General features: G+C 45.7%; 4 protein-coding genes across 7 annotated transcripts in view; all 4 read right to left on the bottom strand.

Annotated features, from left to right (window-relative positions):
• Positions 1-13,922, bottom strand: part of xpnpep2 (X-prolyl aminopeptidase (aminopeptidase P) 2, membrane-bound) — a 95,534-nt gene extending 81,612 nt beyond the window's left edge. Inside the window, exon 1 of the mRNA XM_061236544.1 lies at positions 13,581-13,922. Coding sequence (XP_061092528.1) covers positions 13,581-13,656 — 76 coding nt within the window. The 5' untranslated portion in view covers positions 13,657-13,922. The remainder of the gene's footprint in view (positions 1-13,580) is intronic.
• Positions 13,923-21,365: 7,443 nt separating this feature from the next.
• Positions 21,366-35,472, bottom strand: vimr2 (vimentin-related 2). The gene is made up of 10 exons (XM_061233490.1): positions 35,363-35,472; positions 34,372-34,513; positions 33,753-33,899; positions 32,139-32,258; positions 30,052-30,147; positions 28,343-28,471; positions 26,280-26,417; positions 24,014-24,124; positions 23,785-23,909; positions 21,366-22,267 (listed from the first exon to the last, which is right to left on the bottom strand). Exons 1-10 carry the CDS (start codon positions 35,470-35,472, stop codon positions 22,225-22,227), a joined length of 1,161 nt encoding a protein of 386 aa, XP_061089474.1. The 3' UTR covers positions 21,366-22,224.
• Positions 35,473-37,359: 1,887 nt separating this feature from the next.
• Positions 37,360-62,454, bottom strand: ocrl (OCRL inositol polyphosphate-5-phosphatase). Of its 2 annotated transcripts, none has more exons than XM_061235168.1 (24): positions 61,884-62,454; positions 61,173-61,250; positions 59,214-59,305; positions 58,632-58,670; positions 57,806-57,919; positions 56,721-56,906; positions 56,122-56,377; positions 53,466-53,600; positions 52,955-53,056; positions 52,525-52,639; positions 51,876-51,992; positions 51,318-51,499; positions 50,821-50,932; positions 50,443-50,552; positions 49,621-49,756; positions 48,919-49,029; positions 47,684-47,849; positions 46,748-46,983; positions 45,750-45,773; positions 43,449-43,568; positions 43,005-43,089; positions 41,828-41,955; positions 41,130-41,241; positions 37,360-40,507 (listed from the first exon to the last, which is right to left on the bottom strand). In XM_061235168.1, coding segments are annotated over exons 2-24 (2,805 nt in total). In that variant the 5' UTR covers positions 61,175-61,250; positions 61,884-62,454; the 3' UTR covers positions 37,360-40,382. The 2 variants fall into 2 exon arrangements, with proteins under 2 accessions (XP_061091152.1, XP_061091151.1); XM_061235167.1 differs by having other exon boundaries at positions 61,173-61,253; positions 61,885-62,454.
• A 1,225-nt stretch (positions 62,455-63,679) lies between these two features.
• si:ch73-335m24.2 (protein eva-1 homolog C) lies at positions 63,680-69,621 on the bottom strand. Of its 3 annotated transcripts, none has more exons than XM_061236560.1 (8): positions 69,445-69,621; positions 67,543-67,745; positions 66,931-67,057; positions 66,457-66,609; positions 65,971-66,114; positions 65,350-65,421; positions 64,868-64,957; positions 63,680-64,502 (listed from the first exon to the last, which is right to left on the bottom strand). In XM_061236560.1, the coding sequence occupies exons 1-8, from the start codon at positions 69,536-69,538 to the stop codon at positions 64,129-64,131; spliced, it is 1,257 nt and encodes a 418-aa protein (XP_061092544.1). In that variant the 5' UTR covers positions 69,539-69,621; the 3' UTR covers positions 63,680-64,128. The 3 variants fall into 3 exon arrangements, with proteins under 3 accessions (XP_061092544.1, XP_061092545.1, XP_061092546.1); XM_061236561.1 differs by having other exon boundaries at positions 66,931-67,054; XM_061236562.1 differs by lacking the exon at positions 64,868-64,957.
• Between the last annotated feature and the right edge of the window lie 1,743 nt (positions 69,622-71,364).

Genomic DNA, 71,364 nt, shown 5'->3' with positions numbered 1-71,364 from the left:
CCAGGAAGCAGGACATGCCACTCACCCTCAGCTCAAGCAAAGGACTGGAGGTCCGGGGAGGGGTTTTCATTTTGAGCCCACGCTGACAGATTCCCCTCCTCTCTCTCTCTCTCTCTCTCTCCCTCTATCCCTCTCCCCCTTTACCTTCTCTCAGTGTTTCTTCCCCGACTCGCTTCCTAGAGCCCTTACATCGCCAGCCCCCCCCCCCCCCCCCCCACTGCGTCACACACTTTTGCATGACGTGTGGCCACTGGGGAACTCAGTCCCCAACAATCTTAGTCTTAAAGCGCCAGACAGTTTTTTTTTTTCTCGAAGGTGTGGTTTTCCTCCCGTTCTCTCTAAATTAAAAGCGGTTCGGCGGTCACCGCCGGTCCGCCTATCGCCCGCGCGGCTAATTCTGGCTTAAGGAGTGGAAGAGGTGGTGGAAGCTTTAGGAGTGGAATGGAGCAAGTCACCTGTAGGTAACCGTGAGCTCATCCAACACTTCTCTATATGTCTGAATATCTCATACCATTTCAAGCCAGATCAACAGCTTTCATCAAAAAAAAAAAAAGAAAAAAAGAAAAAAAAAAAAAGGCTACTTGACATGCAAAAAGTCAATCTGAAATGTATCTTTTAGAGGTATTTATCTATTAGAATTACTGCTGTTTTTAACTGTCGTCGGATGCCAGGTAAATTCACGTTGATATTCTTCATCAGTTCCCACTGCACCATCTGAACCAGTACATGTACAGTACTATAGGAGTAGAAACTCTCGCTTTATAATGTCATTATTTGTTTGTTCAGAACGTGCTTTGATCCAAAGTGATTCACAAATTACAAAAAAACCATTAAACACCTGGGGGAGGGTTCCCAGTACACACCTGTATCTCGGTGAAGGGTAAGGCGGCGGTTTCCTGCCCGGGACTTTTGATTCCCAAAAAACTTTGCCCACACCTCCTCTCCACACCGCAGCCCAGAGCAGCGGCTCTTTCACGACTGTTAACTGGCCGGGGTGGTCTGCCCTGACAGCAGGCTTCCTCTCCTCTTAATGAAGTGCCAAATAACGATATACTCCACCACGCTGCCAGGAAAAAGACTGGTTACCTCTTTTAAGTCTCAAAACACTGACACATATGCATTAAGACACATGTTATAAATCAACTTGAAAGGCAGTAGCAGCAATCTACAAATGCACTTGTGCGCGCACACGCACACACACACACACACACACACACACATAAACACATACACACGCACGCACACACACACAAAGGAGGAAAGTTTGAAGGAATTAGACCAAAAAAGAAACCCATTTCAAGCAGTCACTTGAGAAATAAGCCACCATGTCCAGCCTTCCCACAATGCACTCTTCTCTGAAAAGCTGGCAGGAGGCTGGAGTCGACCCTCAGTAGGATGGACAGAGACCTTTCATTGATGGATGCTATGCCTTTACATTATACTGGAATACGTTACTGTTTTGTTGAGTTACATTTTTTTTTTCTCAGGGTGCTGTGATAGAAGCCTATACCAGAGCGATGTCTACTCTGTGCATTTATTTAAGTAACACAAAAATATTTACCTGTACATATATATATATAAATATATATACCTATACTGTATATCTTCCTGCCTATGTACGCACCACTAGCTTTGTGCCCAGATGCAGTCCTCGCAGTCCGATCTTAACGCTTCTGTCAGGAGCGGTTCAGCTTCCATTGTGCAGGTGGTCACGGCTTTGATCATTGCAGTCATTAAATTCAACAGCTTGATCTCTCCCGTTTGGGCCTCCCAGAAGACGCCCTAGAGGCGTCCATGTTCTGATCCCACTGCAAAATTGGCCTTATAATGGAATCACGCTTACAGTGGTTCCCAATGGTTTATGTGACCTGCTCGCACGCAAAACATGTTTCCGACCTGTAGATCAAATACCACACAATCAGCATTCTGGGCTGTGTTATGTAGGTAGATGGGTTCTTTTTTCTTTTCTTTTTTTTCTTCTTGGTTTTCATCAAACTCCACTCAAAATGTAACGGGGGGTCTTACAACTCTGAACGTAATCGACCACAGCCGCAGGAAAGCTAGAGTTGTAGAAGAAGCTGGCTAAAATGTAGGCTTTTCCATTCTCCTTCTATTACACTTCTTTCTGTAATTAGGAAAAAAAAAACCCACTTTCCAGGCCCACAGCCCCACAGCATGAGTGGTTCTTAATAAGAGAGCCTGAAAACACAGTGGTATGCACCCAGCCAAGCTCAACCTGATTAAAAATGTATTAAATCTTAGGGGCAAACTGAATACTAATAAATTCAGCTGCATTATTTAATTCATCTTCAGACAGAGATGTAGATTTCATTTTTGAAACATTAGATACATTTTATTTTGCTTGCCCAATCTGATGGAGGAGGAAATCTGGGCCGATATTATACAGTTGGAGGGCGATTAGAGGGCGATTGGAGGGCGATTGGGAGGCAGGGTTTGGATCTTGGAGAGGTTTTGTGGAGGTGACTGTTCAGGTGCTGGGCAATTTTCTGTATCCACACTGTGCTTTATGAACGTGTCTCTACCCACTGCGCCAGGCAAGCTACCCATCCAGAAAGCTGAAGCCAACCAATGGCAATGCTAAAACAAAACATCTTATCCTCCAGAAAATGTCCTATTCAGTGTTACCAAACTCTGGCAATGGTTATCTACAGAGCCACAATCCAAAGCCAAAAACAAAAACATTAAAATCCAAACTCCAAAGCCTCCCCAACCTAATGTTCCTGAGTAGCGCACTGACTTCACGCGATGATCTGAAGTGCGTATTCCTTGGAGTGTGTACTCCCTCAACCGAAAAACTAAACCATTCGGCGTCTGCGTTAACACTTCTCTGTGTGGGCCTTGAAGGCTGCATTTTCGCCATAATTCCATTATGCTGCTGAGAAAATATATCCTCAAAAAACAAGAGTCTCTTGCTATGTATAACGGGGTTTCCATTGTACGATGATTATTTCTGTCTGAAAATGTGTTTTAGCTGGTTGTTCGAAGCCACTCCGGATGCGTGAGTGGACGACTGTATTTTTTTTCTGTGATAGTAAAGGTGCGTGAATCAGCCTTTCACTGTTGTTCGATGCAACCCACACAGTGCCCCCCTCAACACATCAGGATCCCGGGCCGTGGCATTACAAGGACGAATGTGTCCAGACTCATCCAAACCTAAGATGGCAAGCCAATATAGTACACTCAAAAACAAGAGCCATTTTGTTGTGGCTTTTTCATGACAAACTTACACCAGAGAAACAGCCTGCTGTTTTCTTCTTCTTTGTTTTTTTTTTGTTTTCCCCTCTTGTCTTCATTAGATCAGAAGACCTGGGCAAACGTTCCTATGCACTTGCAAACTTGTCTCACTAGTATTATAATGTTACGTTTTTTTGAGGAGCTGGTGATTTCTGTGCGTAGCTCCTTTATTCACTCTTGACAGTGTATGCATCTGGCTGGGAACACACTGATGGGAATGAGAGAGAGAGAGAGAGAGAGGGAGAGGGAGATAGGGAGAGAGGGAGGGAGGGAGAGAGGGAAAAAACGACGCATAATCAGAGTTGACCGGAGAGGGAAAGAGAGCTGTAGGCAAACACGAGTGACAGACCGGTTTGGCAGAGGCATGGGTCAGTGTTTTCTTAATGCAACTGCTGCAGATACATCACCCCCCCCCCCCCCCCGCCGCGAGTCAATGACAACAGCTTCTGCTCTTTATCTCGGGTTGAGCCCACACCCGAAATCCGCTCCCCCGTCACTTTTACTCCCTACTTCTTAAGCAACACCAGGGCTGCATTTAATCAATATACGGGCGGGGAGGGGGAGGGGGTGGGGGTGGGGGGGGAGTAGTGGCTAGTAATGCAATGCGTTTTGATTTATGTGTCTTTTGGTGAGCCAGCTATGTGCGAACGCGGTATGCTGTCCCTCCAGATCAAACAGCTGAAACCCAATCCTGCTAATTCACACAAATCCGCTGGCTGAGAAATCTAACAGGATAACTAGATCTCATCTCCCGGAGGAGTGACATAAGACCGTGAGTTATCTGTCGCTTAAGAGTCTTTAGACGAGACTCCAGCTAGAATAGAGCGGCCCTCTTGTGCACTTCAGCTGCGAGAGCAGTCCGTCCATCTGCACACGTATAGAGCAGACTAAAGACCAACCCCCAGGCCAACCTGCCAAGCGATTAGTATTATTCTGTTACAGGCTAAATACCTTGAACATGTCGTATTACTCTCATTTCTCCTGTTGAAGGTGTTTGCTCATAATGCTCACCAGGCCAAATGTATAGTCTCTGTCTCTGTTTTGATGTTGAACTGGGCAAAAATAAATAAATGAAAAATAAATGAATGAATAAATAAATAAAACAAGTGTATCTGAAATGGTTGAAATTACAGTGTACATAATTGAACTTTTGGTTTCTAATTTATAAAAGCTTTAGCTCTTGGAGTACTTATTTTTATTTTATTTTTTTTCCTTTCATGCGTAGCTTTGTGTTTTTATTTTCTATTTCTGTAAAGTGTGTAAATATATCTTTATGATAATAAGTAATATTAAAAAAATCTTATTTTAAGAAACTGACTCTCGCAGTGTCCTTTTTTTCGTACTGTAATACTGTCGGTCAGACAAGCGGCAATTGTGTTCGCTCACACACACCACTGCGAGGAGACGTGAGAGAAGACGCACTTATAAAACCCAAGACAAACAAGCCCTTGAAGAGCAAGGCCCAGACCTGAGTGATGAAGGGAATGTATTCATGGGTCTCCGTGGAAAACACAGTACGGTGGAGCTTTTATGTGCCGGGGGCCGAGGAGGTGGAGGTTAATGAAGACCGCCCTGACTCACTAATTACAATACGCTAGGATTTGTTTGTGCACTTTCCAATTATCTTTAGCAAAGTACGGTCTTTAGGCATTTGGAATATTACTTCCGCATTTATTGAGCACCGGCAACCGCAGCTACAGTAGATCAACAGACAGATCTCGCTGCCGAGAGGTCCTGCGTCCAAAGTGATTAGGGGGCAAGACCGTTACACTAGCGCAAGTTCGCTGATGCAATGTGGTTTCTCAGGCAGTACACGCGAACATGAAGTGGAATATTGCAGTTATATAGAGGCAACATCCTATTAGATGCTTAGACCCCCCTGCTAAGCATCTCACTAATTACACATCAGAGTCCAACCCATGAACCCTCCAGCGAAATCCCTACCTGCTCTCTTATACAGAAGTGGTTTCTGATTGATATCCAGCAGGATGGGCTGACTGCTGCCAAGTAATTATGCTGTGCCTGAGAATTTGGGCTTCAACGCGCCTGATGTGCTGATGACAAGCTAGACAATGTCTAGTGTCTTTTGCTCAACTACTGTTTTTCTCGGAATGTGACAAAGCATGTTTTTCACTTTATTTATTATGCAAAAAAATATAATGCATTTCTGATTTCTTAGCAAGTTGCTAGGCACAGCCTGCCAGCGCACCATACTATTAAAAAATACAACAGACCTAGTCAGAAAAAGAAGTTAAATAAAAATTCCATGTAAAATGTTTTTATTTAATTAATTTTTTTATGACCAATCCCTTTGTTGATTATTGAAGCAAAAAATGTGTAATGCACCGCACTGATCTGGGGTCAGGTCCATTTCAATTCAATTCAGTCAGTTCCTGAATTAAATTAATCAACTGAAACTTCCACAAAGGATGTTATGGACATAAAATGAATTATGTTCAGCAAATGAATTAGTTCCAGAAATGACTGACTTAAAATGTAACTGAACTGGAAGCAACTGTGTCTCCTACAAGTTGAAACGATCCTCCCCTATTTGATCTGCTTTGAAAATGAATCTTACAGAATCTGTATGTGTATTCTTCCCTGTACCCAAAAATGATGCACACAAGCAATAAGAGAGGTCTACAGCCCTCACTTCACAAATATTCCACCAGTTCCCACCGGTCAGAACGTGCAACAGAACGATGGGACCGGAGCTTTAACCAAACATGTCTGAGTGTTAGTTTACCCAAGACAAATGGGAAAACCTGCAGAGGTCACACTTGTTTAAAGGCCGAAATGTTCTTTAAGGTGCCCGTCTGCCCTAGTCTCACATGCAATTAAGGTGGCACCAGGGCTCCGCGCTAATCGTTAAAAGAGAAGAGGGAAAACAAAATGGTGACCCAGCCGGAGCCTAGGGAACAGTCGAGGGGGTCCTCCGGTCACAGTTACGCAGGTCAGGGGCCAGGCTCTGCTTAGCATGCGGGACTGACAGAGAGAGACAGACGAGGGGGGGGGGGGGAGCCCCAGAAGTGACAGTACACCCACTCGTCTGGGACACTAGTGGGGAGAGGAGGGGGGTGGGGGGTGGGGGGGGGGTTATGTCATCAAACTTGGGTCAGCCGTATAATTAGCGCATGGGTTTGTTGGGACGTCAAGAAGCGTGACGACAAGCACTATAGAGTTACAGTGCACCAGGGAGCGGAGGGCCTTTACGAGCCGAGACCGCCACACGTAAAGGTGGTTTCTCTCAACACATCCAGCGTTTAAAAACACCGCCCCCGGCCGTGGTGGCATATTAGTCTCAGGGCCTCCACAATCGGACATCAAGACACGTTTGCTTTACTGCCTGGGAACAGTACCCATCACAGCAGTGGCAGCCACGCACCAAGGGCAGCTAAAACTTTGATCCGTTCTCAGGAAGGCAGTTCGCAAAAGTGTTACGCGTTTGAGAAATCTGTCTCTTTCTTGATTTGTCAGTTTGAACCGTTGCCTTCATCGACTCAGACTGGCCTTCAGAGAGTTTATGTGGCACATCTTCAGTGGACGGGTTTATCACAATGAACTGCACTGCTTCTCCCCGGCCGATAGAGTTTGCTCCATAGAGATATATGCCTGCACACAAGGGTGCTGTCTTGGCTGTCAATGTACTGTAGCACAAAGCAGTGCAGTACCTGGGCCTGCTGTAGCCAGTCCTCACACTAATAATACTAATATTAATAACACTAATGAATAACATACAATTTCTTTAATTCTATAGACATGGGAAAAGGTAAGGCAATGATGCAATTTCCTTCATTACTGATGGATCCCTTTACAGTGTGTCCACACCATTTCATTTAAATATGTACTTGGAAGCTCCTCTTTTAATTCGGATTTATCAGGTTGCTAGGGGTAAATTCCACCAAAACGCAGTTGGGTCAGCAACTGTCATTTCAACCCCCCAAAAGATGTGTCATTCCCACATGCACACAGTGGGGTCCAAAAGTCTGAAACCACATTGAAAATCTTTGATTTTGAAAATGATTTTTATGTAATCCTGGAAATAAATTCTTAAACAAATTAAAGTTACTTCAAAGCTATGCAACTATTCAAAGACCAAAGACGGGCAAGGAGTGCTGCACAATCCACAATCACCTCGCCTCAACCCCGCTGGACATTTATGGGAGCACTTGAAGACTGACAAAGCCAAGCATTCAGTACCATCACAAGACGCTCTTTGGAACATTGTCAAATAATGCTGGGATAACATGGATCATCAGGTTTTGCTCAAATTTGCAGGGGCTATGCCAGCTTAAGTGCACGTTGCCATTAAAGCAAAATTCTCAAATTCATGTCAATTTTTCGATGATGCAACATCTCACTCAAATTCGTATGCTGACAATATAATTTGTAATTAAAAAGTTTGTACTATTATAGAAATGAATGTATTTTTTAATTGGTGGTCTCAGACCTTTGGACCCCATTGTACATCTCCATGGTACATTGGGCGAAAGGCAGGAATACACCCTGGACAGGTCACCAGTCCATCGCAGGGCACACACACCATTCACTCACACACACACTGATACCAACGGGGAATTTAGACTCTCCAATCAGCCTAACCTGCATGTCTTTGGACTGTGGGAGGAAACCGGACCTGGCCGACCGGGATGTGAACCCAGGATCTCCTTGCTGTGAGGCGGCAGTGCTAGCCACTGCACCATCCATGCCGCCTCCATATGGATTTAAAGACCATCAAATGAAAATGCAGACTGTCAACTTTAATTTGAGGGCATGAACTGGATATCACTACTGAGTGCACTCTATAGGAATACCTATAATGTGTCGCTGTCCAAATACTTCACTGTAGGTTAGCCTCAATATAGCTCAGGTTTTACCAGGATATAGCCTAGTTAATTCCTAGCTGGCTTTCACTTTTAAACCCAATGTAGCTGGGATTTCACCAGGACGCCTAGATGGCGTCTCCTCAACTTTCCACCAACTTTTCACAACAGAAACATTCGGTGCGCTAACAGCAGTGACTCTGCAGATGGTGCGGATCACTGCTAAGGTCAGGATAAGTCCAACACAAGCACTGCATATAGACTGAGGTTATTAATGTGGGGGTAGGGAAAGGGAGGAGGAGGAGTAGGAGGAGGAGGAAGCACTGAACTTGTCACTCTTTTTCCAAACCAGGATGGACGTTTGCCTCCAAAGATCAAAAGTGAGAAATTAAGCACGGCGCAGGAAAACCTCGCTAAATCATTTTCTCCATCTTGCGATACGGATTGGTGGTATTCGCGTTTATCCTTGAACTTGTTTTACCTCCTTCGGTGAGCCAAAAACTGTCCCCTAGGATTAATACATACAGCGAACAGCCAAATTACCCCCACCTCCTCACAGAGTGGGAGCAAAGTGAGCGCGCTGGCCCATAGAAAACACACTCAAGGTCACACCTTTCCCATCAGCGCACTGTCGCCGGTTCAGGATGGGAGGGAAGGTGAAGGAACGCCTCCCTCGGAGACGCACCGTCTGGCCGCGGGAGGAAGATCTCTCAGCTTCACCTCTGCAGCAGTGGCGCGGGTTTTTGAGGAGGACGGTCAACACTGAGGCAGTATGGGGGTGGTGGTGGTGGTGGGGTTGGGGGGGATGGGGGGGGTTGCAGGAACAAGAATGGGGACGGGACCAGGGGAGCGGGAGGGGGGCTGTGGGGCCACACTGCATTCTTTACTGTAGCGTGTCAGGCAGTAAACCAGAAACCCCCCAGGGTATCCTGTGACATTGTGAATGGAATGCGGCCCTGCACCGCGATGTCATATAAAAAAAAATGAAAGGGACTGAAGAGTGTGTGCGTGTGTGTGTGTGTGTGTGTGTGTGTGTGTGTGGGTGTGTGTGTATGGGGGGTTTGGGAGGACTGCAGGACAGACAAAATCATTACGTTGTTATTTCTACAAACCGTTAGAAGTGTTTCCTGTTTTAAGAGAAGTTTGTCTCTTTTTTTTTTTTTTTTAAAGCTGATATAGCACAAAATGCAAGGCAGCGTTTTCCCTGAGACTCCGTGTGGCTCTGCTGCAATGTGCTGCAGCGTGCGGCAGGGCCCCCGGGGAACAGACCTGTCACATTAAAGATGATGTTATCCGTGCGGTGCAAAGGAGATATTAAATACAACCTCAACACAAAGTCCGGCCTTTTAAAAAAAAAAAAAAAAAAGAAAAAAAAAAAAAAAGAAAAAAATCACTAATGGACTTCTTTCAGGGTCATTCAGGTAAAAAAAAAAAAAAAAAGAAAGAAAGCCATTTAAAGAAATTTAAATTGCTGCTAATGACGGCAACCTTCAACTGTCATTATCTTATTAAGGGCAGTTGAGAGGGCAGGCCTTAAGAGAACGAACGGAGAAGCTTAGCAACTTTGCAGGCCGCAGAACCTACGAGGCCAGAAACACACTAATGGCTGTGGCCCAGGCCAGACAGCACCACGAGCATGAGGCACGGCCCTCAAAGTGTTATACTAATCCTTAAAGTTGTGAATTAATCTCCGCCTCCTAATTCAGAGAAGAATTTAGCTTGTTGTCTGTGCCAACTGGGGTTTACCTTATTTAGAAAGCTGTCACGTGAACAAGGGAACGTACAATTGTAATGTTGGAGCAAAAAGGGGAGGTGAACTGTTTTCGTTTTTTTTTTTGTCTTTTGCTAGGGGGCTGGTTGACAAAAAAGGTAGCAGTTCTGAAACGTCTTACTCTAAGTGAAGTCTGACTAAATATACAGGAAAGGCCCTTTAAAAATGATTCAATAACTCCTATATTAAACAATTATTCCACATAATATGAAATAAACTACATCGAAAACACGGACGTTGCGAAACACGGTCATCGGTTGAATTTCATGCGTTAAACAAAGCTTCCCTCTGTTAACCACTATGAAGATAAAATAAAAGGCACTACTATTCATTAGAAGTGGCTGACAGACCTCAGCGCAGCAGGAGGTGGTGGTGGTGCTGGTGGGGGCGCATTAGAATGAAGATAATGTCCCAACGGCCCATGATGACCTATAACAGCCAGCAGCGAAAGGGGCTGCAATCTGCCCACATCCAGGGCCAGCGTCCGCCGAGGGTGGTAACCATCACCAAATTGCACATGATGGGAAAATTATTGTCAGATGGTTGCTGAGGTCTGGGCACAGGGGGAGCTGGGAGGGGGGGGGTTGAGGGTAGCAATGTTTAACAACTCTGAAGGAGACCAATTTTCCCCATAAGTATCACTGAGTAGATGATGACCACAAGGGAACTCTTAATAGGCAGAGAAGGTTAGGCTGAAAATTTGCTGTGGCATATTAGGCATGTCAGCTCAAAGATATAACATACAATTCAGTGGCTGAACAAGCTCAATAACAGGCAGCCCCAGACAAAATGATCTCGGCGCAGTTTACCGCTCCACTTCAACATAAGGCTGTTTGGGTGGCAAGGCAGGAGGAGATCTTGAGTTCAGATTCACTAATCGAATGAGACATAAACAGGTTAGTAACCTTTGAGGGTAGTATGTGCCTCATAAATGCTTAACTTTGATATGGAAATGTTATGAAGTGAAGCTGCTCAACCCTACGAAAGAGGCCCAGACAGCACTAATCTGCCAGAGTGAATTATGCATAACACAGGCAATTTCAGTCCTGTGGCGCAAGTGTTACACATTTTACCTTTCAAGTTAACTTTCATGTGGGAACTGATTTGCAACAGGGCAGGGGAAATAATTCTTGTAAGCCAAATAAAGATTTAATTTAAAACTTTAAATAAATAAAAAATGAGTCTGAAGAACAGTTGCCAGAGCTGAGCAGTACTGGGGAGCAGGAGCTGCCAAGATCTGGATAATAGACACGCTATTAAAATATACTAAACACCATAACGACAGACTTCCTACAATACTGCCATAGCTTTGCCCTCTAACAAGCATTTGGTAAATGGTTGGCATTTATATAGCACCTTTATCCAAAGCGCTGTACAATTGATGCTTCTCATTCACCCATTCATTCATACACACACTCACACACTGACGGCGATTGGCTGCCATGCAAGGCACCGACCAGCTTGTCAGGAGCATTTGGGGGTTAGGTGTCTTGCTCAGGGACACTTCGACACAGCCCGGGCGGGGGATCGAACCGGCAACCCTCCGACTGCCAGACAACTGCTCTCACTGCCTGAGCCATGTCGCCCCCTTTTAAGGATGTTCATGTGCACCTGAGCTGTCGCCATCACTGCATAAGATACATTCTGTATTCTATAGATAATATTAAATATTAAATATTGCCTATAGGCACCTCACCTTCTCTCCACCCTCGAATTGCAGTTTTGTTGCATAACTTTCTTTTGGCTGTTACTGTTAAAGTATTTGTCACCATTGCTTATAAACCTCTTCAAAATTAAAAATGTAAAAAAGAGAGGGGGGGGAGAGAGAGGTCTAAAGGCAGTGAGCTATTCAAAGCTATCTTTCCATTTAAAAACTCCTACATGCATAGAGTCTTAGCATTAGTACAGCCAGCTGAAACGCCTCTTTCTGAAAACCAGACACACTTTTTACAACATCTCCAATGTAGTGGGATGCAAGAAGGAATCACAGCTACTGTTCTGTCTGAAGCTTAGCAGGGAGGCTGGAATAAGGCTGGTCTTTGATCCAATATTCCTGTGTTGGCCACAGGTGACGGCTGCATCCGAGGCAGCCGTCAGCCGTCAGCTCCACATCTCAGAAACAGAGGAATGCCAAATGAGATGCAAATACGCCAGGCCTTGTCCTTTCCTTCAAAATCCCAGAAGGATACATCAGCATTCAAAATTTTTTTTTTTTTTTTTTTTTACCTCAGCTTTCCGATGTGTTAAATATTCAGCATATGGTAATAGCCAGGCCCTGCAATCGCGGCTGTGTATGGAGGCGATTTATAAAGTTTAAGTCCCTACGGTAGATCGCATCAGTATGTGCTAATGATTTTTCACAGAATTGTTTATCAAACATGTGCTCGTTTTCTTTGTGGGGTGAACCCTGAAGACTGCAGATTGTTTAGGATGATGTTGATGGCCTACTTCCCAAGAGCCGTTTCTGACGCCGAAGGATGGTGTAAACACAGGAGACAGGCTGTGGCTGTTCAAGCCATACCGTGCAATGAGATCCAGGGGTAGAGATTAGTCCACTCAACAAACTACAGCAGACAACAGGCACATTCAAATGAGAACATGGTCTTTGATCTTGCTGCTTTCATTATGGAAATTCCATATTATTAACTTTTGGCAGTTTGTATAGCAAAATGTTCACATACAATATTTTATCTTGAGCATAATCAAAGCAAACCTCACATGCGGAAACAAGAGCACTCTTGTGACACCACCAAAACGTTGTTAAAATAGCTGTAGAAATTGTTGTGATTAATACTATGGACAGCATTGGTTAATTTTCATCAAAGCTCAGCCACTTCAAGTTATATGTAGGTCTATCTACAGCCACATGTACAGTAGTTCAATATTCTTTGAGAAATTTCAATGGGAAAAAAATATCACATCCGAGCTCTCTTTGTACATACTGTGACATGAGATGTGTGGTGACCTGAATGCCATAAAATAACGGTGATAAAATAATAAAATAATGTTCTTGTGCAAAACAGATGCAATAAATATTTCGTGATTTAATCAGGTGGGTGTGGCATATTGAAGATACCAATAAGTGTAACATTCAAGCTGAAAATAACTGTACTTTTCGAGTGCCAATAACACAGGCATCTTTTAACAATTACCGTAGGTTAATTCAAATAAATCTCCAATAGCCAACATCAAAAGATGCAATGCAAATCGACATCCTGTCTTACCCCTTATCTTCAGGTTAATCTAATCGCCCGCAAGTAACACTCTCGAGACGGTAACTGAGTTCAGGATGACAATGCAGTGAACCCAGGCACCCTGGCCGCTGTCCATGGGTCTAGCTTAGTGCCAAACGCCCCATTTAGTCTCGACGAGAGGAACGAATAATCAACCGAGTGACTAAGCACATTTGCGCTACCGCGTTTTGAAAACTGGACCTAACATCTGCCAAAAACTGTGTAACTTTGGCCTGCCGGGTGGATTTAGCACTTTTTTCCCCCTCAACATTTCAGACACAGTTGCTGGCTTCTAAACACAAGTAAGGCAACCGTAGTGGAACCGCTTCATTCATTTCCTTTTTTTTTTTTTTTTTTTTTTTTACCAAACACAGCTTGAACTGGTGGCTCTACTGCACTCACTTTTTGCAGTAGAATTCAAAGCAAGAACCGTTATTGTCTCCAGTCATTGCATTGAGGCGACTCAACAGGGCCGAGCTCAGCAGAGAACATGTTTACCGCGGCTGTTACTTTCTTGAGTCATCTGCCCATCAAGTAGAGAGTAGCAAGCTGCAGCGACGGGAAGTGGGAGCATATGTTCAGCGGTCCTCCGGCTGCCTCGCCACAAAGACGTTCATCCCTTCCTCAAGATAACATCTATCACTGTAGCAGAGTCAGTAGTCAGCAAATGACCGGGTGACCGGAAAAAAGCTGTGCAGAATTTTGAATGCAGTGTCGACTAAGAGGCAGTTTGAATGGGGTCAGCTAAACTTCACTTCAGTTCAGTTAGCAGATCTTGCATTCTGACTAGACATACACAGAATGACTGCGGTAAATCTTTTTTTAAGGCTTAATATTCCAGTTTTCATCTCGAGTCATTTGCGGTCTACATTCATCACCGGAAGATGTCATATACATATAACTGCGATGTGTGGTTTCGAATGCTAATGGTTTAAGAGACGGTATTTGTCTGAGGAAAATTAGATGACATATAGGAAGTATGGAGGGGAAGTGAATGTCAGGCAACGCTTAATCAATGTTGAATCGTTGCTAGTGCAGGAACTGCTTGAGTGCTGGAATCTTATGTAGAGTATGCCCAGTGCATTGCTCCCTCAAGACATCAACAAGGAACAAAGAATAAAAATACATTGCTAGTCAGTTATCTGTAGCTAGGCCTATATATCAATTTTTTGGAAGGGGCACATACACACACTCCAATCATGCCAATGTTCAACCAGACTAAGCAGAGAAAGGATTTAAGATTAATCTGGTATAGCCTAGGTCTATGTAACTACTAGCATACATAACCATTACCTACTTCTTGAGGAATCAGCTCAGGAACCGTAGGCTAAACATACTTGTAAATCTAACTGTAATGGAAATGACAAGACAGAACTTCAATCCATAGCTAATTGTTCACAATCTACACACACAATAATATTTTCATCCTAAATACATAGGTTTTAAGAAATTCCAGCACCAGCAGGGTCAGTGAGGACTGGGATAGGTTGTGACATTATCTTTGAAGCTAGAAAGTAGCCCACTTACCTTGAAGAGGTAGCCAACATTAATGCAGGCTATGAATACTGACTACCATCTCAACTGCAGAGTTCATTTTTTTACCAAACTGTAAACAGAGTAGCCTAGCGAACTAGCAAGGAAACTGAATATTTAGCTTGCAGGCTAATAAACTCATTGATGTGCTAACTCATAATAACACACTAATTTACCTGACTGAACGATTTTTACTATACTTCAAATCGTTCAATGTCAACGTTGCCAGTTAATTAAGTTGCACGTGAACGGCCGGTATATTTAAGCTCGATGAATGTTTGGGTTACTTGCTATATTTCTCGTTTGTAGTTACTGGCGATTCAAATCATAAAGATCATCACGTAATAGGTTGGCAACGCAGTGATCTCTTTCAAAGGAGACGCGATGCGTTTTGTAATTAACCAATAGCCTATAGCTGAGGGGAGCTATACCCTCCCATTGGTTCAGCCTTTTTAGACAAAATAAGTAAATAAATAATATGTGGGCTGCGATTGCAATTTAACTGTCTGATTTTATCTTTAATGCAAAGAAATAAATACAATAAAAAAAACTTGAGGGACAACCACGTTGTATTTGAGAGTCATTATTAGTTATGTTTTCTGTTCTTTCTGCGTTTCCTTAGTTTCTAGGTGGATGGGATGGAGGATGGGATGGAGGGGGCGGATTAAAGCTTATATTTGCTGAGTAAATCTGTTTTATTAAAATGGTAGTCCAGTCTCCCATATGTAAGTGATTTCCTATAAGGGACGCAACGCATCAAGTCCAATTATTCCTTAATGAGTAGCATAATATTTACTTTTGAATGGCCACATGAAAACAATTAAAAACACCACAAATAAATGACAGTAACACTAATGCCCCACCAAGAGGTATATAAGATACTATATTTAGCAAAGACAGCTTGTATACATTGAACTAGGGACCTTTACCCTAAGACATACAACTTAAAGTGCGTTCAGTATTGGCTCCTTAATGGGCTTCTATACATTTATCTTCATCTCTGACCACTGTGGAGATGTGCCTGGCTGAGAGTCTATCTCTGCTTTGCTTGATGATTAAAATGTTTTTTATTTGCTGGGCTCCATCGTGTAAACATCCTGTGTGGCACAGTGTCAGGTCAGTTATCTCCACCGTCTCTCCCACAGGTCGGTGGAAGAGAAGCCATTATTTTCCCTGCTAATCAGCTGGGCCAACCAGCCTCCCTTCCAGACGTGCTTTTTAACCCCCTAATTTTTCAGCGTCTGGGTTCTGGAGACAGGCCCCTCGCTGAGCCCTCCCTGGTAGTGCTCCATAGTCCAGGCCCTGGTGAATATTAAACATGGAAAAGCAGGAATGTCCTGTGAATTACCAGCAGATGTTGGAGGTGTGGGAATTGTTTTGTCTGCAAACGTAATGCAGCAAAAGCGATGCTGGTCTGCTTATCTACAGAGAATGACTACAGAGAGGCTCACCAAATTACACCCAGGTTTAGTGTTACTGTAGCAGTGCTTTGCTAATGTACATCCATTGGCTATACCCAGCTTTATATTCAATTATCAGGTCAGCTATCGGGAAACATTTCCAAAACATTGCCCTGTCCTCATTTAATCTTTATAGCCCACTTGGCACACCAATAGAGAGACCAGTTGGAACCATGTTGAGCAGAGAGTCTCCAGTAGTGGTTGTAATCCTCAGCCTGAATGATTTGTACTTGTGCTTTGAGAGAAACGAAGCCAAGGAAGAAGGAGGACATTACATTACATTAATGGCATTTGGCAGACGCTCTTATCCAGACGTACAGTTGATTAGACTAAGCAGGAGACAGTCCTCCCCTGGAGTAAAGCAGGGTTAAGGGCCTTGCTCAAGGGCCCAATGGCTGTGCGGATCTTATTGTGGCTATCAAACCAGGGATCAAACCACCGACCTTGCAGGTCCCAGTCATGTACCTTAAGCACTACACAACAGGCCACCCTATATACAGTGGGCGTCTTGTTGGACAGTGTTGGACAATGTTGAACAATGCCAACAAGACACACAGACTGAAGCTGAAGGTTCAGTCTGTATCGTAGTAGTTAAGGTACATGAGTGGAACCCGCAAAGGTCGGTGGTTCGATCTCTGTAGCCACGATAGAAATCCGCACAGCTATTGGGCTCTTGAGCAAAGGCCCGTGACCCCACATTGCTCCAGGGGAGGATTGTCTCCTGCGTAGTCTAATCAACTGTAATTTGCTTCGGATCAGCCACATGTAATGTAGGCCTAATGTAAAGGTGAAAATTCAAGTTATCTTTAGAGCCCCAGTGAGCTACAGGAGTGAAGCAAACTAGCCCAGCAGCACATTACATTACATTAATGGCATTTGGCAGACGCTCTCATCCAGAGCGACGTACAGTTGATTAGACTAAGCAGGAGACAATCCTCCCCAGGAGCAATGCAGGGTTAAGGGGCCAACCCCTTAATGAAGGGCCCAACAGCTGTGCGGATCTTATTGTGGCCACCGACCTTGCGGGTCCCAGCCATGTACCTTAACCACGACGCTACAGGCTGCAGTAGAGTGATAACACTAGAGTTATGTACCGTACAACCTCTGAACATGCTACCGAGACAATAGCGTGCTTCATATTAGGTACAGGGACTTGGTATTCGGTACACTCACAGTTGACAAATTAATCCAACATATCGTGTGTTCGAGGCATAAGCTTTTCTGTCTGGGTGCACGCAGCAATCATCAGATAACTGCTCTCTTCAACTTTAGGCATGAGGGACTGTAAATAATACAAGATGAATTTGTCTGGATAACCTTTATGCCATTGCCGAGTAATCTCTATTTGTTCCATATGTTGACCTCCCAAGTCATCACCCAGATAATGAAAGGCATACAAGGTCTTGTCTTTGAAGCCTACATGTCACCGTAACGTCAGGTAACTGCCAGTTTCGTCTGAGCGATTAGGAGGATGGCGGGTGCTCCTTCCTTCCGCCCTAGACCACTTTCACCCCTATCCTGTCTGTTCATCATGACATAACTGCATACGTTCCAGAGAAAAAGAAAGCTCAGCTTTTTTTTTTAAACCCAGGTTGCCTGCTAGCCATGTAATGAAGGAGAGGAAACAGGCCTGTGTGTGTGTTTGGGCGTCTGGGCCAAAAATTAATGACTTACTGTCTGAAAAAATATATATTCCAGTTTCCATTTCAAACAATAAAAATGGCCAAACTTTACATTAGCTCTACATGTAATGCACCAAGGGACACACATTTTAATGTTCTCCCTGCTGAGGAGATCCGAGGGGATTCATCGGCGGCGTTTCATAAATCAGCAGCACAGGGAACCGAGGAGAGAGAACGAGCAGGCCGAGAAGAAGTGGAAGGAAAAAAAAGAAGACATTCAAATAAGGGGGAAGCATGATTTTTTAATTATGCACGGCTTCCGCCATGAACTAATATCATCTCTCCCGTCTTTTAATGCGAAGCCCTTAAAAGAAACAACCGGAGTCTTTGATTTACATTTTAATTCTGTTCCCAAAAAAAAGAAAGAAAAAAAAGATTTTGGTGATAAAAAATGTGGCTTTGTGTGAGGGCAACACTTCAAGGGAACTGCGTTCCTCTGGGGCCCGGCAGCCAAAGTTCAAGAAGAAAAAGGGGACAAAACCGAAAGCCTTTTTTTCTGCCAAAGATGCTCGCACTGCTTCATGTGAATGATTGCTTTTGCTTCCGAGGAATACAAATTATCTTGGCGTGCGTGCAAGAACTGTTCTACCCTCATTACTTCATAACATGTGATGACAACAGTGTAAATCAGAAAGCGGCAAAACTCTCCTCACATATACAGACGAGGGCTGGCTTATCTTATGTTATTTCAAACCGAGAATCGGTAAAATAAATAACTCGATCACAGTCTGCACTGCCGCCCAAGACGAACACAAATCATTCCTTTTTGGACGGATAGAAAAAATGAAAATCACTCCACAATATTAACAGCAACACTTACGCAATGCTCCAACGTCAGTTTTAATCACTCTCACCTCATCATGGTATTCTAAGCTGGTATTTTAAAAAATGTATTTACATCATGAATGTGTCACAAAAATATATTAGCAGTATTATAATATATTATATATATAGTAAAATGATATTGATTATTCATTGGCATATTCGTAAATGTTTCTAGTCTTCATCTCATGCAGTATTTTATTGAATAAAGTTATTATTTCCTTCAGAAGGGGAAAAGATGATCAGATCCTTCTCATTGTCAGTTGCGGTCGGTTGGTACTTGGCCCGTCTTCATCGTGGAGAGCAGCACTGACAGCCTGGACGCTGCAGGTTGAAGCCTGGATGGTACTCATCGGCTGAGTAAGACCAGGAGTCGCAGTGGAGCACAGTTGGCCTCGCCAGGGGGTAGAGTGGGTCACATGACTACACGCCTGCCACATGGTCACATGACCTCATGGTTCCTTGGAGGGGGATGGAGACGGGGACGGGGGGGGGGTAGAGGGACAGTGACTGGAATTATTGATGTTTTTTCAGGGAATTTCAGGACCACACAGTGAAGCGCAGCCTGTGACCCCAATAAAGACAGAGTGATGCCCCTTTCCTACCACCCCCCCCCCCCCCACCTCTGCCAGCATTACTTCAGGGGTGAAGGAGTGAAAAGGGGGGGGCGGGGGTGTGGGTGCTCCCCTTATATATTATTTCTTCTCCTTCGGTAAGGGAAACACTCTCTCAATTGCCACTCAGTTTTGTATGTTTTCACAGTGATTTTTTTCCCCCTTACTTGATTTCCTCCCTTTTCTCTTATTTATTTGGTGTGTAAACACACAGTTCATTTCCCCTGGCTGTGAGCAAGTCCTTACAAATTATTCAGAATAATTCAAACGATGCAAGTCATTAAAGTGAATCGGCCTAATATATTCATTTTCCTTTTCTTTTTTTCTTTAGCTGCGTGTTTATTTACCCAATTATTTTGGTCGGGATACAGCCGCACACCTCCTGGTGGGTATGCGAAAGCAGAATTGGATCTTACTGGGGTTGCCAAGGTTACCACTGCGTCATAGTTCCACAGTGACAGTTTCCCCGATATTTTCATTGATAAATATTAAAATACTCATATGAAGGCACAAAGTCTCATAATGCAAAAACCTTGATGCTAATGTGAGGGAACGGTGCAAACTATGGAAAATACTGTATAGTACGTTCATTTATTAACCCTAATGGTTAAGTAAACACACACTACCACTGTGTTTTAATGTATCCTGAGGACCTTCGGTGCACACATTCAGTAGCAAGAGCGGAAGCCATTCGTGCACTTTGATAAGAGATTTTACAGCTGTGATAAGTGTTCAAATACAAAGATTGGCACTAGTTCCCCCCCCCCACATCCTGTCCTCACTAAGAGCTGGATTAAAAAACGGGCTGAAGGAGTCAGGGGCCGATGACCACGTGACCTTGCCCTTTGATGACCACCGACCCCAAAATCAAGATGGCCAGGGGGCCAGAGGTCTACGATGCACCTCCCCATTCCGGGGCCTCCTCAAAGCCACTGACGTGCTCCTGGGGTCAACAGACCATTACGCCCGGCCCACAAGGTCTTGCGCTGAGGGCAACACAAAACATGAGGCGGTAACAATTTCCTGCCAACAGCCAACAATCCCAACACCCTTCAGATCTTTAACAAGCACTGCATTCTTCCACCTAAAGTGAGGGAGCGAGCTTGTTTTCCATTTAAATTGGGGGCATTTTATTACAGATAAACCTTTAGCTATTTGAGAAAAGGAGTGTATGAATATGTTAATTGCTGTTTGTGTCAGTGCGTTTCAGGCGTTCTGGCACTTTGTAGAACATTACGTAAATGCCACTTCTAAATGCCACCTTTTTTTTTTTTGGTTTTAATTTTTTTTTAAAGGTAGAAAGGTGCAAAGGCACAATCTGTATGTGACCATTTTCCAGAGTTGTTGCGGTGCAAAAACTTTCCCAAATTTTGCCTGCAGCTGAAAAACAAATAAATGCCTGTCTGCACCCCTTGATGGCTGCCCTTGATGCCTGTTGCCTGAAACATAAATCTTGATAGTGCTGGACCTGAGCCCCAGGGTCACTATCAACCCCCCACCCCCACCCCCACCCCCTCCTGGTGCCTGCACCTCCCCTCCCTTCTCCCTCTTTCCAAAATAACCAGTCTGGTAATCAGCCCTCAGGTGTCTCGGTGTGTGTGTGTGGGGGGTGGGGGTGGAATCCAGGCTGGGGGGGTTGGGGGTCGGTGGGCAAAGAGAAGCCCGAGAGAGTCTGACCCTCTGAATTAGAGGATATGGTTGAGAGTACCGAGGCCCTAAAAAAAAAAAAAAAAAAAGGCTCTCAAAGGCAAACCCCACCAGCCCCCTGTGCCCTCCCAACACCATGTTTAATGACCGCCCAATTCCCCCCACAACCCCTCGTCAGACGGTCGGGGAGGAGGGACGGAGGGTGGCGAAACCGCCGCAGGGGTTGACTGACTGTGGATAATCTTATCTGACCCATTATTAGCCGGGGGTTTTAATCTCTGCGGCAGGACTAACAAGGCTTTGATTTGTCTGCCAGACCCCCTGAGCTTTCCGTTTATGAGGTTAACCATGAGAACGAACCCGGGAGGAGGGGGTGGGGGAGGGCGTATTTACACGCTGTGCCGTGTGAGGTGATGGAATGACTGGAATTCCCCATCCACTCATAGATTATGAGGTAAAAAAAAAAAAACTTAAAAAAAACAAGTCTTGGGTTTTATGCAAAAGGCAGATTTTATGTATGCAACATTTTGGGCAACACGTTTTGGTGAAGAAATGACAAAATTCCATGGCCATCCTAACTGCAGTCGCCTAGGCGTCATCCTGATATATGGCGTCTATTGAAAATTAAGTAGACGTGTATTAGCAGTATTTGGTCTGAGATCCATCAGTTGCCATGTAATCTTATCTGTGAATAAAAGATATCGGTTAGCCTCAGGGGCAGTGGAGAGGTTAAGAGTATGTCATCTATCAGTGATGGCATGAGGGGGTGATGACCACCCCTCTTTTCTCAAGGGGCATATGTGGCCACCACCATTCTGCAAACAGGGGCTTACAGTGGTACACAAGATGATAACAATGGACAAAAAGGCTCTATCAGACAGATAGAGAACTCACAGGTTCATCTGGGCTCATATTCATTGCCTCAGAATAGGAGTACTGGATCAGGTTCCTACGGTCCATTTCCTTTCCTTCTTCTATTATCAGCTAAAAGGGCAAACTAATCCTAGATCAGTAATCTCACTCTGACCAGTTTTATGAACATAAGCCTGGATCTCTCCAAGAGCTCTCTATTCTAACATCTAGTATCCAGAAAAAATCTCTTACACTACCACCTTAGCATTGCACAATGGTGGCCTTTCTTTTCGTTCACGTTAAAAGTTACCTGTCAGCAAGCTGTTATCAGCCAGACTGTCTAGGCCGTTGTAAAGCTGTCAGAGTGGGGTTATATATGTACTCAAGCTGTTTTTATAATTTTTTATATGCTCAGAGATTGGATTTTGTCCATTTTCATTCTTTTTTTGCATTTTTTCCTTCTGTGTTATCCCATCTATGTTGAGGGCATCTCCCTGTGGTTTCAGCCCAACTTCCCGTCTCCTGTGTCCTCTTACAGGAAGCAGAGCCGGTCTTCTTCCAGTTCCACCAAGCCCCTAGGAGGAGGAGGAAATGAAATGGAGAGAAAAATATACAAGTGGTTAGACAAAAAGGGGCCCAATGGTGACCCTTTGGTGGTAGGACATAGCTTTCCTGGCACGGATTGGGTGCACTCTTAGCCCGAGTAGGCATTGTTGTTCAGTTGGTACTTAATGGTACCACGTGATCATCATCTTCACCCCCATGTTAAAGCGTCTTTCTCCTGCAGAGAGAAGTGTCCTTCGATGAGACAATGTCCCAGAACCAGGCACATGCAGAGGAGGTGGCAACCGATGCTCAAGCCCCGTTTTGCCCCAGGATTTGGTCCAAAAAAACAAATATGTATCATTATTGTTGCTGTCATTCATTTGTTTTGGAAAAGTATATTCTGTACAATAACTGGGTGTGGTAAAACAATTCTAGGTTGGTGAACCCTTTTCTCATTTTTAGCACCTGTCCAGAACTAGTGTGAACTAGTTTCACAAAAGCAACATAACGAGGTTGGCCACACGCACATCTGACTTAATGCAAGCAATAACATTTCTGCATCCTACATTCAGAGACATTCACTAGGGAGCAGCCGCATGGGACATCTGTCTGAAATGCACTCCGAGTGAATCCAAGAGTAAACGGCACTCATAAATTCTATATAGTGTCAGGGTCAGACATGGAAGAAGACCTCAGACTCATAGACATAGCCGAGCATTAACATCCCCAGATTTCATTTCTTATTCATGTTTTCCACCTTGGATGATGAACTACAGCCGTTTTTTTTTTTTGAGAAGCAAAGTAAAGTTGTTCCAGACTGTCTATGTTGTGTTGGGATCTTGGGAAATGTCTTTACATGGATGGTCGATTTGAAACTGTGGCATATCGGCGAATTCTGACACAAGTCACGGAAACCGCGCCCGTGGGTAAAGGAGCTAGCGTCTTCTCCACATGAAAGGGTCCCTGGGCCATGTTAAATGGGAACGTGCACCAGGCCAACATCTTCCTAAGACTGGGGGGTTGCGTCAGGTCATCCTCTGATAAAATGAGTGCTTCAAAAAAAGCTAAAAAAGCTTTTTTTCGATGTACAGGGTGAGAAGAGCAAAGTGGGGCAGGCCTGGTAACAGACTGGCAGATGGCTGAAGTGCTCCCAATACAAGAGAAGGTGCAGTGAGAACGTAATGTGCTCATGGCCACAGGAAATGGATCATGTTCGCAGTAGGATCTGCTGGTCCTAGCTGACCACAGGAAACCCAGCTCTTTTCTTAGAAATAGCATTAGTGCATGTTGTTGCCCAGGTAACCAGTCTCTCACTCTCTCTCATTCTTGTCTTTCTCTCCCTCCCTCTGTCTCTCACATACAGACACGCACACACAAACACGCGCGCACACACACACACACAACGCACAAATGCATTCCGCGAATCTCCAGCGCACCGTGATATTTATCGCACTGACCTCACATTAGACGCCGAAGCTGACCTCTTCATCTAAAATATATTTCGGCGTGTTTCGTGTGCAGCGGAGAAAAGGAGGGCCTCGGTCACCTGTAAGCCGCGATCTCCATATCCAGAGACATCTTCTCACTCAGAAGCTCATCGTAGTCAGCGCACTGCTCGCTCATTTGGGCGTTCAGCTCGGCCTGGGACCCCTCCAGCTCCTCCACACAGCACTGACGGGCAGGGGAGAGACATACGGGCGTGTCACCCCAACGCTCGCGGGTCCAGCCAATGGCAGGAGGGCTCGAGGAGCCACCGCACCTGCAGGACTCCTCACCTGCAGCTCGGCGATCTCCTCCAGGTACGCCTCCCTCCTCTCCTCAATCTCCACCTCCAGCTCCTCCCCACACTTCTCCAGGCCCGCCAGCTCCCTCTGTAGCTCAGCGATCTTCACGGAAACGTGAGCGCGCACACACACACACACACACACACACGTATGAGCACATAGAACACACACACACACACACAAACCTATAACACCAAGGTATGCCAGGAAACCAATACGTATACAGTAAATACGTAAGCATACAACCTACATGCATAATTATTAGATCCATGGAAAATAAAATGTAAATCCAACCATAATACTAGTATCACTCTTGGGCCATTCTACTGGTTAATAAATTCACACACATGTACACACACACACACACACTTCAACCAAGAAATGGCTTGGCTGTGACTAACCACCATAATCAGGGAACTTAAACAATTAGTTGTCAGAGATAAACGGTCCTTCCGGGGGTTTGTTTTTCTTTCAGGTCGATCAGAGATGGGTTTTTCCACCAGCCAAGGTGGCCTGTTCCCTGTGCCGCAGTGGCCTGTTCTCTGCGCTGCAGTGGCCTCTTTTCTGTGCTGCAGTGGCCTGTTCCCTGTGCTGCAGTGGCCTGTTCTCTGTGCTGCAGTGGCCTGTTCCCTGTGCTGCAGTGGCCTGCTATATGAGCTGCAGTGGCCTGTTCTCTGTGCTGCAGTGGCCTGTTCTCTGTGCTGCAGTGGCCTGTTCTCTGCGCTGCAGTGGCCTGTTCCCTGTGCTGCAGTGGCCTGCTGTCTGTGCTGCAGTGGCCTGCTATATGAGCTGCAGTGGCCTGTTCTCCGTGCTGCAGTGGCCTGTTCTCTGTGCTGCAGTGGCCTGTTCTCTGCGCTGCAGTGGCCTGTTCTCTGCGCTGCAGTGGCCTGTTCCCTGTGCTGCAGTGGCCTGCTGTCTGTGCTGCAGTGGCCTGCTATATGAGCTGCAGTGGCCTGTTCCCTGTGCTGCAGTGGCCTGCTATATGAGCTGCAGTGGCCTGTTCCCTGTGCTGCAGTGGCCTGCTATATGAGCTGCAGTGGCCTGTTCCCTGTGCTGCAGTGGCCTGTTCTCTGCACTGCAGTGGCCTGCTATATGAGCTGTAGTGGCCTGTTCTCTGTGCTGCAGTGGCCTGTTCTCTGCGCTGCAGTGGCCTGTTCCCTGTGCTGCAGTGGCCTGCTGTCTGTGCTGCAGTGGCCTGTTCTCTGCGCTGCAGTGGCCTGTTCTCTGCGCTGCAGTGGCCTGTTCTCTGTGCTTTAGTGGCCTGCCCGGGGTGGTCTGGAGGCACAAAGCCCACATGTACTCAGTCTATTATATACAACGTGATCCGAGCTGTTTGTTTAGTTAAGCTGGGCCTCAGTATGGAAGCAGGCCCGTGGCGTTAATCACGGATGGGGGAGAGGGCAGGGAAGGAGGAAGCAGAACAGACAAAAACCAACCCCTCTGTCCATCAGGCTAAACTTGTGCGGTAGATAACGGAAGAGGGTATTATGCCGTCAAAGCGTCTCTGCAGTTTATAAGAGAACCGTTTATTTAAAGAGCAGAGGGCACAGCCACAGCCACAATAATTAGATCTGAGCCACGTTTGTTGTTGCACGTGGATACATGTCAGCCGAGAGGCCTTGGTCGAGAGTTTGATGAGCGTCCCGTTCAGTTCAGTTTTGTGACTCCTTGAAGATCCTACAGCCTATGGCTTATCATCAACTATGCAGAGTCAGCTTTCAACAGTCCTATTTTTACAGTTCAGTATACAATCCAGGAGATGACGGGCGAATTAGGCAATTATTTATACCCCTTAAAAGATTGAACTGTGAACGCATGAGGTTGAGGAAGTTGCAGAACAATCCAAGAAGGAAACAGGGCTGTGAATTTTATGGCTAAGAATGGGAGACAGTGAGAAAGATAAATTCTGCAGGAGAGACAGTACAACCTTGAAGTCTCCCTGCTAAATCTCTCAGTGTAAACACTCAGCTCAGCAAGATCGTGCTCTGTTTATTTCAGAAATGTCAGTCATTCACTCAGAGGCTGAAGCAGTGGTCTTCTTTTTTTTTTTTGGTGCAGGAAAACGGTTTATTTTTGCCATTAGACGCAATTTAGCAATTTGCGCATGTGGTCATCCTAAATCACCCTTGGTGTGAATTGTTGTTATCTGTCAAGATGGTGTCCGGGGAGGCCAGAATTCGATCAGGCAGTAGGTCTTGTCAAAACTTAAATCATAGATTGGTGGTCAACTTTAGTTTTTGAAGGAGAGGACACTCACCATTTTCCGCAGCTCGTCGACGTCCGTCACTTTGGAGGCGTCGCCTACTCCGACGGCCTCACCCCGCTTTGAGATTTGGGCCACCCCGGCCCCCTTCTGGTCCCTCAATGCCACGGCCAATGCTGCTTGCGACTCAAACTAGCAACATGAGAGATATCCACAGTCAAGCTCTAAGCAAGAGATGCACAGTGAGTCCTAGAAACTTCAGTCCTAGAAAGCATAATGTGCACCGGATGTTGGTTTTTATTAAAACAAAATTATTCCTCGTAATTTTCTAAACAGCTGTATAATCAATGCTGGTTCCCATTGGTATTGGTTCATCGTGAAACATCTTCAGATCTGAAGAGATTTTTTTGTTATGTAACTGGAGCTCATGAACTTATCAAGCATGTCTGATCAAACAAATGATTTGCCAAATTAAATAATTATAAACAGAAATACACACATGAAAACACAAAACAGATGGAACATCATTGTGCACCCCTGCTCCAATCCTATCCTCAATCAGTTTCCCAGTGCATGTGTCAAACAGTTCCCTTCATACTCAGTGAAAATAACAATTAACTCCAAAACGACTTCACCTCCCCCCCCTGCCCACGGCTGCACTCTACAACAGCTGGAACTAATACCAAGGTGTGCCAAGCTTTGTCTTCAATTCCAGCTGTACTTCAATTACACGATTCAAACACCAAATTGTGTGCCTTTAAAACAGTGCTTTTCACACCATAATCACGGAATGCTTTTACCGTGAGAAAGAACAGTTACTTTTTTACAGATTTGACGTCTTGTCAGCCATTTTATGAATACTGACCCCAGATCAGCTGAGGTAGGAGGGAGGGTGTATTAAGGACATCATACTGGGGGATTATACTGATTATACTGCCAGGAGAGCCATGGGAACCTGCCACGCCTTTTTCACTAAATGGTGCCCAGGATGTTCAGCGGTGGGTACAGCAGGGAGAGAGGGAAAGAGAATGAAAGGAGAGGGATAGAGGAAGAGAAGTCTATCATTATCTCTCCTCTGATAGAAGTGATGGAGTGAAGAGGGGTGGAAAGAGAGGGAGTGAGGGAGAGGGGGAGACAGAATTAGCAGGAGACATATCGAGAGATGGAGGGAGACAGGGAGAGAGTGTATCTGGGTCAAGCAGCAGTAGACTTGATCCAGAGCCCAAGAGTGCGTCCTATAAAGAAAGAAAAACCCCCATAGGCCCCTCAGGAGGCTGCTCGACCCACCCAGTCCCTCTCGCCCCTAACAGCCCCCCCCCCCCCCCCCGGAGAGCGCTCCCTCCTCCACAGCTCTCCCCGCACTCCTGAAACATCCCAGGAAGCCATCCAGGGCAGGGCGTGCGGCCATGCTGACACACAGGGAGTAACCGCCCTTGGCGTCAGACAAAGTGTGGCGGCCCCAGGCCCCCCAGAGACCCCACTCTTCCCTCCTCCTCAGACAGACTCCTGAGACAGTGAACTACGCTGCCCTGTGTCGATGTGTAACACGCCCTGAGCTCAGAGGATAACACACCCCTGTGTGTCCTTAACATCGAATGCTCTCTCTCCCCCTCATTGACGCTGCAGCATTTCACCCTGGCTCGGAGGGACCATGTTCTGGAAACTCATTAACGGACAGGGGGCGGCCTGTAGCGTAGTGGTTAAGGTAAAATGACTGGGACCCGCAAGGCTGGGATCCCTACAGCCGTTGGGCCCTTCAGCAAGGCCCTTAACCCTGCATTGCTCCAGGGGAGGATTGTCTCCTGCTTAGTCTAATCAACTGTACGACGCTCTGGATAAGAGCATCTGCCAAATGCCAATAATGTAATGTAATGTAAAGATATCCAAGTAAAACACTGTGGCAATGGGTGCGCAGTACTGTAAGGTAGCACTCGGATGTCCTGCTACCAACCGACAGTTGTCAAGTGATGACAGAAGTAACATAAGAACTGAGCATCTTGAGCATCTGTATTATCTGTGGTGTGGATAGAAGAAAACTGGTTGAAAGAAAAAAACTGGTTGAAACAAGTTGAAAGGTCGCCGTGGTGATATGGTTGGTGCTGGTTTGCGCTGATTACCTGCAGACTTTCTGTCAGCTGGCAGTAGTATTCCTTGATGTCCGAGATGATGGGGGTAACGTCAGGGGTTGGGAACTCCACGGTTACCGTGGCAACACCGTCACTGGGTTCGACCAGGGACTCAATGGTCTGCAAATGGGTACAGATTAACACCAAATATTTTTTGCATTCAGGATCCAAATCTCATTATTTAAAAAGCACACACGCACACACAAACACAGAGACACACACACACACACACACACACACACACACACACACACACACACTCACACAAAACAAATGGAACAGAAAGCTTGAGGAAGCATGCGCAAACTGTCTGTTTGTTGTCCTCTGCGTAAATAATGGCATTGCCAATAGATTCATCATGGGAAGACGAAGTAACGTGGAAACGCCGATAATAACAGCAGTTAATAAAAACAAGGCGGGACTCCTGCTCTCCTCGTGTCTTCAGACACGCTCGCGGGAGCGGTGAGTCATCGAACGCATCCCCAGAAGGAGGGCGGGTAAACGCCCGTGCGTCGAAAAAGCTTTGAAGGAAAAAACGCTGAGCGGTGGAGCCTCTCCTCCTGCACTCACGCCCCTGGCTCCTGAATCAGATATGAAGATATGTCTGTCAGCTCTGCCGAGATATCAGGAGGGGGAGACGGTGGTGGTGGGGGGGGGGCAGTACTCCAGGCTGAGGGAAGTGTTTCTCCTTGGCCTTCAGCTTGTGTCGGCCTGTCATTTCATCTGAGCGACCCCCCGCCCTTCTGGTTTCTGTTTTGTGTGTACCTGTCCAGTGGCCCCCCCACCCCCATCCCAGCCCCCAACACCCCCCCCACTGTTGCAGCGTAATGGCTGACAGTGGCACCTGGTCAGGGTATTTGTGAGTCATGTGTAACGAGTTAGAGATTCTTGCCAGAGTTTGAGGCGGGGTTCTCCCCAGCCTCTCACTCGTCCAAACTGGTCCAAACTGGTCTCAGACAAACAAGTTACCAGTCAAAAGCGGAATCGCCGCCCGGCCGAGGGCAACAACGTAATTTCGAATTTCAAGGTTACGTCGTCAAGAAGGGCGGCACCGTCGTCAGTGGGTAGCACTGCCGCCTGACAGCAAGGAGGTCCTGGGTTCGAATCCCCGTCGGCCGGGGCCTCTCTGTGCGGAGTTGCCATGTTCTCCCCGTGTCTGCGTGGGTTTCCTCCGGGTACTCCGGTTTCCTCCCACAGTCCAAAGACATGCAGGTTAGGCTGATTGGAGAGTCTAAGTTGCCCGTAGGTATGAGTGTGTGAGTGAATGGTGTGTGTGCCCTGCGACGGGCTGGCGACCTGTCCAGGGTGTATTCCTGCCTTTCGCCCAATGTATGCAGGGATAGGCTCCAGCCCCCCTGCGACCCTGTTCAGGATAAGCGGGTTAAGATAACGGATGGATGGATGGACGTCGTCAAGAAGAGTTGGCCGCACTTCACCGTGTGAGCTAGCCGAGCTAGCCCTGCTACACGCGCGGCAGCCAGCATTTCGCCCGTCCTAAGTGGGGCGGTGGCAGGGGTCACAGACTCTCGTTCCCACGGAACAGAGAGCCAAAGCCAGCCCGTCTCCCCCATCTGGGCCCCGTGCCCGCTCCAGCTGCCGGGCGTCTGGGAGCTGCTGCTGGGCTGAGGAGGGGCACGGTCGCCCTGTGCGCACCGGTCAGCACCGGGTCAGAGGGAACGTCGAAAAAAACACCGCCTCACCGTCTGCTGTTCCTCCTGCAGCCGGGCCAGCTCGTCCTCGTAGATGGCCACTTGGTCCCTCAGGGCCAGGCACTCGCTGCACAGCATGTCCACATCCTGCAGGGGGCGCAAGAGGGAAGGATTGGCACAGGCATATTCACGTGCCCCCACCCATTCACAAACACAGCCATGAACACATAAACGTACATCCATACGGGCGTACACACATTCATAAACACATATGCACTATCCATACACACACACACACATACATAAATGCATAAACACGTACACACCCATCCACAAACACAGCCATAAACACATGAACTTAGATCCATCCATATGCGTGCACACGCATTCATAAACACATATGCGCTATCTATATACACACACACACACACACACACACACAGACAGACACACATACGTAAATGCATAAACACATATACACCCATACGCCCGCACACAAACACACAGCACACACACATATACAATACACAAAATTACATAAACACAAATACGCCCATCCATCCACCCACAAACACAGCGCAAAAACAAATAAACATATGCGCACGCACACACGCACACACACACACACACACACACTCCCTCTCTCTCTCTCTCACACACACACACACACACACACACACACACACACACACACACAAACAGACTCCTCAACCTACAGGCAGTCACCGGAAACTCAGGGGCCAGTGCAGTGAATGAAACAGTGGCTCCCAGCGACTCGTGCTTTATTCAGACGCAGGGCTTTCTTTGTGCCTGATTAACCCATGATGGATTAAATTACTCTGGATACCCGCATCTGCATCTGAATGCATGGGAAGGTCCATACTCACACTGCGCAGCACCAGGCTGACTGGAGGTCCCTGTCCGTTATCTCTGCGCAAACACAAGCCGGTAATTGGAGAGCGGGCCCTTTCTATGCTCGGCAAAGAAATCTCCCAAGATCCTCCTCTTTCCGTATGCCATAGGCCAAGCTTCCTAATAATTGGTGCCCCTCTGTGGATTTCTAAATCCAAACCAGCAGTAGCGGCACAGCTTTCCGTCCTGCCTTCAGTCCAAGTATCCCCTGTTATTGGACCATTGAAAACAGACGCGGGTCACCGGAACCGAGAAACATGCCCAACGGTGCCGTATTTAGACCCACGGGCCCAGCCTCGACTTCTGCTTCGTACCCCGAAATGTCATCAAACCGCAGAATTACGAAGCGAATGCTAAAAGGCACATTTTTATTTGTTGCATATGTGCACCACCCTCTGTACCGCCGTGCTGAGAGGGCTGGAGCCTGTTCTAGACTTCCTGTTGGCTCCATCAAGCCCACTCCGGTTTCTCCGACAGAGCAGCAGTTGCCTCTCAGTTGAGGACAAAGAGCCAGAACTCTACCATGTTTCATACTGCTCCATTACCGTGTGAAAGAAGCGCATGAAAACATCTCGGGTTCTGGCGCTGGAGGCGTTGGGCTCCGTGGCGTTGGGATTTCGTAGATTTGGGAGTTTTTGAAAGAAATTCTGCAGCAGGTTGGGTTTCTTGTACGTGGCGGAGGGCCCAGAGTCTGTGGGACTGATAATCAGCACCCTTCAGGCAGATCTGCAGATGAACAGCTGTGTTGATGTGCTCCCAAAACAGTCATTTATACATGGAGGCTGGGCTCGGGGAGCTGGCAGCGCAGGGCAGTGCAGATGGTGTTGGCCAACACTGCCATCTAGTGTATAAGAACGTTTTTGCAACAAACTCATCTTTGTTTTTTACGACTTCAATCTCCTTACTTTACTCACTGAGGATATTTATCAACATAGCAAACAGGGTTGCAACATGTTTCATTATTTATATATTTGAGATATCATTTTTGCATGTATTATGTTTTCTGTTAAGTGCTTTGGGTTGTAAATAAGTATAAATGGTGCGATATAAGAAATGATTTATTATTATAAGCTTATGCAATTGTATAAAAGCTTTTTCCCTGCCCCTAAAAATCTCTAACCAGGTGGCAAAAATATCAGACAGGAGAGCCGCAGATGAAGAGGAGAGCAAGCCGCCATTTAGACGAACGTAGCAGGAAGCAACAGGGCGTGCGCGAGCAGCATTACCACGGCAACGTCCTCTCTCTCCAGCTGGATGAGGGTCCTGTGCTCCGCGGCCTCCTCATGGCGCACCTGCAGCGTCTGCAGCTCCTTCGTCAGCCGCTCCGTGTCACACAGGATCTGCTCCTGCGCGGGAGACACGAGAGGAGCGAACGTCGCCACTTAGCCTCCACTGCCAGACACACCCGCGCCAAATAATTATTACACTGTAAGCCTTTGGACAGCGGTAAAATTCCTGCCAGTACGATTACGGATAACTTTAAATATAAAATCTCCAGCATTGGCGGTGTATGTAATAGGCTTGGGAAGGCTAAACCTTCCTCAATTTCTAATAAATCATCCTTCCATCCATCCATCCATCCATCGATCGATCCATCCATTATCTAAACGGCTTTTTCCTGGTCGTGGTCACGGGGATGCTGGAGCCTATCCCAGCATGCATTGGGCAGGAATACACCCTGGACAGGTCGGCAATCCATCACAGGGCACGTTCTAATAAATTAAGCTGGCTGAGTATTCATTGGCAAACGTGTTTTTGGGTCAGGTGATTGAGTCAACATGTGCAAGTGCCTTCCCTCACGAAGAGCTCTCCAATAATCAAAAAGTAATTACTGATCATTAAATGTTTTGGCTAACAATGTTTTTATTGGCCGTAAAATTCGCCCCCATCTAAAGAGTTGACATATTCCCAGGTCTGCTGGCTGAAAAGACCATCTATCTGTAATAAGTCCTCCCCTTTGTCAGAGTGTGAGGAGGCTGGTATGATAGCACAGACATCATCAGCACAATCACCAAGGAGACAGTGGGCCCCGCTTTCTGCAGGAGGCCAGTGCCCAATCAGTCGCATCCGTTCAGCGAGATGTTTCCAGTCCCTCCTTGAACCCGTGGCATCGGTGAGAATACCTCTAGGCTTGTAGGTTGGCATTTCTGTTTACGTGCAATGGCACGTAAAAAAAATTATGAGGAAAAAGAGAAGATGGCCGTGCTCTTTTTGAGGCAGATAAGTTCACCCGGTTGGTTCAGCCCTCACCTCCAGGAGATTCAACCGAAACAACACTGCATGGACTCCTCTGTAGCAAGGAGGCAACCAAAATATCCTCCAATCAACAAGTCAATAATAATTAAGAGTAAAGTGCCTTCATTGTGCACTTCTGGGGCAATGTTGGCTCAGGATGTAAGAGCAGTCGTCTGGCAGTCGGAGGGGTGCCGATTTGATCCCACCCAGGCAGTGTCAGAGTGTCCCCGAGCAAGACACCTAACCCCCAAATGCTCCTGACAAGCTGGTTGGCGCCTTGCATGGCAGACAATCGGCATTGGTGTGTGAGTGTGTGTATGAATGGGTGAGCGAGAAGCACCAATTGTTCAGTGCATTGGATAAAGGCGCTATATAAATGCCAAATATTCACCATTTACTTCTAATTGGCAGGCCCATAGCAGGGATATGAAGCCCTGGGTTTCTGGAGAGCCATGGTATTTTCTGCTGGTTTTTGTTTTCACCTTAAAATCAGCGACAAAGGAAGACCCAAGAACCCACAACAAAACCCCGGCACAGCCCGTGGCTCTGCAGGCCCTGAGCTGGCAGCGCGGGCGTTGCAGAACCTGCTTTTCCAGACCTCCTACCTTCTCCCTCCTCAGGCGCTCCACCACCGCCTGCAGGCCGAGGTCGGGCACTGGGGCAGCGGCGCAGGGGGCCAGGCCTCCGCGCGTCTCCTCCAGCTCGAGGATCTCGGCCTCGAGGCACTCGTTCTCCTCCTCCAGGCATCGAGCCTGTCATCAGGGACACAGGGATCTCTCTCTCTCTCTCTCTCTCTCTCCCTCAAAATGAACTCCGTATAAGGAGTGCCATGAAGCACTACACAGTATGCGAGTATGCACAAAAGATTCTGTACACCTGTAATTATACAGGGATATGGTACACTTGCATTCTTTAACACCTTTTCAATCATGTACTTTTCCCCAACAGTGCCTCTGTAACACATAGTTAAAATGTCAACGGGACAGTTAGGTTCTTTAGTCAAACTTCACTGTGCCTTTGCTATAACATACTGCAGGAACAATATAAAAAATGCCATTATTCTAAATATACAAAGAACAGGCCAGTTATGAGAAGGAAAGTCTCCTGAGATACATTCCGGCAAATTGCTTTCTAAATTAAACAGTCCTATGAGAACAAGTCAAACACAAATAGTCCACTTCCTCTGAATTGAGGTTCTGAGACTGAATGGTCTCAGGGCCTCACCGTCTCGATGAAGAAAGCCAGTCGGTCGTTCAGGGCCGCGATCAGGGTCCTCTCCTTCACGTACCGGGACACGGCCTCCCTGTTAGCCACCCGAGCCGCCCCAAAGTCAGGCTCTGCCCACTGAGAGCCTGCCGCTACGCCCCTGTGGGACAGACACACACACCACTGACCGGGACGCCCTCCGCCCCTGTGGGACAGACACACGGACCACAGACCGGGACGCCCTCCGGCCCTGGAAGAGCTGACGGCATCGGAGAGGCGGACCAATGGGAAGGCGTTTCTGACGTGCTGATGCGAGAGAACGCTCCCCCATATTAATCATGTGTCAAATAACGCAGCTGGATACTGTAAGCGCTGATGTCAGGGTTTCACGAGCACGTCAAATGACGACATCTCTCCCGAGGACAGGATGTCCCCAAACCATTGTTTTCACCATCCGAAGCATGAAAATACATTCTCAAATCAAATGAATCACCAGGAATCAACGTTTTAAACGCAACAACTTTGACTGATACAGTCATTTACAGCATTCGTTCACTACACAATCAGGACACACTGATTTTTACCAATTTTGATTTGCCAATGGGGTAAGAAACTTGCCAAGCAGTAACTTAAAACAAGCCAGCATTTTCTACTTGAGAGAACAAGCTTCAAAACAAGACTAAAAGCCGTGTTAAGACAGACTATTTTGCAGTGCATGTGGGAAACACAATATAAAAGCAGGAAGACAAGATAAACCCAAAGAAAAAAGTAAGCAGAGCTTCATGAGGCAGCAAGTCTACGATCTCCAGGACTAAATTGTAGTGTAGTATGGTTAGGGAACTAGGTCTGAAAGCAAAAGGCTGGAAATTACAGTACATTTCCCAGGGAGGGCACTACTATCGAGCAAGGTACTTAGCTTGAAAAGTATTTGAATCCAAAACAACATATATGACCCAGCTCAGTTACAGAGCTCTCCGCCGGCTAACTTTGGGACAGAGACCCCACTGACCTGGCGGAGGCGCGATACTGTCCTCCACACATCAGGGAGGCGCTATTCCCCCGGCCCCACTGTTGCTCCTCAAACAGCCGGCGGTACGACGACACTCTCAGCATGGCCATGGTTGGACAGGCAAACAGTGGCCGCGGGTCCAGGCGGGGCCTTATATACAGGCAGGAGGAGGGGAATCTCACACCCAGGCTGGAGATCTCTCGCCGACCGCTGACCGCACTAACTATAGAAGCGCGGTCAGCGACCAGGGATTTCACGTGGGCCAGAGACCGGGGCTGCCACGGCAACCCGGACTGATCCGCGCCCACTCTGTTCACGCACGCCTTTATGCCGTTACCGAAGTTAAACTCCCTTGGTGTTTACACCATTCGTCATTTTCATTTTCATTCATTTTTCACAGCGCACAAGGGCATAACCACGCCCGATAGAGGATGACATGGAAGATATGACCATGCGTAAAACTAAATAGGATATATGGCGAACACTTTGTGCTCAGAGAGATGGGAAGAAGTTGCTGGTGTTTTCGGGAGGGAGTAGGCCCAGCACGTCTGTTCAGCTTTACCGTGTGTCACGGACACCAATGTTCAGCACACTGTAGCTTCCCAGCTCTGCATTACGCCAAATGGCAGGCATTTATATAGCGCCTTTACCCAAAGCGCTGTACAATTGATGCTTCTCCATTCACCCATTCATACACACACTCACACACCGATGGTGATTGGCTGCCATTGGCTGCCGACCAGCTCGTCAGGAGCATTTGGGGGTTAGGTGTCTTGCTCAGGGACACTTCGACACAGCCCGGGGGGGGATCGAACCGGCAACCCTCTGACGGCCAGACGACTGCTCTTACTGCCTGAGCCATGTCGCCCCACCACGCCAAGAGAGGCCTGTTCTCATAGTTGACCTAATAGAAAGTTTAAAGGTACAATAGGTAAGATTTTTGTGTTAAAACATTGTTACAAGACCTTTGTAAATCCCTTCCTTTCACTGAAAAAAGCCCACTGACATGTTGACTCACCCTCTGCCTGTTTATAGTCCTTAAATTTAGGTTTCAAAGTATACAGTTGATGGCCCGACACTCGGTAACAAAACATTGTATAACTGTACAATAATTCAAGCTCATTGGTTGAAAATTGGCTCTAGTTGCCACAGCCAATGGCGTTTCAACATCAGCGCATTTACAGAGAAGAGGAAGTGATAAACAGTGTTGTGGTTTTAAGGCTTTGGTCGATGTTATTCCTCTCATGACCATTAGATGTCCGAAATGACGTACTGTACCTTTAATACTAAAAATCGAACAACAACTGCTCCAGAATACGGTCTACACTCTCAAATAGAATGTGTTAATATCCACCACACCTTTCGAGTTACTACTTTTGTGTTACTTACAAAACATTCTGTGTCAAAGTTACTACATCTACTTCTGTTACACATATACTGTACAATAAGAATATGTTACGAAGGGAGACTTTTTAACACATACTGGGTTCAAAGCAACACAAAACTAGACTAGAAATGGAGGTGCATTTGTGCAGATACAGTTCTTGGAAGCAAAACCATTATGCAGCATTTTTTATTTTTTTTTGTAAGTATGAATTGGTTCAAATGGCTAGTACTACATGGTGGGGGCGTATCCAAACCCAAACACCATTCAGTAATGCCCCGCGAAAAGAGATACGTTTTATCTGAGTAGGACAGATGGAAAATTAGATTAACAGAAGAAGTGAGCATTAAATGGAAAATGAAACAATGCTAATTAATTGCGCACAATAAAACACATTTTATTTCTTGACACATTGGCAGATGCGTTAAATAACAGTGCAAAATGAACAGAACCCACCCCCATTTCCCACCAGTCGCCAGTCTGTCTGCAGCCCCACCCATTCCAGAATCAGACACAGACAACTAATGGTCGGACAGATGGGCGTCGTGTCTGCACCACTGTATTACATATCATCTCTATCCATCAGAGATGGAAAAAAATGTCAACAAGATCATTTCCAGTTCCGCAGATTTATTTCCGTTAAATAAATTAAAATGTACCAAAATCATACACTAAAAGGTGTGCAAATGGGTATTTCATTTTGCATATGGACAACAATCACAAACCTTTGCACAGCTCCAACACAAGAACAGCAGAACACAGACACACACACACACACACTCAACATGGGCGATTCAAAATAACACCTACAGAAACACATACATACAGAGACTGTACAAATCTGATCTCTCCCACTGGTCTGGCACTGGTAGTGCCAACTGCCATACTGAAGACAATGTATGGAGCTGATGACTCAGCACCGAGAACAAGGGTAGAAATCGCAGGCCAGCGGCCCCCAGGCCCCCTGCTAGCCTCAGGCATGCTGGGGAGACAATACAAGACTCCCAAAATGGGTGGAGTTAAGGTCAGCTGTCAGTTACTGTCCGTTAACAAAACAACCGCAAGGCTTTTAGACTCTTTACCGCAAAACAAGGTTGTTTTATTAACTTACCATCTCACTGACAAAATGTGCTACCGCCGCCCATTTTTGGATTTACGAGACCTTCACAACAATATGTAAGGGTACAAAGCCATTTTTGGATTCATGAAACCTTCACAACCCTATGTAAGGTTACAGAGCTTCTGTGGCAGGAAAGTGGCACTGCCATTCCTTTCAAATGTCAGCAAATGGCCGATTGGTATAACAGGAATGTGACTTTCCTCGATTTTTCTTAAATCATTCAATTAGGATTTTATTATTTTTTTCAGAGCCTAAAGGGGGCCACGAGTATTGGGGCCTAAGAGTTGTGCCCCCCCGCCCCCCATCCCATTTCTGTGAGCTGTTGAAGAACACAAGGTTCTTGCTCTCAATTCTTGGCCTGAAAATCAGGAGTTCCTGATTGAACATGAAAATTCAGGAAGAACTGCACCCCTGATCACCAGAGGAGTTTCCTTCCTCGGAGAGTCCGAGGAAGCGATGAAAGAAGAAGCTTTAGCGGGTAGCAGGGATACGCCGGACTGAGTGTGTTCCAGGGGTATTCTTAAAGCGGATAACGGAGGCAGAGCCTCGTGTATTTCGCCTGTGCTTAGGGAAGTCGTGTTTGTGTGTTCTTCAGCGATGAGTGGTGGTGAGACATTCTTCTGGGGAGTAGGGAGAGCATTCCAAGGTGGCGAAGCCTGTAATTAAATTAGTACACCAAGGCCCTATGTTCCCTGATCCGCATGCCACATCCAGACACGAGTAGCGTTTAAATGGAAAAGCTATGATCGAGGGTTTCAATTCATGAGCAAGTGAAATCCACCTGAGGACAGTTATAGTAATAATAAATAAGTGTAGTATAGAGGTACAGTGTAGCATCAACATGTAAAATGGTGGAGCTAGCATAAGAACTGTTCACATCACAGTAATATTATGAGCGACATGTCGGTACGAATACATTTTGGATGAGCAGTCACAGTTCTATAAAGCAAATAATTGCCTGGTACGGTCACCCTCCACAGAAGCCATTTCGAGCGAGTGAATGAGCTACCTTAATGAGTTTATGAAACTGGATTTTCAGTTTCTCAGGGCGTGTCTGATGGACTTTCAGCAGCACAGAATCCTTTGAACATCCCAGTGTGATGTCACTGGAAAGTTCCACATCAGCGAACCACAGTTACACTCAAGACAAAAGCAATACATGACATCATACCAATCTCCTCTCATTCCTATGTGCAAGTAGAAGACATAAATAATAGCCTTTGCCAAAAGTGTAAAGAAAGACAGGCTCTACAACCTGCATGGCATCTACAGTATGCCACCTCATTCTTACACCATTATACTATGAAGTAAAGTATTATATCTACAGTGGACAATGAACAGTGAAACAATATTAACAACCACAAAGGCATAACCGCAAGGGGTGTGTTTTTCCGGTATCTCTTTCATTGCCATTATTATTGGCTGTAATGAAGAGAAAAGCGAACCCAGCCCTATTCTACTCTGAAAGAAAGTGGGTGGGTTTTGGAGGTTCAGACACTGAATAGTGGAAGGATAGCACAGTAAGTACCCAACATGAAGTCACCAGTAAAGGCACTCCCCAGCTGCAGTTAAGGTCGACAAGATGCCAAATATACACTCCAATCAACCACGAGGAAAGCAAAAACAAACATTTTAAATATGACAAAGCTTATTTTCTTAACTTCAGCATGTAAAGTGCCCTCTATCATATGTAGAAACGCAGGATTAGGAGGATCAAATAAGTTGGTTTGTAAAAACGGAACAAAAAATAAATATACAACACATACAACCACAGATGCAACTGCTGACAATTCTGAGCCAATCAATTGTCTTTCAGACCTGGTCAGCACATAAAGTCTTACAGCTCATTGGTAGATTATTTCAAAGTGCTCAATCGCCTGGTACAAAGTGCTCAACCAGAAACATTCCTTGGTGTGTTTTTTTTTGGTCCAGTAATAGAATCAGAGTTTCAAAAACCCAACTCAACTTGTGAAGAAACTCCAGACCTTGAGGTTTTCGTCAAGCAGCATCACTTCAGTCCGAATAGTCCTGCACTCTGACCTGTCTTTAGTGCGGTACACTGCCAATTCCTTCGTGCCCAAGACCAAAAACACACGGGAGTTACAACTTCATCACAGCGGTGGTCCTTCTGGTGCAGAAAGCCCGCAGACGTGGATTTTATACTGAAAGGTATGGTCAGACGTTCACCCAGGAAAGCGGTGGCCGATACGGTGGTGGTCATGTCCTTCTTGGTCCGAGAGGTGGCGCAGAGGAGCTGCTTAGTCGGGATGGATCGAGAGGGTGTGCTTATTTTGGGGAGAAACACTGCACGGTGATGACTTAAGTGAGGGGAGGGGAACGGAAGGGGGCCAGCCAGGGGTGGTGGTGGTGGGGGGGGGGGTAAACCTGCTCGCTCTTCCCACGTTCACGGACCCCACCGTGGAATCAAATGTGTCCCTGGTGTCCATGGGAAGAGCACCTCTCCCGGCACTCCACTCCCAGGTTCTGGAAAAACAGCGGCAGGCCTCTCCCTGGTCTCACTCCACCTCTCCGCCCATGAGGAACCCCAGGATGAAGTCGATGGCCCTCTGGCGGTCCTGGCCCGTCTGCCGGGCCACCAGGTTGGGAGGCGGCCGGATGAGGAGACTGGCAAACAGAGTGGCTGATGGATCGGGGGGGGGGGGGGGGGAAACAGGGACACTTCCAGTTAGATTACATTTCATTACATTTGGCTTATTCTGTTTTCCCCAGTGACTTAAGAGTTGATTAGACTAAGCAGGAGGCAATCCTCCCCTGCAGGGTTAAGAGTTATTTCTCCAAGTGACATAGCAGGATCAAAGCAGTCTTGCAAAATGACAAAATTTGAATAAAGTATTGTCCCTGTTTATTTTACTGGAAAGGTCAGTATTGTTCAACAAATGAGACGTTTCAAAGATCACAGTAATGCTCTTAAATTTTTTTCAGTGACTTTCACAGAACTTTCACAGATTTGGAACAATAATTATATGTTAAGCCCGTTTTAAGACATTCTCCACTTAAGACACAAACGAGAAAGCTCCCTGTTCCAGAACGTTCCTCGGTGTTCCTGGAACGTTCTTGCATTCGATGAGCTGGAGCCTGAAGGAGGTCGTGAGCCTGAGGCTTCACTAACGAGCCTGGAGGAGGTCATGAGTCTGAGGCTTCACTAACGAGCCTGGAGGAGGTCGTGAGCCTGAAGCTTCACTACCGAGCCTGAAGCAGGTAGTGAGCCTGAAGCAGGTAGTGAGCCTGAAGCACTGACTGACCTAAGAAGTTGGCGGTGAGGTTGTTGCTGGAGGAGTACTTCAGCAGCTCTCTCAGGAAAGACATGAGATAACGGAACACGTTGCGATGGACCCGGGGCAGCTGGGAAATGAGCTGCAGGTCAGAATAGGGGGGGAGAAGCACAGAGGTCAAAGGTCAACACACGCCCACATCTAATATAAAAACACTCAACACCGACATCCTCAAGTATAGCTGGAAAGCTCAACATACTCTTTCCAAAACAACATTTGTACAAGTTCTACATGAGGACTCATCTTACATTCAGTAATGTAAGTGCAGTACATACACTATAAATGTACATTTTTGACATTATGGGCACTTAGCAGATGTTCTTACCCAGAGTGATTTTCTTTTTTTATTTAGTTTTTTACATACTGCAGTCTCTATTCACACAGCTGGATACTAAAGCAGCACAGCTACCAGTTCCTTAACCTTACTATACTACACTACACAATGAGAAGAATCTATACGTCATTATGCTAGGCAAAATAACACCCATTTGCTTCCTACACTGCCTTCCAGGTGAAAACAGCACATCATGGCAGTCAAGGCTAACATCTACTAAGACCTTTAGCACATCCAGAACCTTTTAGCACATTTGAATACAACAACAGAACCAATGATTGGTCATGGTATTTGCTTTACACCAATCACTGGCCATGTTATTGGTTTCAGTCACCTGTCTGCAGAGGCGGCTGTCGTGGGACGCCTCCAGGCTGCGCTGGTACAGCTCGTAGCACACCACTGGCTCCGGCAGGGCCTCCAGCAGGTTCAGCAGGGCCTGGGCCACAGAGTGGTTACAGCCAGCTGATACGCACGCCGTCAGGGAAGCACAGAGAAACACGGAGCAACACGCTAACGAGGAGGAGGGAGGGAGGGAGGGAGGGAGGGAGATAGGGAGATAGAGGGAGAAAAAGAGAGGGAGAGGGAAAGAGAGGAGATAGAGGGAGAAAGAGAGGGAGAGGGAAAGAGAGAAGGAGATAGAGGGGGAGAGAGGGAGAGAGAAGGGAGAAAAAGAGGGAGAGAGAGAGAGGGGGAGGGAAAGAGCAGGGAGAGAGAAGGGAGAGGGAGATAGATACAGGGAGAGAAAGAAAGAGAGAGTGAGAGAGAGAGTGAGGGGAGAGAGACAGTAGGGAAAGAGAAAGATAGAGGGGGAGAGAGAGCGAGAGAGAGAGAAAGGGGGGGACAGAAGGTAGAGAGAGAGGGAGTAGGGAGAAACAGGGAAAAGTGAGAGGGAAAGAGACAGAGCCACGGAGAAAGGGAAAGAGGGGGAAAATAAAGGGGTGGAAGAGCAAGACAACCCGATGAAGAGAACGGGGTACCGAGGAAATGCAGAAGAAGGAGGAGAAGGAGGACCAGAAAAGTAAAGTCAATGCAAACCAATGAGGACTGCAGCCATCTGTCCAAAGAACTCTGCCAAAACACTTCCACGTGGCTACAACACACCCCGTTTACGGGACTCTAGTGGGCCTAATGGATCGTGTTTTTCTGCAACAGCACACTCTCTCAGGGCTTACGTGTATTTACTTTCCTTTCCGGCTCTTGGGAGCTTGCCAAAACCGTTAAACATCCAGAGCAGACTTCAGAAAGAAATGGGTCAAATATAGTTACGTAGCCCTGCGTTGTGTCACGGACCTGTTTAACCACTTTATCTGCAGAACTGGAGAGACAGGGAGCGCTATTCTGACACAGCAACGCTAACAGGGGTCCCTACCAAAAAAGGCGTGTGTGAACAGGCCACACCCTGTGGTTTTGCGGAACAAAAGAGGCAAACCGAACTGCAATTACGGGATATGTAAACGGATCCATGAAAATAATCTGAACACATCTGTCTTGGGTCTGGTGGAAAAGGATACGTATGGTTTCAGGAATGCTGGTGTCCAGGCAGTCGATGATGTTCTGCAGCTCCTCGTCCAGGCCTGGGGTCTGGAAGAGGTCCTCCTAGAACCAACCAATCCCAGTCAAGAGTGAGAAATTAGGCCCTGGCCCTGGTTCAAGTTGTCAGGTCTGTGTTTTTCCATGGAGATTGGCATGGCTCTGGTTGAACAGCGTCTCACTCAAGAAACCACACGTTATTTTAGCTTTTCTTGTTTATTCAAGACTGCTGATCAATCAATCACCAGGAGTTCATATTACCTGGCAGCCAATGCAAAGCAAAATACTTACTTTTTTTTTTTTAAAGCAACAAAAAACTAAACAAAAACAAAACAAATCTGTGACCTAAGCTAGGCAGACCTATTCTTGCTTGTCCTCCACACACTGGTTGGCCAGGAAGTGTTCTGCCATCCACTAAGCCTCACCTGTTTGCAGGACTTGGTGTAGAGGTGGTTTACCAGTAGCCACACCTCCTTGGGGAGCTTCAAGGGCCGATCCTCAGTTCCAGGAGAGTCCACCAGCAGGAAGCTCATCGGCGAGTTTTCCTGGTTTCAGAGACCACCCATCATTAAACACAAATTGGGACACGCAAATATATATATTTTTTTAGTGTTTAGTCTTTTAGTGTTGCACATATCATAGACTGCAAATTCCATCCATCTATCCATCAACTGAACCCGCTTATCCTGAACAGGGTCGTAGGGGGGCTGGAGCCTATCCCAGCATACATTGGGCGGAAGGCAGGAATACACCCTGGACAGGTCGCCAGTCCATCGCAGGGCACACACACCATTCACTCACACACTCATACCCACAGGCAATTTAGACTCTCCAGCCTAACCTGCATGCCTTTGGACTGTGGGAGGAAACCGGAGTACCCGGAGGAAACCCACACAAACACGGGGAGAACATGCAAACTCCACACAGAGAGGCCCCGGCCGACGGGGATTCGAACCCAGGACCTCCTTGCTGTGAGGCGGCAGTGCTACCCACTGCACCATCCGTGCCGCCTAACCGTGCTGGATAAAAGTGGCCGGAATTCACTCTACATTTGTCCTTAACCTTTTCAAATCCACTTTTAAGAACAACATCATCAAAAAAACTGAATAGGGCTTGTTAAGTTTCAGTTAAATTCATGGTTGTTCGTTAGAAGTTGGAATGATTATATAATTTATATAAATGATATAATTTAATATTTATAATTATAATTTGAAAACATGAGAAGACTGCTTTTAAGGTGTACTTACAGATTAATAGAGTATATATATGTATCCTACACACATGCATCTTAACCCACTCTAAATGGACATCTTCATCAGTGATGGTAAACAAGCAACAATTTAATCAGTGACTTGGACGAGGGCCACACTGCATTCTATAGCATTCCTCCAGACGTGTGAAATGGATCCCTGAGAAGAGAGCACAGGATCCTAAAATAGCCACAGGCCATGGAAACCTGAGAAGGATTACTGTGACAGTGAACATGGGCTGAACGCTGCGATGGGGGGGGGCTCTTCATGGTCAGAGACTCCGCTCACTTTTAGTCATCAAGACCGGGCGCACAGAGCTGCCTTTCCTGGAAAGCACTTCTCCTAAAAACTGGGAGCTGACAAGATGACAAGGCGATGACAAGTGCCCAACAGCGGGCCCACTCCAGGTTCCTATGGAATACCGGCCTCACACGAAAAGGAAAACTACTTCTGGCACAGTTGACTTTTTATTTATTTATTTATTATTATTTTGTATTTTTCTTACAAGTCATTTGGCTGATTCTTTTATCCAGAGCGACGTACAGTTGATTAGACTAAGCAGGAGACAATCCTCCCCCGGAGGGTTAAGGACCTTGCTCAAGCCCTACAGGCCTAGATGCACTGGTAAACCTGCTGACTAGGGTAGTTGGGGGGTAAATGTTCCTAAAATGTAAATTCTGTTAGTTTTACATTTGGCTGTTCGGATCATATTGTAGCTACACCAGGGATCGAACCAGTCATGCACCTTCACTACTACGCTACAGGCCGCCCCCTTTAGGTGCTGCTGGGACAAGTCGTGCCGGCCCCAGAACTCTCTAGAAGGACTCATTGGCCTTAATAATGCAGCGGAAAGGAGAGAGGCGTGCTGCTGGGGACCTGTTCTGAGATGGGCTCGAATGAGAGGGAGTGTGTCTGGGGGCGTAGTCCCAGAATGTGCTCCCATGGAGTCTGAATGGGGACATGAAGACTGTCCTCCCCAGCCACGTCCCGAGGGGCTCACAGACACAGAGCCAAACAGACTGAGACCAACCACATTGACCTGGATTCAGTCAGGATTCGGCCTCAAGTTTGGGCTGACAAGTGCAAGAGAAAAAGTTTTTTGTTCACAAAGACAGTTAAAAGGCAATTTATCTGTGGTGCTTGAGTGATCTCACCAATCAGTGCTTATGAAGAAAAGCATAAAATTGCATTTAATGACTGCTGAGTTAAAGTTCCGTATTTCGATAAAGGACATTGTGAAATGAATTCAGGCCACTGTTACAGTACAAAGCAAGACAGAGTAAGCTAGGTTAAGCAATTCCTGATGACAGAGAGGCTTTGAATATACTTTTTTAAATAAAATAAACTGGGCCATACATGGGATCTGGAATTTATATAAATTCTAAAGATCAGTTGCACATTGTCACATATAACAGTCAATATAAAGGACTTGTACGGTATTGGATGTCCTTGCTGTAAAAGTTGCAGTATTTTTACCTGGTCCATGAAGCTTTCTTCTCCCTGGGCAGCAAACAGCCCAAAGAGAGAGTGATCGGAAGAGAGGGATCCAGTGGAGAGAATAGGAGAGACAGAGAAGAACAACACAATGACTTGAGATTCAGAGCACGCCAAATGCAAAATGCATTTCTAGCACACCAATACCCAGGTCATTATTCAGTATAAAATGCACAAGAGGCACAGATCCATATCATGAGTAAAATAAAATATTTACTGTGAAAAGCACTGAAAACCAGGGAAAGCAGAAGGAAAGGGGTTTTCTACAAAGCCAGCCCTAGAACTGCTTATCGTTTATCAATCCCTCCATTAAGCCCCATGCAAGGGCAGCACTCATACAATTACCACTCTTCAGAAAATCCCTTCTTAAATATGTCTCCTTTACATGACAGCAAAGACTCAGGCCACTGGTAACTTTATTACTGCTCACTGGGACTCTGTATATAGCTGCTACTTCCTCTCTGCAGGGTCCCTGCCTGCCTACAGAAAGCTCCGGTTTCTCTGCAGGGTGGTAGTCGGTGGCCATTAGCTGAGGACTGCTGTTGGCAGCCAATGTTGGCTCCTTAATTACACACGAGCCGGCTCACTCATGCACAGGCCCATCACTTTATTCTGATGTTTCCGTCGTAACCTCTCAGAAGTAAAAAATCATATTTCATTTGATAAAGGCGACAAGCTATGGTCTCATTTTGAACTTTTTAAACTTGCCATTGTTCTAAGAGTTTATACCAGCATTGCTCCTTTCCTTTTCACAGTGAAAACCTTTGTGGCAACCCCTCACCCTTACAGTACATTGATTAAAGTCCACCAGATATTCGTGTACATATCACCAGTGTACTCCAACCCTGACCACCCTACCATCAGTACCACAACACCCATGCCTACTCCAATACAAACGACCACCACACCCACGCCCACTCCCACTCAAACACAAACACCCACGCCCACTCCCCCCCCTGCCGGAACGGCCGCAGGCTCACCAGGTCGATGAGTTTGGTGACGGGAATCTCGCGGATGGGCTTCTTCATGCGGCACAGCGTCTCCAGAGACGTGCCGAAGCAGCTGGGCAGGTAGGTCCCGGAGACGGTGAGGAAGAAGTCTTTGCCCTGATCCAGGTGCAGCACCAGGATCTCCTGGATGGAGTCCTCCCCGGAATTCAGCAGGGTCACAGAGTCCTTGTTCACAAGCACCTCTAGACAGATCTCCTGCGTCTCGTCTGGGCGGGAGAAACCGAGCGGTCATGCCCTGAAACTGGGGCTCGATAAACAACGACAACAGCAACAGAGATGCTGTGCCACTGTTGCGGTTGTCATTGTTATGATCATTGCGGTTATTGTTGTTTATTGTGTCCATTTAAAGCTGATATTGTGATTTACTGGTATTTTCAGGTTTTCATTATGTCCATCTAGAGGAGGCATGCAAGTACTGCATGCATGTCAATAAAGTTGAACTTGAAGTCACACTTACAGTGTTTAGCTTGACTGTCATAAATATCACTGGAAAATGTATGATGCATCGAGTATGTTTTTGCATTCATATTCTTCACACAAATATTTCTCGCCCACCACACCAGGACCAGCAAGACTGGGAACCACGGTTCTACACTGTGAAGCAAAGACCACTGTATGAAAAGCTGAATAAGAGCCATGTAGATCAGGGGTGTCAAACACTAGTCCTGCAGGGCCACAGTGTCTGCTGGCGTTTGTGGTTTCCTTTCAATCAGCAGCTAATTAAGGCCTTGAGAACAAGACGTGTGGACTCTTTAGCAAAAGAAAGACTTTGAAATTCATCTCTCGTGCTGACGCACACCAAAAACCAGCAGACACTGCGGCCCTCCAGGGCTGGAGTCTGACAGCCCTGATGTAGATGATGATGGTTATTACTGTAAATATTATGCAGCACTGAAGCGGACTCACTGGGCTCCAGGAAGCCGTAGCAGGGCTCGGCCCTCAGCCAGGGCTTGCAGTACTGGGTGTCGTTGGGCTTGGGGATGAAGCTGAAGTGGCACGGGGCCTGTCCGTCATTGGTGATCAGAAAGCTCTCTTTCTGAAGCTGGCAGAACTTCACGTTCCCAAAAAGGAACTGCAGGGAGGAAATATAGGACATCACAGGGATGAGGGCGAATCAAACCAAACGCACAAAGGCACAAATGCACACACGGTGCGTGTGCACACACTCCCACACCCACAACACAAACAGACATGCACACCCACACACACGCGCATGCCCAAACACGTATACAGTGCATGTACACATAACCACACCCACAACACAAACCCACAAAAACAGACACACACTCATACGCATGCCAAAAAACACATATGTGAGCACACACACTCTCACACCCTCACATCCACAACATGCACGCGCACAGACACACACACAGACACAGACACACAGACACACAGACACAGACACACACACACACACACACACACACACACACACACACACACACACACACACACACACACACACACACACACACACACACACACACACACACACACACACACACACACACACACACACACACACACACACACACACATGGATTCACAGGCACGCCCAGACCAATAATATGATCTGGTATTTCACTCAAAATATAACTGCATGTTGCGCACAGGGAAGCATAAAGCCTAAAAACCCAAACCAGCAGCAGCCAGAGTGCGCCCAGGGAGAAAGGACACTCTCAGAGGGGAAGGTACAGAAAAGGTATACCTCCCTTCATATTTAATGTGGACTGAACAGGAAACCACTACGGCTGCAGCTAATGGCAGGTCACAGTCAGAGGCAGGTCACAGTCACTTCCCCCTCCAATAAGGGCTAACGAGGTTCTGCTTAACCAAATTAAGGTCTCCACATGTCCCCGCGGCAACAACTGTACATCTGCTGATGAACATTAGAAGATGAAAAGGCCTTAGGTCATACTTCCTCGTCGTCTGTTCTAGAACGGAACTGCAGGTGGACAGTAGACATTCATAGAATGTCTGATAGCAGGAGTGTTGTTCACGGATCAGATTTCCTCTGTCCATGCACTAACTTTATCCACCAGGAGCTAAATGGCAGAACTGATCCTGGATCAGCTCTTCTGCTCTGAGACACTATATTAACACGGGCTCTGGGACCCGGGCTCCTTCTCTCTGCTCACCTCGGTTCGAGTCAGCGTCAGGGACGGCAGGAACTCGTTCTCCATCCTGTCCATCAGGCGCACGATCTCCTCGAACACCCTCATGTGGCGCTGCTCGTTCACCACCTTCACCTGTGGCACAGAGAGAAGCTCGTCAACCGGCACGCCCTCTGCTGCAGACTGCAGCTCAAGCGTTAGTGACAGTACGAAAGTGACATTCAGTGACGGTTAGTGACAGTACAAAAGTGACAGTCAGTGACGGTTAGTGACAGTACAAAACTGACAGTTAGTGACAGTTAGAGACAGTACAAAAGTGACAGTTAGTGATAGTTAGTGACAGTACAAAAGTGACAGTTAGTGACAGTTAGAGACAGTACAAAAGTGACAGTTAGTGATAGTTAGTGACAGTACGAAAGTGACAGTTAGTGACAGTTAGAGACAGTACAAAAGTGACAGTTAGCGACAGTTAGTAACAGTACAAAAGTGACAGTTAGTGATAGTTAGTGACAGTACAAAAGTGACAGTTAGTGACAGTTAGAGACAGTACAAAAGTGACAGTTAGTGACAGTACAGTACAAAACCTGCCCCTGCCCCTCAACCGGGGATTTGCACAAGGGGTTTCGTTTTGTTTCATTGTTTTAAAAGGTTTAAAGCTATCAGGCTTCAGTTCCACACAGCGATGGCCACAGAGGAGCAACGAGAGGCCGTGTGGTGTGTTCTCACCCCAACGCTGAAGAGGGCGCTGACGGGCTTGTGGTCGCTGGTCAGCAGCTCCATGTGGCTCCGGTAGTGCAGCTGCTTCACCGCACCACCCCGCCACAGGATGCGGTCACACCAGGCCGGGACACGGCACTTCCCACTGGAGAGAGAGAGAGACCGGCGACACTCGGGTCAGAAGAGAACTCGCCCTGTGACTGTTCTCACACAACAGCCCGGACACGGCCGTGGCCGTGCAGATACACAGGACAGAGACATCACCGGATGTAAAAGCTAGGACGGTTCGGACCTGCATGCGGGAACTGACTTTGACAATTTTCAGTTCAAGGGAGAGCTGAACACTACACTAGCTCAGCACAGATGGGACCAAATGCTGAAATCTGAGCTCTAAACTTTAAAGATCCCGTCTCCCCCTACCCCGAAAGCAGGGGTGTCGAACTCCAGTCCTGGAGGGTGTTTGTGCTTTCCTTTCAATCAGCTTGAGAACAAGGTGTGTGAACTCTTTAGCCAATGAAAGACTTTGAAATTAATCTCTCGTGCTGACGCACACCAAAAACCAGCAGACACTGTGGTCCTCCAGGACTGGAGCCTGACACCCCTGCCCTGAAGCCTCAATATTCCAACATTCTTATGAATATTCAAATATAGCATAGCAGCACCGGAGGGTTTCTGCAATAATAGAGTCAAACTACTGTCACCAACCACACCCTCCTGAAGTTATGAAGAAATATAGAGACTAAATATCTGCTCCATTTCACACTTTCTCAAGTAAGGTTGTAGGGTCGCAGAATAACTAGATCACAGAGAGGCAAGGGTCAGGTTGACTACCTGGAGTCCCAGCGGTCCGATCTGTGGTCATACTTGTATGTGGGTATGAAGTTGATATCTCCTTCCATGAAGTCAGTGAAGGCCTGATGCGTCTGCCTTTGGACATTGAGCTCAAGATAGGAAAAAAAAAAAACACACTTATAGACACATGCTATTTAAAACTATACAGGAACTACTCCACTTTGTGGAACTACTCGTTGCCATAAACACCAAAAAAGAGGAAGTCAATGTCTATCAGAGTGGAACTGCGGTTTCAGAACTAGTACCTTTTTGGTTTTTTTATGTAATACAGGTGCAGTTATGAGGTCACAGGAAATTAGTTTGAAAAAAGAGGAGAGAAGAGAGACTTTTGCTTGAGACTTAAAACACGACCCTCACCTGGTCACATTCCAGAAGCCTCGTCAGATCGTTTTTGGCGATGAGGCACTTGACTTCAGTCGAGTCGTACATGAACAGTCGGTAGTTCAGGTCTCCCAGCCAAATGACTACGCTGTAAAAAAAAAAAAAAAGGGGCCATAAAAGCACTGAGCACCTCACAGCGTCCCACAAGAAGCAGGGCGGCCTGTAGCGTAGTGGTTAAGGTAAAGGACTGGGCCACGCATGGTTGGTGGTTCTAATCCCGGTGTAGCCACAATAAGATCCGCACAGCCGTTGGGCCCTTGAGCAAGGCCCTTAACCCTGCATTGCTCCAGGGGAGGATTGTCTCCTGCTTAGTCAACTTAGTATCATCAACTGTACGTCGCTCTGGATAAGAGCGTCTGCCAAATGCCAATAACGTAATGTATAAGCAGCACACATAAACACAGCGTAACCAGAAATGAAAGGGATCGGAGCCACGGTAAGGCAGCGCCCAGAGGGGCTGGCGGGAGGCTCACTCGTGCTTGACGATGGTGAGGGGGGGGTACTCCAGGAGGTGAAAGGCCATGCGGGCGCAGATGTCCTTGTAGTCCTGGTTACGGCGCTCGAAGTGCTCCACGTGCGCGGCCAGGTGGGAGTTGACGAAGCAGAAGGTGGTGTTGTGGAACACGAACCGCACCCCCACGCCCCCCTTATTTCCCTGAAAGTGCACGTGTTTATCTCATTATTATCGTTTAAAAAAAAAAATTAAAAAAAAAACACATAATAATAATTCATATCTAAGCTGATCTCATCACAATTACCCTGCTGTAAATTCAGCAGACAGGCAAGTGTTTTCCTCAGCTCCAAAGCTCTCGTCTTGCCTCAAAATGTATACACCTACTAAAAATGTCTAAAAATGTAGAAGAATAAATAAATGAAGTGAAAGTACTTACTCAAAACATACAGCAAGTCTAGCATTTTTTAAACTGGGAAGAACAACAGGACAAACCTGACCACCGACCACATGACTTTTATACAATGAGGAAGGTCCAACAGAGTCGTGCAAAGAAAACATCAGAGCACTGCATCCGTACCATTTTACCCATGATGCCCGTGCCCACAGTCCCAACTGCCACTTCTTTGACGTGGTTCTTGTGCTCACTGTTGACAAACACCACCAGCATCATACCCACCAGGCGAATGGTGCGTACCTGTGGAGTAAGCAAGCGGAAAACTTCGCTCAGCCCTCTTAGCCATCTGCTCGTAGCAGGGACCAAAGAATCTTGTTCTACAGGATCTTAAAAATTCTTCACTTTCAAAAGCATTCCCCGTCCCTTTAACTAAGCTTTTAGAGAGGCACAGAAAAAAAAACATTTGGGACTCATATCAAATAAGATCTCTATGGTTTCCATAACATTGAAAGTGAAAAACAAATCATTACAGTAAGTCTTTCATCTGCTGGATCCAGCTCTCTGAATAGCAATACCTGTAGTTAAAAAAAAATAATAATAAAATAATAATACAAAAATTATAATAATAATAAAAACCCTGTAGTGACAACTGGAGGCTGAAATTAATTTTCCAGGCAAAAAAAGTTCCGGGTTATCACATACACACCAAACAGAAAGCCCTGATTTACTTGGAGCCACAATGGGAACTGATCTTCGTTAAGAAAGGAGCGCAGGGCTTTGGACAGTGCGGTTCAGCCGTCACAGTGCAGGTGCAGTTGCGTCTCTGACTCACGTGGCAGTACTTGGCTTTAGAGTGAAGGCTCCTCTCCACAGCTTCCACCCAGAGCTGCTCTTTAGACGAGTCCAGGTAGAAGAAGGCCTCGGTGCTCAGGTCCAGCTCCTGAAACCTTCAGAATCAAAAGGACACGCATACAGCACGGTGCCAAACACAACAACACATCACACTCAAACAAGGCACGGCCCTCAGACCGTCACAATGCATCGCCCATATAAACTTCACAGAAAGGTTCATACCAAACCGGCATGAACAGGATCTGAGGTAATCGGGCATTTAAAACGGCTAAACGCAAGCAAGTATTCTAAGCCAGGCATACCCGACTTGGAACTCAGCAGCATATACGACCAATGTCCTCACACACAGTGCGGTTGGCGCTGATGTTAAATATACTAAAACAGAATGGGATCCTGATCCTCTCACTGACCCCAAAGCGTAGACATCCGGAGGCTCAGGGTCACAACAGAGCCAGGGCCTCAGACTGCCCTCCGGAGGCTGGCCGTTCACGTTCCACGTCCCTGTGAACACCCTGCGGTAGACACATATGGACGTAGTCATTCGCAATATCGCTCTCTTTCCCCCGTACATGCACGCACGCACACATGCACAGGTGCAAACACAGAACACATATACACTCACAAAGACAAAGACAGAGACACACATACACACATACACACACATGCGCGTGCATGCACGCAGACGCACGCACACAAAAAGACACACACACACACACACACACACACAAACAGGTGCAGACACACAGCACACATACACACACAAAAAGACAGACAGACAGACACACACACACACAGGTGCAGACACACAGCACACATACACACACAAAGACAGACAGACAGACAGACAGACACACAGACACACACACACACACACACACACACACACACCTGCTCTCCTGAGTAAGAACACTGGTCTCTCACCTGAAATTCTGTATGTCCACATACTCCTTCTCCTTTTTGGCCAGACGGTGTTTGATAAGGCCCTCTCTCTGGCTGGACTGAGTGGGGAACACGGCATACCTCATTGTGCTGGAGCGTTCGGCCGAGGCCCTGGGCCTGTGAAGGCATTACATCATCACTGTGCGCCTGAGAAGTCATTACATCATGACGATGCACCCGTGATGTAACTACATTATCACCGCATGCCTGTGAGGTCATGAAATATTCACTAACACAGACCGCACAGCTAATCTGCTCATGCAAATTAACAGTGCTGACCCTCTTAGAAAAAAGTTCATTCTATGGGAAAAACCTGAAGGAAAGTTGGGTTTACATTTACAAAACATGCAAATTAGCAAATAATGAGACAGCCAGTTTAACACCGTCAAATACTGTCTTTTCAGCCGATTAGAACTTATGACAGAGGACAGAAAATCTGTCAACCAACACCCCACATACTATAAAGCATGTTATGTACAAGGCTTTTGCACTCTTTACATAATATTTAAACCGAAATAAGCCTTGTAATGACCACTGGTCAGTTCCGGCACAGTAGGACCCTGCACATGTAAAATACAGTCTTGGGAGCTGGAACATATTACTGAAATATCAAAATGACTTACTTACGATAAAAGCATCCTTTGCCTCAGGCACAGAAGATATATTACAGTTTGGTTTTCCTGCCAACAGACTGGTTCTAGTGTTTTTACCATTGTTGATATACGTCAATGGTTGAACTCATGTGAATCACTGTCTCCAATTGCAGCCCCACCTACACAAGATCACGACTCATCGGAAGATGCAACTGACCACTGGTTTACCAGAGAAGCACGGCCTCAGACGTAGGGGCACTTCACGCACAACCTTGTCACTGTCATTCATAGTAACAAACTAGTGAGGTAATGAGGCTAAAATTTAAAGGAAATGCATCAGAAAACTCCAATCAGGCAAGACACATAAATAATACTCTGAATACTCTTTTTTTTTTTTTTTTAAAGCAGTGACATCTGTCCATAAACGTGTCATCTGTAGCCGGAGCAAGAAGAACCTCTTGAAATGAATAGTGCCCCAGTTCCTCTGACAAGGAAACAAACGAATATGTACAAACAACACAAAAATCATCCAACGACCTTCAAGCCACTGGCAAGCTTTTAATTTGTGTGAGCCTTCCAATGGCACGTCCGTGAAGACTAATCCACGGTAGTTTTAAGTTAGTATAAAAAGTAAAGGCAAAACTAGCTTTACATCACATATAAAACATCAGGAAAAAACAGACACTCAGTTACCACGGTATTAGGTAGACCTGTACACCAGCTTGTGAATGCAAATATGTAATCAGCCACTCAAGTGGCAGCAAGTAAATGCATAAAAGCACGCAGACACGGTCAAGAGGTTCAGCTGTGAACGCATTTGACAGTGGAATGACGAGTATCTCAGAAACTGCTGATCTCCTGGGATTTGCATGCACCACAGTCTCTAGAGTTTGCAGATAATGGAGTGAAAAAATGAAAAACATCCAGTGAGCAGCAGTTCTGGGGGCAAAAACGCCTTGTTAATGAGAGATGTCAGTCAAGACGGGCCATATGGGTCAAAGCTGACAAGGTGGTGACAGCAACGCAAATACCACACATTACAAAAGTGGTATGCAGAAGAGCATCTCTGAACACAAGACATCAAACCTCAAAGTGGATAGGCTACAGCAGCAGAAGACCAATAAGTTGAAGATTTTTTTTTTTATTTTAAAAGTTGAATAAATAACTAATAAAGTGCTCACTGAGTGTATCCTCCTCCCATATGGCCAAGAATCTTGGGGTGACTCTTGATAACCACCTCACCCTCCACATGTATCCTCCATTGCCAGAACCTGCAGGTTCTTCCTCTATAATATACGCCGTATCCGTCATCTCCTGATGGAGAAAGCCAGCCAGCTCCTAGTCCAGGCGCTTGTCATTTCCCGCCCGGATTACTGCAACTCCCTCCTAGCCGGTCTCCCAGCTTGTGCCATCAAGCCCCTCCAGCTGGTCCACAATGCTGCAGCCTGCCTGATCACCAGTCAGCCCAGGTCAGCTCATGTCACCCCACTCCTCATTGGCCTCCACTGGCTTCCTATTGCCACACGCAACTGCTTCAAGGCCCTAGTGTTGCCATCTCAGGCTGCCCCACCTTACATACAATCATTGATCACTCCCTACTCCCCAGCTAGAGGTTCCCTCTCTACGAGCACCTGGTGGTCGAGCTGCACGTTCACGCCTGTTTTCTGTTCTGGTTCCTCAGTGGTGGAATGACTTGCCTACCACTGTCAGGACAGCAGAATCCCTCCCCCTATTTCGACGCAGACTAAAAACACACTTTTCAAACTGTACCTTAGTCCTCCCTCCTGACTCCCCCCTCCCCCCCTTTCTGATATCCCTGAAAAAAAAAAAAGGCTATTTTTGTTTAGGACAGCACTTCATGTGTATTTTACTAGTTATGGATATGATGCTTTAACTTGAACATATGCACTTGTAAGTCACTTAGGACTAAAAGCGTCTGCCAAATGACTAAAATGTAAAAATGTGAAATGTATAAGAAGCACACAAAAAACGTGATCATATCGCCAGCCTGAACGCATGGGGGCGTGTCCTGTGAGGATACTCACTCTCGATTGGTGGGGGCGACACCGAGGCCATCCCTTGGGGGCAGGGATGGCGCTCTGTTCCTGGGGGGCAGCCCAGGAGGAGGGGTGTAGGAGGGGGCTTTTCGGGGAGGCAACGCAGGCACGGGAGGAGGAGGAGCCTCGCGAGTAGCATGGATGCGGTTTTGCTGGTTCTTCTTCTCCTCCACCTTCAGGGTGTGGTTGAAGTGGTCCTCAAAGCCAAAGTCCAGAGCCAGGGACAGAGCTGGATCTTGTGCACCTGGTGAAGGGAGACATGGGAAATGCAGTTTAGTGCCCTCATATTTACTGCTCACAGAGACAGAAACAGATCTGCCCTCGCCTGTCCACACTCGATCTGGATCATATACGGTAGGCCATGAGAAACACTTCAAGTAGCAGCAAAATTCTAATCTGCACGCCTCTGAGAATTATAAACAACACCAACACATTACATGCAAAAAAAGATTTTGTTTGAGATAGCGGTGAGATTTGTTTGAATAGCGGTGAAAATGTTATCTTAAAACAACCTGTCAGTATTCAGCAGAATGTACTGGTCTCTAAAGGGCTTCAAATTAAGCGTTTTGCCCAGATCAGGTCCACACCTGTTCTGACTGGGACTGTCCCGTTGCTAGGGTTGACGGGCAGGGCAGTCACAGAGGGTTTGGGGGTGGGTAGCATCATGGCCACTGGTTTGGAGATGCCCTTCTGTCGGGCAGCAGGAACCGGCTTCATATGGGCCACGGGGGCAAGAGGGACCATGTTTTTGGGTGGGGGAGTTTTTGACACAGCTGAAAAAGAAAGGAAAAGCAGCCTGTAATTGAAAGGGCTGGATCGAATGACTCCCTAAGCAAGGAAACACCCTTGGATAAGCAGGAAACCCTTGCCTAATCTGCATTGTGATCTGGCGTGTAGAATTACACATTTTCCACTGGTTTCTGTGAGAATTCAAGTAAAGTGCACATCCCTCCATAAGTCAGGATGGAAACAATGCTGTGTCTGTCCACTTCCCCGTTGTCACAGCATCAGAAAGAAACATGCACTCCTTCAAGGCTAGGAATATTCAAGGGTCATAAAATAAATCAGAGGACACCGTGTCTGCTAGCGGCAGCCACAAACAACGGACTCCGTTTAATAAGATCCCTGGGGAGCGCACACACAAAATGTACTTGGTGAATTCAAACTTGTGAAAGAAGCGATGCATAGTCATACTGTGTGCCACCAGCGGGTGCTTCTCACATTTAAATAATACAATCACTAACGAGGAATACATGTCAGACAAGAAATTTAACAATGGTGACATCACAACCGTCTTTTTTAAATCATTGACTGGAAGAGCCAGACAAAATTCCAGGTGAATGACGTCAGCAGAAGTGGATGGCGTGGTTACGAGGCATAGAAAAACCCTGCTCAAGAGGTTAAGCCTCATTACGTTTTACACCGTGATACAAATAGGCCTAATTCATTGCGAAAATATCCATGAAGGATTTTTTCTCCTACTCTTGCCAGCTAGGGACAAAGCATTGAGAGAGAATAGCTAAACACTGCGGACTTTCAACTGAAATCCCAATAGTTCCTCAAAAGATTTTTGTTCTGACAGCAAGAGAGCCTGGAAATTCTTGAGCGCCGTCCTGCTGCAGCTTCCTGCTGGTGTTCAGCAGCCCTGCCCACAGGAAATGAGGCTCCTCACCTTGATGCCTGGCCTTCTTCACCTGCGCGAAGAAAGCCTGACTGCGCTCATCATCCAGTAACTCCAGCAGCAGCTCCGGGGAGCGTTCTCCTTGCACACGCACACGCAGAGGAGCTGTGAAGCACACACACACACACACACACACACACACGTTTATCAGCACACAGACACACACATGCATGCAAACACACATACAAGCATCAAAGACACATACAAACGCGCACACACACACAAATTCACATTTGCATACACACAGGTGCAAACACACACACGTTGTTTTTGATCTCCTCAACAGTCAACACTCTCTCATGTACAAAGAAGCTCACAGAGCATCTGGACCTGCATACTAAAGGTATACACCTGCACCTGGCTACACTGAAACACAGCCCGGAGAACTGAAGCAAAACAGCCAGCAACAGCAGCAAACTCCCTTTCCACAGCTACACAGAAGTCCATAGAAACTGGACAGCAAAGGAACACCACTGCACGCTCCATAGATGCTGCAAGCTTGGATTAACAGCTCTGTCCAAGCAACAACTGCCTGCTTTTATCTATAAACTGTAGCCAAAATATTCTTCTTAGAGTACAATACAGTAACTCTCCTTATCTGTAATGGATATAAAACCGATTTACTTTGCCTTTTCTAAACACTCGTTAAAGCAACACTCAACTATACAACGAATGTATTCCAAGCTATAAACTACGGCGCAAGTGTGAATTACTACACCTGGGCTGTAAATACATAAACTGCCCTTTGAACATTTCACAAAACACTGCTGGTTAATCGCTATGGCTACACATTTCGCCTCAGCGTGGCATTACTCACAGTTAATGGGGAAATCAATCAGAAGTGCCTCTTCCGCCTCTGAAAAAAAAATTAATTCAAGAAAAAAGGGGATCACGTATTATAGTGACACTCAGTAACTGAATTGTATCTGGTAGGTTAATCATGAAATCCCTTACTTTTAAAATAGGTTGTGTGTAACTGGTTACGTGATTGTTGTATGTATGCACTATTAATCTGTTAAGTTGAGGAGTTCATAAATGTAAATAAATACTCACTTCTAAGTAGGCTGACTGTAAATTTACCAGTAGTGGAATTTAATGGGTGTGTTTTGTATTTATTTATTTATTTAAATATATACATATTTGCACACAAAGTTTCTGAATACACACATGCTCATCACATACTGGCACTTAAAAAGTGTTTTCTACCAACTGCGTCAACAGATGTAAAGTGCATTACGGAAGGAGAGCAATTCAGCGAGTCAATATACTGTAAAAGGGGATACCGGAGACTAATTTCCTAAGTCCGACAGAGACTAATGTCAATCTATTCGATTCCTTACTTGGTCGTAAAGAGCTTACAGAGAGTAAGACCATTAAAGACAGGCGCTCCAAACCTTACCCCGCACGAGGTGGAAATGGCTGTTGATGGGGATAGACAACTGAGGCACTGGACTCGTGACTACAGCATCAGGATTGGCTAAAACACCCAGCCTGCAACAGAGGACAAGTATAAGCCACAATATACCAATTTATGGCACTTTAGTGAGCCCCTCTTTAATGACACGAGGTGTAATCTTGACACAAGCATGGATGCCACAAGACAATAATGTTTTTTTTCCTCAGATTGTGCAGTCCTCTGTGTGCAGTCATTATCTCCCAATTTTTTAACCCAACATTTTTTGCATTGCTTTTCCACACTTTCCTCTACGGTGAACCATTCAGTTAGCAATACATTACGACTTCTGATTTGTGAGATTGCGAGATTAGTCACATCACTAATAATTTTGGCCATCAGTTCAATGGGGCCAAGGGTCATGCACTTATTAGACAGTGACGGAAGAGCCAAACAGCCTACAGACTAATCCCAATACAAGTGATTTATTTAATTCAACCCAAACAGTGACTCCATGAGCTTCATCACCTGACCAAGACCAAATGGCAGAAACGTCACTATTGGTGAATTGAATTAACCAGGTCACTTGAGGGCAGTATGCCGGAATTATTTTCTTGTATTGGACTATTCATTCTCGCTGAGAAACACTGAATCATATTCATATTTTATGGAATGAACAGTATTGTTGGAGGGCTGAAGGTAAGGCTCTTTGCTCTGTTAAAGCAGCAGTGTGATGCACCAATATGTTTAACACTGGAGCCCGAAGCCCAGTTGAGAGTCCCTGGACATTCCACAACGCTTTGGCTTTCAAGCACAGGTTTCTAACCTGCCATGTCACACTAAAAAGGGATTTCCTTCTCTTTGCGGGCTGATTAGACCAGCGACAGGAGTCTTCTGCTTGTAGCACTTTCCACATTACTTTCACTGTCCTGGGACTCAGCACTAAAGATAGTGACCTAATTTAGTGCCCGAGCACGCCGCAGAGACTGGAGCAAGGCTTAGGAGAGCACACTTTTAATGCGGTTAGAGTGCTGTAGGCATGTGAGTCCCATTAGGCCCTGGGATATGGCAGTGGAATGCAGGCCGATAAGCATCCGGGCTAGCTGGTACCAGAGTTGAACACAGCACAGCCGCCTTCGATGGTAACACTCATACCACGGCCCTGGAGACACAGATCATATAACACTCTCCTATTATACCACTCTCGTGTCCTGAACTTCACCACCAAGCTAATGTGCAAATGATGATGATCTCCAGTCCCGGGGGGGGGGGGCTCTCATCTTACATGAGAGCCAAATACAGATATTGCTTTGTCTTATTTTGTAATATAAGTAGATCCTTCTTTTACATTGTGTAACTTTGCGGGGTCACCGTTATGAAATGCGTTGCGTTACACACATACAACTTAGCTTCCCAAATTCCTATGAAGACAAGTGTATAATCAATTTTAAGCATTATGTGAAAGCCGTCCTCTGTGCAATTTGAGACATTGAAACAACATCCTCCTGATCACTTGAAAAGGAAAGCCTCCAGTAGAAATTCAAAGCTCATATTTCACATAGATTTATGGGCAGAGTTCAATGAATACAGAGAGCCAGGCTACACTGTACATTGAAATATTCTGCTTAATGCCACAGATTAATATCTTCATCTTGCCTACAAGTACAGTGTGCAATTTAATGGCCGGTCTTGGCACTGGATCCTTAACATAGCATGAATCCCATCAAAAAACATACAATATTCCATCATACAGAAGGCTCCTAGGCTATGTAGCTCTAGCTACCTAATAAGAGGCAAAAGCGCAACACATGGTGACAATAGGGGAAAATGTTGGCACATAATTCAAGGCCTAACACATTTTAAGAATATATACCACAACAATGTTACAGATGTTAACGCCAAACCAGGGCGGCAGCTGTTCCCACTGAAATCTCCGGTTGAATAGCAGGTAGCCACCACACTCACATGTAGTCTCCAGACCGCTCGATCAGTGACAGGAGCCTCGGTTCCTTGTTGCCATCTCTGAGCTCCTGCCCCTTCACGGTTTGGTCACGTCGGTTAAGAAATCATGTGTGAAATCATGTGTGATTAGGTGGTGATGGAGAGTACGTTATTTGTAAATCACTAGGCTAACTTCTGTAAAAAGTTAAATGCCTTGACCAACCGTGCTGTTCAACTTGAGACTGCATGCAACAGACACTGGTTATTTTAACTCGAAGCACGGATGCCTATGATTCAATTTCCATATTTTACGGATACTATTTCGTAAACTGACCGCTAACGTTAAGTACACAGCTAATATTTCTAACGACGTATTAACTAAACGTTACACCATAAACCAACTATAAGTAGCTAACGTAGACAAACATCAGATATTTTTTTTTTATCACCGGTGCTGCTTTCGCCATCCTCATTTCGTTCAATTGTTGACATTTAAGTTTATGAAAAAGATACCTACCTGATTAACTGGTGTTGCAATGCACTATAAACACAAACAAAATAGCATTCTCGCAAAATAAATTAGGAAGTCTAATAATACACGTAAAATAAATAGCAAGTTAATGTGTGCTAGCTTGCTAATACCAACCACCACTATCAAGGCTGAAAACGGCTATCTTGGCATTAGCAACATCCAGGTTGAACGATTTGAAATAAATAGCATTTCTGAAAGGATATTGCTAAACATTTGTCTTCACAAAGTCCAAAGCCTAATAACTTGTCCATCGTCATCAAATTATTGATATGGTTGACTGTATTCCAGTCCGTGTTCTTCCTGACGTTTTTGACAAGCTAGCTAGAGCTAGCTAGCCACCTTCCGAACCAACACCAGCAATACGGCCTTCCGGGGAGACAGTCGCAAGTGGATTACTGGATCTATCCGTATTTTCGCTCTTTCCTCTGCTACGTGTGAGCAGCAAGCATCCAGTTGCAGTTTTCAGGATATCAGTCTCGCTAGAGTAGGCTATATGTTCCCCACCCAAGATAACGACTTACTCCCGAAGCCGGCCGGACCGGAGACAGCGTAGGCTATATAATTTAGTTTAGTTTGCCGTAATCGTAATCCGGTTCGACTGAATTAGTGAAACATCACCCGGTTCACCGTATGTCAGTTAAACCAAATGACTTAAGCGAGCTGTCGCTTTCCAGTAGGATGTTATTGTCAAAAAGCTAAATAGACCATTAGCAAGAAAGATGTGAGGTAGTCATATTTTCACAAACCTATCGACTTGGCTTTCTTGCCGGTTGATACACCTATAGGTAGCAATGCGATATCACGGCCACGCCCATTTACAGAGGACACCTGTGTTGTTGAAAACTTTATTCTGTTCGCTATGGCTACAGACAGTGCAGCGGAGCGGCCGACTTGAAATACGACATAAACCAGAAATATGTTCAAGGGCGTAATATTGTGTAATACACACCAATGTTTTGAAGAAACGACTGGTAGAAGAGGAGATGAAGGTGACTGGTCAAAAACTGTCTTTTGTAGTGTAGGTTTTTGTCTTGGCTAGATAAATTACGTTTTTTTATGGACTGCAAGGACTCCTGCAGTCTATCCCTGTGTGATAGCTGTATGTTTTTCACCGGCACCTAATTAATTGTTGCAAATTGAACTTCCAGTAATAGCCTAATCGTTTCTTCAGCATATAGCTATATGAAAAAAATACAACCATTATTGTTATCTGACACGAATTCAGCAGACGCTCTTTTGCCGAGCCACTTAATTAGAACAGAAGAATTCGCCGGCTCAATGAGCAATAGCGCCAGACCAGTCGTAAGTAGGCTAGCCTACTATTACATGGAATATGGTCATAAATCTCCTTAAAATAGCATAACCTCAATTTATTACAAACGGCTGGAGTGCTGTGGGGCGTGGTGGGGATGGGAGTGGAACCTTATACCAAGAGGTGGTCTGCGTCGAAAGATGGCCAATGAGCTGATGTCCTGGCCACTGTGGGGCTGTAATTCCACCACTAGGGGGCAGGTACAGACAGGCAAGGGACAAGCTATTAGGGGTGACAAGTCACGCTCTCATACTAGCGAGCGTGAGTGCAACTTAATTGTGCTGTCAAGAACCGAAATTCAAATGCTCAATACATATAAGTAGGCCTATTGCATTATTGTAAGCACGCTCTAAGCATACTGAATCTCACTTTGTGGCATACTTGAATCGCCGTGCTAAAGAACAACCCACATTGAGAGAAATAAAAATAAATGTTTACAGATCGCATTTGGAGAAGTGTTTTCCGTAGAATTCTGATTTCCAAATGCATCTCCAAATATGGTCTGTTCTAAGGAAGGCAGATCATAGAGGGGAAACCAGCTCCCTCTAGCGAAAAGCATGAGATAAACAAGTGTTTAATTTGAAAAAAATCTGTTAATCTTTGGCTCACCACAAGAACGTAGATTACTGTCGTCAAGGATGCATTCGTGTACAAAAGAGTTGGAGAAAACATTATTTTGACTAGGGCTGATCATTTGATATACATTTTATTTTTGCTGAGAGACATAAACTGAAAATAAACCTTCAAGATGTTGATATTTCATGGGGATATTCATGCAAAATTACTTGGATGACATTTAATTAAAGCATTTTATGATGTTGGTTAAAGAAAATATTACTTTGATTTGATCTGTACCACGGAATATTGTGAATTAATTAAGTGGATGGTGGAAGGATATAGTCAATGTATTTTGTAAAGTGCATTGAAAAATGTTATCATTGAATTGAGTTATGTCTTGTGAAAAAGTTTAATTATTAATCACATTAGTCACTGCTTCACAATTTCTTTGATATTTTATGAAATCAACGGCATAAATATGTACATCACACGCTACCCTCTCGACTTTTGGCAAATTCAATGGACTCACATTTACAACATCAACATCGCCTTGCCAAAATCAATATCAAAATCAAGCCTCAGACAGTGGCTTCTTGGATCCTGTGGGCGGCGTAGGGGCTTGAGTCGCGGTGCAGGAAGATATTCCCGTTGGGCAGCTCCTTCTCCTCCCAGTGCTCCTCCATTTCCACCATCAGCTCCGGGCTGAAGATCTCAGCCAGGCAGTAGGAGCGCGCGAGGCGGTGGATGGAGGAGTCCGAGGTGGTGTCGTTGCTGAAGTCCTCCATCAGCTCAGCGCCCGGGTCGCGGGCCTCCTTCAGGTCCTCCCTCAGCTCGTCGATCAGGTCCTTGACGTCCCGTGCCAGCGTGGATTTTAGGCAGAACAGGCACAGCAGGAAGACCAAGCCCGCACAGATTCCAGAGACAAAGTACAGGGCCACCTTCTCTGGAACACCTGGAGGGAAAGAGGCAGACATGTTTGGGGGCGGGGTCTGAACAAACCAGAATGGGGGGGTAGTAGAAGGGACGTGGATAGGAGGAACCAGTGAAAAGGTGCAGCTATTGCCAGTGAGATGGCACTGCTATAGGAATAACTATACCAGGAACATGGCACAATTATAGCATAGTTCTGGATGGCCATGTGTCACTTTTTACATATGTATTTTTAATTTGGTAAATAAAACATACTGTATATGTGTGTCTTATGAACATATATCTGAACCTGTATGGGATTTGGACACTCTGGCACCGTTGGAGGGCTCATGCTGCATCTCCAGAGTCAGCTGCCACAAATGTAAACATGACAAGTGGCACACATACCCCACATTTGGGCAAAGATTTCCAGAGAGTTGGTAAAGAGCACCATTTTTTGGGGGGGTTGTGTCACGCCCGGACCTGTGTACCAGCCTCCTGCAAGGGAGAAGGGCTCGAGCTTAGCTGCCATTTTATCTCTCCCAGGTCTCAGCATGGCCCTCTGCTGACCAGGCCTTGTCTCCCTATCTGAGCTCTGCTTAAAAAATTAGACCCCTGCAGGAACCAAACCACAACCTTTGCTCCAATCATTTTTTTCTCAATTTTGATCAAATACTTTTCTTTTCATCTTTTTTTTTTTTTTACCAACATCTGGTGGGCAGTGGAGAGTAATCAAAGGTTTAAAGCAATTGCGGCAGTTAATGTACCACATTCCTGCTCACTTTCTGCATGTAAGCCAGCATGCTACGAAAAGGGCAACTGCAGAGCTGTGAATGTAAGCTCCAACAAGATCATTTTGTAACTGAAGAAAAAAAGTGGCACGATCTTACCGTGTGTGTAGTCTGTGATCAAGAACGGATCAGAGGATCCTCGTCCGACATCCTCCAGAAGGTATCTGGGTACTTGACAAAAAGAGAAAAAGATATGGCCAAATGGAAAATATCTCATTCTGTTTATTTGGCAGCAGATGTCACTGTTGACTATAACACTTCATGTCATAACCGTACTGTGCCATTCTGAATGGCTTTTAAAAGCATTTTGTTTTTCCTTGGGCATCTGCCAAACAAGCATAGTTTGACAATCGCCAAATCTGACTCATTAAACGAGGGTCTTTGTGCTAAACATGGTTGTTTAAAAAACGAACCCTATTTTACTAGTTATGGATGTGATGCTTTAGCTTGTGGAAGAACCTATGCACTTGTAAATCACTTTGGATTAAAAGAGTGTGCCAAATGGCTAAAATGTAAATGTCTGTTTGCTTGTAAATGAGAGTTAAGGATTATTGATTGAAGCCTCAGCTCAAGTGCCAGAGTAAGCTTTAAATATAACCCCATCATTTTACCCAGTGCTGATCCGTCATCCTTTACTGCATTTAAAATAGCTAGCCCCTGTGTTCCTAAGATAATAGCCCTGTTTTTGCTGCCAGATTAATGCATAAAAAGAGCGCTCACCACATACAAAGGACACCTGTAGGTGCTTCTTCACCCCTGGGAGACAGGGGTCCCCAAAGTTCTGCGTGTCAGCCAGCACAGAGCAGTTACTCCTGCCTTGACACCTGCGGGACACCTTCCTCAGTGCCTTGGGAGAGAGGCACTCTACAGACACAGAACGGTTTGTATATTTACTGTCAGTTACAGTATAATACATGTGGTCCAGTTGTTTCCATAAACAAGTTAAATAATCATATTGCATTTCATGAGGTGTAGATAATTGTGTTGGTATCTTTTCTGATAAAATTATTATCTGTATGAACAGAAATGTGTTTCTTAAAATTTGAATATATATTTTTTTCCTATTGATATTTTATATACTGCTTGTGCTGAAATACATTTTTAACCTTTAGGGGGCTCACTCATCTTGTCTGTAATGCAGTGAACCAGGTGACGCTACTTTGTGAGTTGATCATTATAGTCCCTTCCTGGCTGGAGGTCACTGACCCATGTCAGGGGCAGCTCCACTCTCCTGGGGGCACTCTGCGTTCCCGTGCTGCAGGTATCCAAACGTTGCCGTGTAGATAGCCAGCACTGTGTTATTCCTGCATACCAGCTGTAGACTCTCATTCTCACACACCTGCTTAACGTCGTGATGCTCTGTCATACAAAAGAGTCTGGTTAGCAAGGTCAGCATAGCAAAGTGGCCTGAAATATATTATCCACCTCAAGCCAGTTTTACCATCAGCCCTAATGACTGTTAATAATAACTGGATTCAATTAACATTTTTTACTTGTATTTAATTTTGTAATTCAAACATGAGTGTTACCTTTTGTTTTCACAAGCACAGTTTGGCAAGAATGTCTTTCTGTCTTTGCTTTCTTAATAACTCACAGTTTTCAGTATTTGTCAGAGAAGACAACGGAAAAGTTTATTCATTGTGTTTACGTCATATGTATGTCACATAATCAGACTCTGACCTGGACGGCACTTGTAAGATATGAGGAGGTACTTGTTAGTGCCTGGGCAGGGATCCAGGCCAAACACACGACTGATGACTGGGATCAGGCAGGATGGTCGATCCTGACACTCATCCATAACCTTCTGCTGGCACACACACAAAAACATCTCCACACACTTCTTCTTGTCTTCCTTACAACAGCTACTCCACTTGAGTTCCCTTACACAAGACTTCATAAATCTTTATTTGGAGATTTTTGTTAAAGTCAAAGTGTTCCAGCTTAGTGCTGCCAACAACAACTTCAACATCTGACATGTCCTGTTAATTGAGCCCAGCTGGGTTTTTTGTCCACTTGTCCTGTTGATATAATTCACATGCACTGCCCACACATATTTCTAAAAGTACCAGTGTAAAGTGTTTTGCAATTCATCCAAGCAGAATGCTGCTGTGTACAGAACCATACCTGGGTAGCCACTGAGGACATGTGATCTATACAGAACCATACCTGGGTAGCCACAGACAACATGTGATCTATACAGAACCATACCTGGGTAGCCACAGACAACATGTGCTCTATACAGAACCATACCTGGGTAGCCACAGACAACATGTGCTCTATACAGAACCATACCTGGGTAGCCACTGAGGACATGCAGACTGTGTTCTCCTCAGTGCCATTCCTGTTCACAGCTGGACACAGGTTCTCGCTTGGGATGCGACGTCCGTAGAATGTGGAGAGGATGCTTACGGTGGTCTTGGAGGGACACGTGATCGAGAGGGTCTCCCCATCGCACGCATGCATCGTGTGGTTCTTCAGGATTGTGTGCAGGTATGCTGAAAGGATGGGAGAGTGGAGCAGGTATGTGTAACTGATGAATGAACACATGGACTGCTGCTCCTCACTCTATTCTGTTGATGAAGGGGCTGGAGACAATGGATTTATTAAGCTTTATTATCAGTCTACAGTCATTGCAGCCCATGAAAATAAATGCTGTAGTAATAACAGACACACTTTTACAGTCAAGCTGGGAAACCATTACATTTTACAACCATTTATAATCCAATGCCGAACCTGCCGTTCTGTCAAGTATAATCTTGAGGAAGTGTATATTCAGCTGTGCAGAGCCATAAAAATGAATCATAATGTCATAATAATAATATCATAATATCTCCTCTTAAGTGAGGTTGACCCTGGTTCATGCAGCATCTGACAGAATACACCGAATGTGTATGTCTCAGATTCATTTTAAACCTGAGACACACACAAAAAAACCGTGGCCAAATAAAAACAACAAATAAAACAAAAGGTATTCAAAAGCCTGGATAAAAGGATTCAAGAATAATCTATAATGTGAATGTACCCAAAACCAAAGAACCAAAGATTTATCTTCTAATTTTGTATTGTTAATTAATCTTTCAGCTGCTGTTCCCTGGTAGACCAATGGGACTCCCCTATTCCTGCCCACAGGTGTCGCTGCTACATCTGTGTCTGGGAGGGTTAGAAATTGCTCTTGCAACGCTATAGTAATGCTAATAAAGAGGTCTTGCACTGATCATTCTTGTTCTGGAGGGGTCTAAAGAGCAGTACTCTTGCATGCTGCCTGGTGGTATGAGTGGTATTTGATAGGGCTGGCCTCTGTGGGTCCAGGGCTGTGGCTGTTCTTGGCCTCTCTCTATCAGGGTGACGGCTGGTCTGTGTCTCTGAAGAGGCAGCTGCAGACGGACTGTTCTTCAGGGCCGGCAGTGCCAGGCTCGCATTCACAGCCTGCTATTATTAGCCTGATATTGCACGGCTGTGTCACACCTGCTGTGAATATTGCTATATTTGGCAAATAGAACAATAATGAGTTCATTACCATCTACGTGAGGCTATATGAAGGTAAGTAATTTAATACTTAAGATAAAAAATTACTTAAATACATCACTGAATGTATGTGTCTTACTTATTTTTAATCAGATCTTGAAAAATGCTGAATTCTGTATCCATATTTCCCTTTATATGTTTGGCCGATACTGATTTGGATGATACTGACTCCTGAAATGCTTCAGATGAACTCATACCATACATCTCATTTAAATTTTAAGAAGGATAGAAAGGAAAATGGTCTGAAAGAAGCGTTTGTCCTTTTCTTTCAGTAGAATGCAGACCTGAATAAAATAGACGCAATAAAATTGCTTTTCATTTAGCTCCCATCTGCTTAACGACATCACTACCGAGCTATAGAACCAGCAAAACGAAGCTAAACAGTTTCAAATTAATGTGTGTATACAGCCGGCCATTTTTTTCTGGCATCAGCAAATTATAATGCAAACAACGTAAAAAAATAAAAATAAAAAGAGACTGAATAGCCTTCAACCCGGACACCCGGCTTTCCGTTGGAGTCCATGCAGCTGTTTGGCACAGGATGCCTGGACGATAAATCAGGGAACGCAGTTTCCCCACCGGGATGTCTCTGCCACACACAGGACCGTAAAAACACACTTGACTCACGGACGTGCTCGCAGCAGCTGGAGTAGCGCGGGATACACTCACCTGAGAAATCTGGAGCGGCCAGTGTGGGACACGCGGCGAGGCAGAGATAAAAAGGCACCAAACACCAATACCCGCTTGAGCTCCGCAACACCATTGTGTTGGACCTTGCATAACCCCCCAAATAGGTTGCAATGCTTTATGGTCTTGTTTGCCTATTTACTGTGGGAGCCAACTGTCAATGACAACTATTGTCTGCACCCGGCAACAGTGCTCCTTTTCACAGCAAAAGAAACAGCTGACTGCTTTTTGGCTGTCCACCCGTATATTTCCAAATGTTTGAGGCAGATGGCTCCTTCTGCCATTTTGTTTTTAAAAATATATAGACATTGGGAGTGATGTCTCGCGAATGTGATTAGCACAATTTTTATTCTAAGGCTTATTTTAAGGTTTCATAGCAATGCTTGAGTGACATCTCTGATCTCCTTAAACACGCACTATAGTATGTGGCAGAAGCAAGTATGACACCAACAGGGCTGTTGAACTTCCAGAAACCCATTGATGGGGAGATAGAGGATGTTTGCCATCTGTATTCCATCTGATGTGTGTCCTGTGGCGATAGGGTCATCCATCTCCACCAAGATAACGGCTTCCTCCTCCATTGTCGAAGAGGTCAGAGGTAAGGAACAAATGCACCACATTTACTGCAAATGTAATGTGAAGTGATTTTGTATCTCTCTCGCTTTCCCCGCATACGCAGTAACACTGAGGTTTCTGACCGCGTCTTATGGGCTAAAGCTCATATTTTTATCCTCCATCACTTTCTACTGGATACGTGCCTTGTCATCATCACACTACTACCCTTTCAAAGTATTTTTTGTAAATACCCTATTTCTTCATCAACACAGTTGACATGCCAACCAAACACAAGCAATCTGATAAGTGTGTCTTTAACAGTGCAGTGGGAGTGATTTTAGTGCACGCAAACACTTCAACCCGAGCAAACAGTGTGAGGAAACGCAGCTGTCAAAGCTGCTTGATGTAGTGTGACTAAAGAGTAGTCAGGGGCAGGGCTTCACTGGAGTACTCAAACCCAAGCTTCTCCCCTGTGACCTGGAGGCGTACTAGTGCTGAGAAGAGCAACACTCCCACATGTACAGCTGGTCAAAAACCAATCTGAAATGGATAACATAGGGCATTTGGTCCTGATAGGCTGAAAATATTTTGCACATTTATAATTCCTTTATAGTAGTGCTGGAGCTACAGGAACCATACAAGGCAACATCCAGAAATTACAAAGAAAAGAGACCAAGCCCTGGCCAGACCATGGGCAGATAAATATTTGAAATGTATTAAACCAATAGACACCAGTATTATCCCAGTGGATGACCTATCTAGGACATAATTCTTCACTTGTATGGTGTACATTTGTTTTTAGAAACGTAGCATGGGAAATGATCTGGGATGTTCATATGTTCAGCAAATTTACCAGTATCTAATGCAAACAATGATATGCAACAACGCAGACAATTTCAGCCTCTGCAGAAAGTAAATAAAGGGAAGATAAACACACAGCCGTGACGTATTTACTGTGGACATTTGTTTCATTAAAGCCCTTGTTAAGTCCTTTTCTGTTTCTTCTCCTTCAATGAGCTATTTAATTTCATTTCTTCAAAACAAAAGTTCCACTGACACTACAGGTAGATATAATATCGGCATCCTAAAATGATTGTTTTGCCCAGTGGAGAGGTTGGCTGTTGAGTGTGGTACAGGTGGTGTGAGTGCAGTAGTATTGTAAGCAGTAAGAGGAAGTTAATGAATCTGGCAGTATCCCTCGTGACTTACAGAGGGGAGGGCTTGCAACCGCAAACTCTGCCTTCATCAGTTTCCTGTGCTAGTGTGGCTGTTATTCACTTCATTTCCAGGATTTGTTGGGAGTTTCCATGTCAAGCTTTTGTTTTTCCATCTTCTCTGTTGCCTAAC

The sequence above is a fragment of the Conger conger genome, chromosome 3, assembly GCF_963514075.1.
Source record: "Conger conger chromosome 3, fConCon1.1, whole genome shotgun sequence".
NCBI classification, from domain to species: domain Eukaryota; kingdom Metazoa; phylum Chordata; class Actinopteri; order Anguilliformes; family Congridae; genus Conger; species Conger conger.
The sequence above is the reverse complement of the archived record's forward strand: the minus strand, read 5'-3'. Positions and strand labels throughout refer to the sequence as shown.

Bases quoted from the DNA above. Each gene is read 5' to 3' on its own strand.
- ocrl (XM_061235167.1), bottom strand. From the start codon at position 61,937: ATGACGATGGACAAGTTATTAGGCTTTGGACTTTGTGAAGACAAATGT. The intron at 58,671-59,213 runs GTAAGGTTTGGA...TTTTTTTTTCAG, and splicing joins CCATTTCCACCTCGTGCGGG to AGGCGGAAGAGGCACTTCTG. The intron at 46,984-47,683 runs GTGAGTCCGCTT...TCTCCCGCCCAG, and splicing joins CTACGGCTTCCTGGAGCCCA to ACGAGACGCAGGAGATCTGT.
- si:ch73-335m24.2 (XM_061236560.1), bottom strand. From the start codon at position 69,538: ATGGTGTTGCGGAGCTCAAGCGGGTATTGGTGTTTGGTGCCTTTTTAT. The intron at 67,058-67,542 runs GTATGGTTCTGT...TGTGTGTGCCAG, and splicing joins TGTCCTCAGTGGCTACCCAG to CAGAAGGTTATGGATGAGTG. The intron at 65,422-65,970 runs GTGAGCGCTCTT...CTTTTTGTCAAG, and splicing joins ACAGGTGTCCTTTGTATGTG to TACCCAGATACCTTCTGGAG.
- vimr2 (XM_061233490.1), bottom strand. From the start codon at position 35,472: ATGGCCATGCTGAGAGTGTCGTCGTACCGCCGGCTGTTTGAGGAGCAA. The intron at 34,514-35,362 runs GTCAGTGGGGTC...TCTGTCCCACAG, and splicing joins CAGTATCGCGCCTCCGCCAG to GGGCGTAGCGGCAGGCTCTC. The intron at 28,472-30,051 runs GTGAGGCGGTGT...ACCCATTTGCAG, and splicing joins TGCAGGAGGAACAGCAGACG to ACCATTGAGTCCCTGGTCGA.